This window comes from Rattus rattus, chromosome 1 (genome assembly GCF_011064425.1).
Source record: "Rattus rattus isolate New Zealand chromosome 1, Rrattus_CSIRO_v1, whole genome shotgun sequence".
Lineage (NCBI taxonomy): Eukaryota > Metazoa > Chordata > Mammalia > Rodentia > Muridae > Rattus > Rattus rattus.
Window position 1 is genome coordinate 130,768,175 of NC_046154.1, and position 72,089 is coordinate 130,840,263.

The window sequence follows — 72,089 nt, forward strand, 5'->3', positions numbered from 1 at the left end:
GCCATATTTAACAAAAAAAAATTATGCACTGTACAAACAGCTGCCTGTCTGCTTTCTTTGGCAAAGCTCTCTTCAACTGAACAGATCTGTATCAAGAACATCACTCTGTGATACCTATGTAAACAGGACAGGAAAATTCCTGCACGTGGAAGAGACTTCTCAGAATGTGTCTTTTAGATAAACTCTTAAACGAGGAACAGCATAAATGGAGCCTGCTAAGAAAACTGTGCGCTTAAGTGAAATATTTGCCGTGGACTCTGCGTGCACATCTGCAAGAGAGACATTAAGCTTTCAGCGACGTGGTGAGCACAGACCTTATCTCACGCCAGTGATTTGAATGGAATAAGAGTTGTCAGCGGGGCTCATAAAACTGAACATGCTTCCTTAAAAGTTTATAATTCTAATCTTAATTTTTGTACCATTTTACAGATTAAACTTAAAAATAACCCATTATGAAATATATGCAATCCCATCATTTCATTATTAAAATGAATGAAAACAATGTATGTTAATTCATGTGTATTTCTATAGTTATACTGAGGTTGATTTTTTTTTTATTGACTTTCTAAAACTATCAATGGTAGTAATGCAATGTGGAGTTAAAACTATTTAAAAATCAAGTTGGAATTCTTTAATGACAATGAGAAAGATGGATTTCTCTCTCTCATCCATCCACTCATCCATCCATCTGTTTCCCCTTCATAGTAAAGAGAGAAACCCTACCTCTCAGCGAAGCCCTAACAAGGTGCTGTAGTCAGAGAAATTTTAAATTAACTCTAACTGGTGCAAAACAAAAGCAAAAACAAAAAGAAAACCATTTACATATGTTGATGTGCTCCACCTCAGGGTATTATAATCGCATTATGTTTAAATCAAGTTAAACATATTTCTTCAAATTGTTATCATTTTGTGATTAAAAATATTCAAAATCCTTTCTTCATGCTTTTCTGACCCCACCCCCAGCACATATATTAACCTATTTACTACCCATTCGTCAGCTTCTCTTTCCCTTTTGCCAGCTAACTTCAGTCCCTGGTAACTAACTCTCAAATTCTGTGAGACCACCATGTTTTGATTTTACACATGACTTTACTCATTCATTCATTCATTCATTCATTCACTCACTCAGTAGCTCTTACAGTGTTCCTGGGTACTGACTACTTCTGGTACGGAGATTAAGCAGAAAGAAACTCCTGCCCTTGAAGAATGGACATTTCCTCAGAACATTAGAAGTTTCTGCTGGGAGCTATCAGGAAATATGAAACCTGAATGAGAAACTATGAATGACCTAGAGACTACGTGCAGTGATTGGCAAAGAACTGCCAAGGACAACTCTAACCACTGTCAGTAGTTAGGGTGACTTAGCTGCCATGGCGTTCGCCATTGATCACTTCTCCAATGATCTGAAAAAAGTCCAAGAAGTAAAAACTTGATATGTTCCTAAAGTCAAGCAACCATGTAAGTAATCTCAGCTGTTCATCTAGTTACAGGAAGAAAGTTACAGAAGCAGCGTCCTGGCTATGGTATCATTTACCTTCTTGAAACTTTAGACCAAGGCCAGGTTTCAAAGAACCAACTTTGTTCTGTGTGGAGAGATCCTGTTTAGGGCACAAGCACAACCTCAAACCTCTAAGTACCTGTAGCACTGACCTAGAAAAGCTCCATTGTACAAATTACAGACTTTGACATGCTCTGTGATTGCCAATATATTTCCATCAATATTATATTGTTAATAGCACAAATTAAAGTCTTAGTTGTAAATCTTTATTTAAATACCTTAAACTGGTATAAATTCTCTGGACTTCTGAGACTGCTGACCCCCTTCTTAGACCTAACTGCTTCAAATCTCATCATTCCCCATATACCACCACCCATAATAACTCTTTAGAATGTTCATCTGTGAGCACCTCCCAGGGCACATCTGATGTTCCCACCTACCTTCAGCAAGAATCCTCTGCATTTAGTTTAGATGGAATTGCCCTTCTTCCACTGGTCCACATGCTACATGGTGACTCTATTTCCACAGCTCTGTGTTTTCTTCAGAAACGAGCCTGACTCCACGCAAGTGTCTTTCTGTTTTCCTCAACAGCATTATTTCTGATTAAAATCTGAGTTTATTGCTTTTACTGCTGTTGTGCTATGGGTATTTTGTTTGTTTTGTATTTGTTTTTGTAGGTGGTGTATTAGACTGGAATTTTTATTTGTGTCTTTTTGTATTTAAGCTCTACACGATTTAAGCTCTACACAAACCAAGCCGATACTTGATTTCAATGTTATATTTATTCTTGGGCACATTTGAATTGTCTTTTGTTTAGTTACCAGATCAATCCTTGTTAATCCTAAAGCAAAACAAATTCTTTTCTTTCGTGTGAAGAAGGAAGACAAACAATTGGCAGAGGGCTCTTTGCAACATTTTAACCCAGAGGAAACAAATTAAGAATTCAGTGTAGCTGCCCTGTTTAAATTAAATCCTAATCAGAAAGTAATCTGATAAAATACCAAAGATGCTACATTATGGGATGAAAAAAGAATTCAAATAAAACATTTAAAATTAGAATAAGTGGTTTATCCCATTAACTCTCTCATCCTCTCGTCTCTCTCTCTCTCTCTCTCTCTCTCTCTCTCATTCTCTCTCTCTCTCATTCTCTCTCTCATTCTCTCTCTCTCATTCTCTCTCTCTCTCTCTCTCTCTCTCTCTCTCTCTCTCTCTCTCTCTCTCTCTCTCTGAACCCCACCTAAAGGCAGCTTTCTCTCTGTGCCTATACCTCAAAAGCAAGTAAAACTGCTTGAAGACCTTTCCAGAAATTGCTAAGGTTTAAGGGAGAAAAGATAACTGAATTCCAACAGGATTATGTGTGTCTTAGAATGTACCCTGAAGGATCCTGGTCTCACAGAGCCATTCAGTTGCAGGGAGTAGGTGGGAATCGAAAGTTACAACCTAGCTTAAGACCAATTGACAGTTGACAGCAGCCAGAGGAGAGAGAGTCCCTTTTCCTAGAAATATGCTTACAGATAGGTTGCCCAAGCCCCAGTTGGTAAGTCACACTCATCCTCACATAGTCAGCTCTAATTGGACTCAGTGGGCTATTAACAATGACAGAAATGATGATTACATTTTTAAAATGAAATGAACTCCAGAGGAAAGTGAATTGGTGATACCAAGGGGAGTTAGAGGGGCCAGAAGGTGATGGGTAAGATCAAGAGACAATGTACACTTGTGTAGAATTTTCAAACAATAAATAAAGTTTATTTAAAATGGAGTAAGATAATTAACATCACTAAGAATCTTCTAACTCCACTTTAATATGTCTGAATTTTGATCAACTTTCTCCCAATATCACCATGGTGAGTCTTGGTGTCATGGTTTTTCAGTAGCCTTAGTAAGAAAATAAAAATGTGGCTCTTCCACAACCTCCACAGATAACTTTGTGTGTGTTCATGCCTGGACATGTGATGTGGTATGTGTCTATAACTGTGTGGGTGCACGGGGGGGTGAGCATGTACAGAGGCCAGAGAAGAACAAAGGGTGTCCCCCTGTGTCTGTCTCTGCCCTTTTCTCTTGTCACAGGGCCTCTGGTTAGATCAGGGTAGACGTGAACACACACGGGCTACAACCAGCTTTTTGTGTGGGTTCTGGAGATGCGACATCATCAACCTTATGGTTCATGAACAAGTGATCTTATCCGCTGAGCCATCTCTCCATCTGCAGTAACTCTTTTTATAAAGTGAAAGATACTGACTCCTAATTATTTCTTTAAATGCTTTAAAAACTACATTTCTCTCTCCCTTCCTCTGCTTCCAAATCTGTCGGTGTATACATGGATGCAAGTCATGCTGTGCATGTAGAGGTTTAATAAAAACTTATGAAGAGCCAGTTATCCTTTCATTTATAGGTCTGCAAGATCAAATTCTCATCATCAGACTTGGCAACAAGTGCATTTACCTTCTGAACCATCTCAGAGGCCGCTGACTCATACTTTCTGTCTTAGGAAAAAATACTGAGGGTCCCTGTGGTCCAGACTGTGCCCCGATCTGAAAGGACCTGGTCAAACAGCTCCTGCACCCAAATCCCGTGGGAGGGAGAGCTAGACTTTAGAAACTCCTGAAGAGCTTTAGGAGAACTTTTTCTAGAACTTTAGAACTCCTAAAGAAATAGAAGCAGTCATTAAAAGTCACCCAACCAAAAAAAGACCAGGTCCATATGGGTTCAGTGCAGAATTCTATCAGAACCTTCATAGAAGACCTCATACCAATACTATCCAAACTATACCACAAAATTGAAATAGAGGGAGCAGTACAGAATTCCTTCTATGAAGCCACAATTACTCTTATACCTAAACCACACAAAGACCCAACAAAGAAAGAGAACTTCAGAACAATTTCCCTTATGAATATCGATGCAAAAATACTCAATAAAATTCTTACAAACTGAATCTAAGAACACATCAAAACAATCATCTATCATGATCAAGTAGGCTTCATCCCAGGCATGCAGGGATGGTTTAATATATGGAAAACCATCAACATAATCCACTATATAAACAAAGTGAAAGATAAAAACCACATGATCATTTCATTAGATGCTGAGAAAGCATTTGACAAAATTCAACACCGCTTCATGATAAAAGTCCTGGAAAGAACAGGAATTCAAGGCCCATACCTAAACATAGTAAAAGCCACATACAACAAACCAGTAGCTAATATTAAACTAAGTGGAGAGAAACTTGAAGCAGTCCCACTAAAATCAGGGACTAGACAAGGCTGCCCACTCTTTCCCTACTTATTCAATATAGTTCTCAAATTCCTAGCCAGAACAATCAGACAACAAAAGGAGATCAAAGGGATACAGATTGGAAAGGAAGAAGTCAAAGCATCACTATTTGCAGATGATATGATAGTATATTTAAGTGATCCTAAAAGTTCCACCAGAGAACTACTAAACCTGATAAACACCTTCAGCAAAGTGGCTGGGTTTAAAACTAACTCAAATAAATCAGTAGCCGTCATCTACACAAAAGAGAAACAAACTGAGAACGAAATTAAGGAAATGACACCCTTCATAGTAGTCCCAAATAATATAAAATACCTCGGTGTGACTTCAACCAAGCAAGTAAAAGATCTGTCTGATAAGAACTTTAAGCCTCTGAAGAAGGAATTTGAAGAAGACCTCAGAAGATGGAAAGATCTCCCATGCTCATGGATTGGCAGGATTAATATAGTAAAAATGGCCATTTTATCAAAAGCGATCTGCAGATTCAATGCAATCACCATCAAAACTCCAATCCAATTCTTCATAGAGTTAGACAGAACAATTTGCAAATTCATCTGGAATGACAAAAAACCCAGGATAGCTAAAACTACCCTCAACAATAAAAGGACTTCCGGGGAATCACTGCCCCTGAACTCAAGCAGTATTGCAGAGCAATAGTGATAAAAACTGTATGGTATTAGTACAGAGACAGGCAGATAGACCAGTGGAATAGAATTGAAGACCCAGAAATGAACCTACAAACCTATGGTCACTTGATTTTGACAAAGGAGCCAAAACCATCCAATGGAAAAATATAGCATTTTCAACAAATGGTGCTGTTTCAACTGGAGGTCAGCATGTAGAAGAATGCAGATTAATCCATTCTTATCACCCTCTACAAGGCTAAGTCCAAGTGGATCAAGGACCTCCACATCAAACCAGATACACACAAACTAATAGAAGAAAAAGTGGGGACGAATCTTGAACACTTGGGCACTGGAAAAAATTTCCTGAAGAAAACACCAATGGCTTATGCTCTAAGATCAAGAATCGACAAATGGGATCTCATAAAACTGCAAAGCTTCTGTAAGGCAAAGGACACTGTTGTTAGGACAAAACGGCAACCAACAGATTGGGAAAAGATCTTTACCAATCCTACAACTGATAGAGGGCTCATATCCAAACCATACATGAACTTACGAAGTTAGACCGCGGGGAGACAAATAACCCTATTAAAAAATGGGGTTCAGAGCTAAACAAAGAATTCACAGCTGAGGAATGCGAATGGCTGAGAAGCACCTAAAGAAATGTTCAACATCTTTAGTCATAAAGGAAATGCAAATCAAAACAGCCCTGATATTCTACCTCATACCAGTCAGAATGGCTAAGATCAAAAACTCAGGTGACAGCAGATGCTGGCGCAGATGTGGAGAAAGAGGAACACTCCTCCATTGTTGGTGGGATTGCAGACTGGTACAACCATTCTGGAAATCAGTCTGGAGGTTCCTCAGAAAATTGGACACTGAACTACCTCAGGACCCAGCTATCCCTTTCTTGGGCATATACTCAAATGATGTCCCAACATATAACAAAGACACATGCTTCACTATGTTCATAGCAGCCCTATTCATAATACCCAGAAGCAGGAAAGAACCCAGATCCCCTTCAACAGAGGAATGGATACAGAAAATGTATATCTATATAATGGAATACTACTCTGCTATCAAAAACAATGACTTTATGAAATTTATAGACAAATGGAAGGAACAAAAAATATCATCCTGAGTGAGGTAACCCAATCACAGAAAAACACACATGGTATGCACTCATTGATAAGTGGCTATTAGCCCAAATGCTTGAAATACCCAAGATGCACAGAACACATGAAACTCAAGAGCTTCCAGGACTAAGCCACTACCCAAAGACTATACATGGACTGACCCTGGGCTCCAACCACATAGGTAGCAATGAATAGCCTAGTAAGAGCACCAGTGGAAGGGGAAGCCCTTGGTCCTGCCAAGGCTGGACCCCCAGTGAACGTGATTGTTGGGAGGAGGGTGGGGAGGGGAACACCCATATAGAATGGGAGCGGGAGGGGTTAAGGGGATGTTGGCCTGGAAACCGGGAAAGGGAATAACATTTGAAATGTAAATAAGAAATACCCAATTTAATAAAGATGGAAAAGAAAAGGAAAAAGAAAAACTGCTAATCTTATCCCTGCCAGAGTGTATACTTTTAAGTATTTTTCTGGATCTAAAGTTATTTAATTTTTCATCTTAATTATGAGAAAGTTACTTATTTGTTATGCTAGTAGTTATTAATATATTCACTAAATCTTTTCTGTCAATGTGTTTTTCATATATCAATTCTTACTGAATATTTTCATAAGAGTGATATCGCCATTTGTGTTTTGACTCCATCAATTTTAGTGGTCAGGTTATTAATATGCACAAAGAACAATGGGTTTTATTTTATTTGGGGCTTTTAATTTTTCTATTATACTTATATGTACATATTCAAAGATCAAAGCAATGTTCACTTATAATTTTTTTGTATATTATCTTATAATTCCTTTACAAAATCTAATTGTTTAATTTTTCTGGAATTAATTTCTATTTTATAAAGTGAAATTTACAACTTATTTATTTATTTATCCTTTCTCTGCTTATTACAGGTAATGTATATGTTATCACTTTTCTCTTATTGACACTAGAATATTGGATCCCAGAAGGTAGGATCATGTTTTGTTTTCTCAGCAGATAGTCCCAATGGATAATACAGTCTGTGGTTACACACATGATTCCGATTGAGTATTTATGAGTCTTTGGAAATGTTAATATTTTATTTATTTTCTACATTTATTCCAGTGTAGCTGATAAGTTAAAATGATATGCTTTTAAGTTATTATTTGAATCTGGGATGTCCCTCACAAGCTCATGGTTTGATCACTTGTTGAACAGGATTTAGGAGATCGGTTACCTTTAGGAGCTGTGCCTAGACAGCACAGACAGAGCACAAAGATCACCTTGAAAGCTATCGCCCTGCCCGCAGCCTGGGCATCTCCTACTCCTTGGTCTACAGCCTGAGCATCTCCTGCTCCTTGGACCATTGTAGGAAAGAAACACCAGCCACCTTGAACTCAGATCTACATGCCCTTCATGTGGACTGGGCCCTCTGAAACCATGGGCCAACATAAATCTTTCTTGCCATAAGCTGCTTCTGTTGGGTGTTTTGCAATTAAAACATACATTAACATTTTAACATTTGACATACAAGTGAAATTTGCCATTAGAAACACAAACATATGTTTGTCATAGTCAATTTTGAGCAATGTCGGGAAAGCAATATTTTCTGACTTAGCTTGTTGGGTATACTTGAATTCAACATTGACACAGCCCTGAATTTATCTGGAAATTTTAATAATTCATAATCAAGGGAAACATGCCTTATAGAAAAATTAGCCATTCATTTTTGCTTTTCATTTTAAATGTCTAGTGAGACTAATACATTTTACATGTCAAATATTACCCTCGATGATTTTTTTTCAAAACAACACTATTAAAAAACATTTTGGTGCCTCATACAAGGATTTTCCAATTTGTGTAAAAATGACTTAATTATATCAATTAAAACTTAATTATATGATTAAAGCTTAATTATACCAATTTTATTACTAGTGTATATAAACTCAATAAATTTGTAGACATTTTTCTCTCCTTGGGAGGATGAAAGCTCATATATATATGTATATATATACATATATATAAACATTCAAAATATCAAGGTCATTTCTTTAAATATATTCACTTTTCAATATGATATTTGAAGCATCACTAAGCCTTGAAAGATGATGCTAAATGAATGTTCCTTGATGAAATTGCAGAAGGATTCTGCCAGAGAGACAAAACCAATTCACTGTTGCAAGAAAAAGAATTAGGCATCCTTTATTAAAATGAACAGAAACTGTTAAGTGCAGAAGAAAGATCATGGATTTGAAGTTTCTAAATCTTTCAATATTGCTTTTCTGAAATCTAAGTTCTCCAAGGAATTTTGATTCATTTTCAGCAATCCTTAAGCAAACACTGCAGTTGTGCAGAAGAATGCAAGTCAGAGAACTAATTGTTTGCAATGACGTGAAATGTAAATTAAAGTGGAAACCCTCCTTGACTTCTTAACTGCAGTTTACTAGTTTCAGTTGATGTTCTAAAGCTATTTACCTAATATCAAGCACAAGTTCTTGTTAAGAGAGGACTCCAGCATTGATCTTTCTGGTATGGAGTCTAGAGTTCTGCCTTTGTATCTTACCACCCAAGTCGTTGCAAGTGGGTAAAAGACATTTGTTTCTTACGCAGAGATTGCCATATATTTCATCTAGCTTATCAGTGTTACTTTCTCAATGAGCAGATAACATGTACTTATTTAATAAAAATCACAAACATGACTTAATTTTATTAATCATATACCAGCAACTGTGGTATGTAATTACTTTGACAAATCCTTTCATAATCTCATCATGTATTAGGAATTTGAGCCCCAAGAGGTTGATTTTGTTTTGTTTTATATGTCTTCCAGGGTGACTTGTCTGAGGCTATGATCTGAAGGCTTGTTTCCAGCAAAAATTCAAATGCAGACATTTAACCTCTAAGGTGATCCTTTTAGCACAGAGGGAATTTTGTAGATGACTAGGTCATAAGAATGAAACCTTCTTGAGGAGCTCCTTACAAGAAATGCAGCCAAGGGAAGTCTCACTCTCCTGCCATTTGTAAGTACAAAGAAATGTTCTCCACCAATCAGAAAGAGCCCCCTCGAGCACTGCCAGTCACTCACCCTTCAGAGCTGTAAGCACTAGCTTTGTAAGTCACATGAGTTGTGAGTGACACTTTGTTGCAGCATCCCAGAGGGACTAAGACAGTTGGCAATCTTCGTTGGGCTCAAATGCTGAAATTTCTGCCACAGTCATACATGATGCTTCGACTTTATTCTATCCAGACTGTGATATTTTTATCACTCAGTGAGAAAGGTAGCATCAATTTAAGGTTCAGATGCCCCTAGCTCATTTTTTTTTCAAAGAAATAAAACTGTAAGTTAAGAAATACATGCTTGATCTGTAATGCAAGTGGGAATCTTGCAGGACTTCCTGACACGCACACCCCTCCCTTCCTGAAAATCCAAGGGGCAACTTTCTCACACCTGTGGGAAGTTCTGGCAGGCTTCAAAACATCACAATTTCAAGCAGCTAAATTGAAGTATTTCCAGGATTGTAAATGGGAACAAACAAACAAAAACAAAACTTAAAAAATGGCATCATCACTGCAACTGGCACAGTACACACACACACATGCACACAGACACACACACAGGTACACACATAGGTACACACCCACATGCACATGCACACAGAGGTATACACACATATGCACACGCACACACACACAGAGGTTTACACACACAACACATGCACACACACACACACACACACACACACACACACACACACACTCCTATATGCAAGCATCACTGCAGGGAAAGAAGGGAGGCATGATCCAGGAAAGGCGAAGAATGAAACGTGAGACATAATAGAGAGCGTATCATCTTTGAGAGCACTGGGTCACCTCCTCCAGGGACTGGCCTCCTGATTTACAGTTTGTAGACATTTCAACATAGTAAGATTCATGACCCAGAACTGTTACAATAAAAATGAATTCTATTAGCTAATAAATAGAGTTCAGGGTGAGTCCAAAGAAAAAATAGATTCTATTGGTGGAGGATGTAATGCACACGGGACCTCGTTTACAGAAACGTGTTCTATTTACTACAGAATTAGGCCCTAAACAATGCTAAGGAGATGGTGGGAATCTGGATGGACGTTGACTCCTAACAGAATAGGAAGGAATCACCAGGGTGATTGACCACTTTTGACTCTTGGCAGTCCAGAGTCATTCATTTCTGTTGAAGAGAATAGGCAGGCCCACATGATTAACAATCCCAGTTTCTCCGATGGTTATTGCAAGTTGTGCTTCCTAATGACATCTTAGAGATCATTAGAAATGATCTAACAAACAAACACTCATTGAAATCTACTCTGTACAAGTTTCTGGGCTGGGGCAGGATATACAGAAGAGGCCTGTATAGGAAGCCTCAGAAGCAATGAGGACTAATTAACTATCAGACAAAATGCATTATATGTTGTTCTGGAGGGAAAGATAACCTTTGAATGGCCAAAGCCATAGTGGCCTCTGAGTCAGCCATGAAGAACAGCTGGAAAGAAGAAAGAGACCCAGGAGTTGTGGGATTAGGGCTTTGGCCTGAGTATGTTACCATCTTGGTTTCTATTGTTACCTGGTCTAACTTCAATGCCTATGTCTGACATGTTTTTCCAAGATCATCAAGAAGTGATTGGGGGCAATGGTAGTGGTAGAAGGGGCAATGGAGACTGCTTCTTCTTTATATAGCAATGTCCTAAAGACAGCACCATTCATATGGCTCCGTGCTGTACCCAAGCCTCACACTACAGCACTTCTCATGTTGATTCACACTTCTCCCTGTTTCCATACTGAAATACTCATTCTCTCTACTTCTAGATTTTGGAACTGATTTCCTCACCTATTATCCCAGTGGAAGATCTGCTGATAGCTGGATGGTTGAACATTCAGCTATACAACTATACAATTTATACGTTAATTATTTTCCTTGTCTTTTAATTGTCTTTGAAAGACCAAAATTCTAGATGAACTAGTTTTTTTTTTCTCAGTAGCTGGCTATACTTAATCCATGCACGTTGTCCTTTGAATTATATCTTTGCCTAAAACCTTTACACTGCTACCTCTCTGCTTTGATTGGGCAACACATTTGTCTTTTGGATCCTTGTTTAATGTCACTCCTTATTTTTGAAGACCTGGCTTGACATCAATATTGAGATTAATTTCCCCTTTTTTTTTGGATACTACAATTCCTTTATAATTATCTCCACTGCCCGCCATATTACTCTATATTATAGTTTCTCTTTCACTTTCCTATATCATCTACAAGACTGAAACTTACCATGTCTTTATGAAAGGAAACACAGAGGGAAGAACTTAATAGAGTAGATATTAGACCCAAGGCAATATGATATAACAGGGCATCCATAGAATCTTAGAATGTGTCTCACAAGAGCTATATTCTGTGGTACATTCTACTGGCAAATTGTTCTATGTCATCCTCCTAATGCAAGAATAGAGAGTAGAATGTTTACATATCTATTCATGATGTTAAGATTTGCTTTGAGTTTATTATCTAGACTTTATTGGAGAAAGGAGAAACAGAACAAAGATTTCTGTGTACTACATTGTATAAATTGAAAACAAATTCCTTGTGCATGAGTGTTTTTCATGGAGTTCACAAGACAAACCTGTTTACAGATGGATTAAGACTTTTCCTTAGTCACTCTGAAGTCCTTTATTAGTTTGTGTGCTGTTTTGTCTGAAATGATTATAAGGAATGTCATCCTACTGGTCTCTATTGATTTTGTAGGACTTCAGTAAGGTTTACAATCATCCATCCAGTAGAAGTAACTTTCCTTGACAACATGGGTAACATCATCCAGTCTCTGGATTCTGACTTGTGTTGTTATCTGTTAGCCTTTAGGACTATATCAAGGGACGCACGCCAGCTCTTGGCAAACTTTATTAGATCATTTTCCTCTGCTCAAACACATCAGCTTTGTGGAACTCTCAACAACATCTTGCTGTCTCATTTGGCAAAGACTTTCATCAGTAACAAGGACATTAAAGGAGGAAAAATGACAAAGAAAGAAAGAAGCATGTGTTTTAAAAAAATTTGAATAAGATATTTTAGTAAGTCGATTTCGTGTCACCATCTTGAAAATTCACAGCAGTCAGCAATGTAAACATACATTTGACAAACAGCAGCAGCTTGCAGCCTGCAAAGTTCATCTCCTCATTCAGGAAGGCAGCTGTTTCCTTTACTACTCTTCATGTTATAGATTGGGATTATTTTTTTTTTCTTTCTCTCTCTTTTTCCCCCTCCCCCCTCTCCCTCTTTCTTGAAAGGAGGAGGAGAAAATTCCCTGACATGCTACTAATATCATCTCACACTGTGGGCCAGATGGTGAAAAATGCAAGGATTGCAGCTCGGTTTACGGACTATGTTGTGGGGGGAAGGAATTTTCTTTCAGAATGACTTTCAGATTGTTTGTTTCTAAAATCTAAACACGAGTTAATGAGCAAAGTAGTACCAGCCCAACTTCAAAAAAGTTCCTGCAAATAAGTGCTTTAAAATGCAGTGCATCTGGAGAGTGAGCCCTGAACACCCTACCCTCCCACATCTACCAGAAACAGACAGTTGGTAGGACATTTTACATCCTCTGATCCTGTTCTTTTGTGGACCAAGATTTTTGGAATGTAGCCACTTTTGCTTTTTATATGGTTTTATTTGTACTTACATGACTAGCTTTAAAGGTTTATCCAATTTCTTGCATCTTTGTCTTGATAAATATAGGAGATGAACTATTGTTATGGTCTCCCTTATTAAACATTGGGAGTATTCAAGGGATCTCAGAAATCACCTGGCCTCACATCTTCATATGTCTGAAAACACTGAAATAATAAAATTTTTCAGTAACATGTACTGCTTTGAAAGACTTAGAAATAAATGAAATAGAAGCCAATCCTTGTCCAGTATGCATGGTCTGCTATTCTTTTCAAATGCTATACTTGTCTAGAACACTTTCAAATGAAGCCATGGCCCTATTAAGATTAATTTAAAAACTAGAGTCTAGCTACACTGATGTTGTGATTGACCACATCTCATAGCTTTCCATAAATGTTCTTATCACTAAGGAACAGGTAATGAATGTTAGAAAAAACTATAGTTTTCCAAAGTCAAGATTTGAAATACTACTTAGTTATATGAATGTATATATCCACGTGTCTATGTGCCTGTGTATCTGTGTATGACCTGTCCTTCAAACACAAAGGAGCAAATCTTTATATTTTGGAACACATTTATTTATTGGGCCACAGTGATTGACTGCATTTATTTAGGACTGCACTGAGGGAAGCTCCAGGACCACATTCTTTGTGGGGCAATCTAGTGCTCCATGCTTACAACCATATGCTCGAAAATAAGTGTCTTTTCTCATTACTCTTATCTTTTTTCATGACCTAGGTAGTATTTCCAAACAAGTTGTCTTTAAATGTTGGTTTTATTTCCTCAGATGAAGAGATGAGATGAATTATGTACCACATGAAGTTTTGTGAATACATGGCTTAGGCAGACCAAAGAATTTCTGTCTAACTATCCCTAGGTCTTGGCCTGAAAGCATCCAGCCTTCATACAATCTAGTCTTCTGCAAGCATGGACTTTAACAGATTCAGCTTCCAGCCTAAGCCAGAATGTTTCAGCATCCAAGACTTACTGCTGAATAAACTCAGTTTTTCTAACTCGTTTGAACTTTAGCTGGCTGGTTCAACTCTGTTGTTCTGGCTCAAACTCTTCGCCAAGCTGACTGATTCTCTCGGCTTCTGACTGAATTGATCTGCTTGGAGAAACTGCCTCTGAATTCCATGAACTGAACCACACTGACTTCAGGAACAGAACTGAATTAAAAGGAACTGCATGATCTTAAATGAACTCAATTCTATTCGATGAACTGCACCAAATTCAACTGAACTCCCCTGCATTAAACTTAACTGCACCAAATTTAACTGAACTTAACTATCACTCCAACTTTGTCTTTACACTGCTCTTAATTAGTCTTTCTCTTGAAAGTTTGTCCTCTTGAGAGTTTGGCATATCGTATCCCTTATTCATTTTGTCAAATCTTTCTCTGATTCATTACTTTGACTGCCCCTCAATAGACATCATTACAGTTTAGGATTAAAGGTGTGTGCAAAAGGTGTGTGTATTCCAGACAGAGATATTAAAGGTGTTTATACTAAGAGGCTGTCTGCCTTCTAGCTGGATCACACAGACTTAGGTCTTTGGATGTGATCTGTTGCAAGAGTAGCCATATTTCTGGATTAATTTTTTTCCAGAGTTGTCAACCTTTCTGCCTTATTCTTGTCAAAAAAACATTCTGCATTGTACTATTTATTCCCATTTTCTCCACTCTAAGGGAAACATCAGATTTTCACGCTTGGTTTTTACAAGCTCTGAATTGCTGAATCAGAAATGGAAAGAGGGAGAGGAGAGGAAGAGTGTGGGAAGGAAGGAGAAAGAGGAGAATGAGAGGGGAGATAAAGAGGGAGAGAGCAAGAGGAACAGATAGAGAGGAAGAAAGGGAGAAAGAGAGAGGAAGAGAAAGAGGCAGAGAGGGAGAGAGTGAAGGAGAGACAGAGGAAGAGAAGAAGAGAGAGGGAAATGGAGGAAGATGGAGGAAGAGAGAATCAGAGAAAAAAGAGCAAATGATTAAAAGGTTAAAGATTTTGGCTATGGCGCTGCATAAGAAAGCAATGAAAGGAGGAAACGGGGAGCATGTATATGAGTGCCTAGACAGGAAAAGTCTTTAATAAACTCTAAGTAATATATGGACATCAGTGTGGATTTTTTAATGAAGAGCATGCTGTTTGACATATCTGTCTGTCCTAAGCTCATCTTCCCTTACTGATAAGCATGCAGAAGATTCATGTCAAGATTGCAAGCAATAAATGATTAGGAGGGGCGGAGGTTCTTCTCTGCCCAGATGAAGCTATTTTGGAGATGTAACTGGCTAGGTTAAGATTTGGAGCCTGAGAATCTTTATAGCAGCAGTTTTTAGGGACTTGCCTATTTTAGCAAACCTGATTGTGATTTTTTTCTTTTCCTGGCTTTTTTTAAATTTACATTTCAAATGTTATTCCCTTTCCCAGTTTCCCGGACATAAGCCTCATCCTCTCCCCCTCTCCATCTTCTATGAGAGTGTTCCCCTCCATATCCACCCCCTTACCTGCTTCCCCCACAACATTTCCCTACACTGGGGGGTCCAACCTTGGCAGGACCAAGGGCTTCTCCTTCCATTGGTATCTAACAAGGCCATCCTCTGCTACATATGCAGCTGGAAACATGGGTCTGTCCATGTATAGTCTTTTGGTAGTGTTTTAGTCCCTGGGATCTCTGGTTGGTAGGCATTGTTGTTCTTGTGGGGTTGCAAGCCCCTTTAGCTCTTTCAATCCTTTCTCTAATTCCTTCAACAGGGGTCCCATTCTTAGTTCAATGGTTTGCTGCTAGCATTCACTTCTGTATTTGACATGCTCTGTCTGTGTTTCTCAGGAGACATCTATATCTGGTTCCTGTCAGTATGCACTTCTTAGCTTCACCATATACATATATATATATATATATATGTGTGTGTGTGTGTGTGTGTGTGTGTGTGTGTGTGTGTGTGTGTGTGTGTGTGTATATATATATATATATATATATATATATACCACGTATAGAACAAGCTCTGAATGGCTGTTCAGAAGAGGCTATGAGGCCAAAGGAAGAGGCAGATATAAAGCTACACAAATCACAATTCACTGTGAACTGGCAGCAGCAAGTCTGGTTTGTAGGACCACAATATAGGCTATGTGTTGCTTCTTAAGACAGAAGGTTTCAGAAAAGTCCTTGGTCCTGCAAGGTTTGACCCCCAGTGCAGGGAAATGTCAGGGGAAGTGGTAAGGGGGGTGGATGGGGGTTACACCCTTATGGGGGTGAGGGAGGGGGAGGGGATAGGAGGCTTATGGACAGGAAACCGGGAAAGGGAGTAACATTTGAAATGTAAATAAAGAAATATATCCAATTTTAAAAAAAAGACAGAAGGTTTCATACACTAAGATGAACAAAAATAGGTTGTGGGAACCAGGATGTTCCTGGCCTTTCTCAAAGACTATTAGAATACGCAAACATCAGGTAAGAAAGAGTCATAGAGAAGGACTCACAGGTGTCAGAGGGGCTGCACAACGTGCTCATTGACTATTTCATGTATCATTATTATTGTGTATCAATGTGTGCACATATATGTGTATGAAAATAGACATACATGTGTTCACAGAATACTTGTGGATGTCAACTTGTGAGAGTTGTGTCTATCCACTCTGTAGGCCTCTGGGATCAAATTGATATTGCCAGCCTGGTTGGAGGGGCCCTCACTCATTAATCTATCTGATCAGCTCATTAGTGACTTTCTTAATTCTATTGAAGGACCCCCAGAGCAGGGAGATCCTCACTCAAGTCTTGAGATGACGTGAACCCCCAAGAACTCATGAGAGACCGATCTTGATGCAATCAACAAGAGGTTTATTGACAGGGATGACAGAAACCAGTGCACTGGGGTTGACTCGTATCCCACACAGGGGTAGAGGAGTTTGACCTCGAAAGGTTGGGAGAAGGGATATTTAAGGGAAAAACCATACCGAAGCACAAGGAAGAACCTCTGTTTCTCATGATTGTTCTTTAAGATTTTAATCTAACTTTATGGTTAACCAGTTCCTGCTACTATGGTCAGCTGCTATTATGGTCAGCTGCTATTATGGTTAGCTAGTTTCTGGAACAAAGTGGCTGAACCAGCTGGTGCAATTACTCTTTCTGTGATCAGCTAGTTCCAGGCAGTTCCAGGGCCCACTTTTTGCCTCAGCTTTTGTCTAGGGGCAATTTTAAACGTTTCCTTTCACTATGTGGTTTAACATGGCTAGCATGGGAAACTGGTAGGCAAACAAAGTTACAAAGAAGATCTGGCCTAAACTGACCAATAAGATTTCAACTAGATCACAAAGAAAAATGTAAAAAACAACAACAACAACAACAACAAAAACAAAAAAACCCCTATAGATTTACACCATAATGTTGGGATGGTGAAACAGTATGAAGACAGAGGAAGAACTTTTATCAAAGCATAATTCATGCATTCTTTTAATATAAAAATACTTTTAAGTTCCAAGTTAAGTTGGTTTAAAGGACCATATTTCTAGATTTTATAGCAAAATCATATCAAACAACATTGGTGGAAGGTGATAATGTTATTAAATAAAAATATAGGTTATCTAGTCTTTTACAAATTGCACATGTTCTTTGATTCTTCCTCTCCCCCTTTCTCTATATGTATATCACATATGTATGATACATGTATATATTCACATACATATACACATACACATAAATATATATATATATACATACCAGAAGCCTAGAAACCACTGATTCAGGACTCTGCAGCTAAAATTACTAATGAGCCAGATTAGTGTATCTTCCAATCAGCAGCAGAGTCCTGTAAAACAAATCAAATTCACAGAGATGACCAAAGGTGAAGGTGGCAATCTTGAGAAATAACTGTATTTGCTAACCAAAGAAACAACCACTATTGGGTATAGGAAGCATGTGAAAGAATAACTGACAGCTTAGATATAAAGCATTAACTATATTATAATGCACTGAGAGCATTTGACTGATCTTAAATACCTAAAATGCCCGAAGAAGTGAAGTGGTCCATTATCTCTTCTTAATGAAAGCTCAATAAAGGAACATACTTCACTGTAGAGAATTCTCAGGGTGACGCAGGAAAAGATGCAATTATTTCACTAATATTTTTTATTATCAAATATATTTTAAAACATGTAGGGAAATTCAGGCAGTGACTTGAGCATCGACACACTTATCTTAAAAATTGAAACTTGGCCTCGCTTCTGCAGCAGCACATTTTCTCCTCCTTAAGGAATCAACACTGATGCTGAAGTTCCTTTATCTCTGTTGATTGCATTATTTCTTTCCTCTTGAGAACTAACCCTTTTTCCTGAAATTAGGATGCATCACTCCAGGTACACACCATCGCAGGCTATTTTAAAAATAAATGTATCTATAAATAATACATGGCATAATTTTTTCATGCTTTAAAAATTAACTAAGTAATATCACTTTTGTTATCCCCCTTCAACTAGTTCTTTCTAAACTACTGTAGTATCTATTACTGTATAGTAAAAAGAAAAATCAAGTTAATTTATTTCAACCTCTAAATTATTTGGTAGTAAATTTATCTTACCTATTTTTTCCATTGCTAGATTACCCTTCCCCAATTTAATTTCTAGACAATGATAAAGGAGCTGAATTTATACATCCCTACATTACAGTTTATTATTGAAAGACTTAAAATGTTTATAAGTCTAATAGTTATAAAGTTTTTCCTTGTCATTTCTTTGTAGAGGAGCGGTGACTGCACAGCCCCTGCTGTCCTCCCTTTATTTGTGTCAACAAAATTACATAAAATGTCTCCACCACTAATTATGAATCCATGGTTGTCGCATCTCTCAACAGCCACTGGATTTTAATAGCTTTGCATATACATCAAAGAGTTTCCTTGAATTCTATACTGACTCATTCTGGTCTTTGTTGAAATTGCTTCAGAGAAGGAGAACCTCATTACATAGAAACTACAGGCCAGAGAGAAAAACTGAATGTCTGTCAATTCAAGTGTGAGAAAAACTCCAAACACTTTTCCACATTATTTAATTAGAAAATAATGGATCAGATATTCAAGGGACTAATGAGACGTGTTCACATTTTAATAAATATAGTCATTTTAGTGATGATTACTAAATTTTTATATTTATAGAGGAAAATAATTCTGAAAATTAAAACTGTACTACTGCCATATGCTCCGATTTTTTTTTACCAATGTAAAAATCTAATTATTACAGAACCACTCTCTGAAATTAAGAAATACTGTCTATAAATAAGGACTAGGAATGCCACTTATTTCTTAACATTCTAAAGGCAAATATATCTACTTATTATCCTTTTCAATAACCTGACACAATGACAATGGAATAGAAGGTTGTCACAGCATAATAATACCTGGCTGAGAAATTATGCTGAGGTGAAGCAGAAGCATTTATCAAAAATAACTGTCGGAATGGAGGAGAAACTGTTATTTTTTTTCGGGTGAGAGACATTGATCCTGTGATAATGTTCTATTAAAATAACTTTATTTTTGTTACACCTATTGATGGATTTTGACATAATTGTTTGTAGAAATAGAATTTGATTTGCTCTGGTCCAATTCCTTTCTTGGGTTATATTTACCAACTTGTGCCTCCCTTTAACACTGTGAAATGCATCTTCAGAACTTTACCTAAGGCGAGAACACAACACCTGCATCCACTTCTGTTGTGGTTTGCCCTGAAGTTATCTGTATTTTGATGCTAATTCCACTGCCCCAAGGACAGCTGCCTAGTCAGTACTCAGGAATCAGGTGACTTCACCAGAACCTTCTCCCCATTGAATTTGTAAAGTACAGGTGAGGGGCAAGTACAGGATAGAAGGAGGCCTGTCATTGGAGGAGAAGGAAGGATGGGCGGGAGAGAAGTTTGAAGGAAGAGGAGGAGACTGGGACAGAAAGGAGGAGACAGAAGAGAGAGTGAGAAGCCATGGCAGGTGATGTTAAGATTCCGCTCTGTGTATTTACAGGTTGTTATTAATGTTCCTAAGGGATGGATGGTACCGGGCTTTGTATGTTTGAGTGGGCAATTATATCTTACCATTTGGGTCAAAGATTATTGTGTTGTGTGTTCTTTTATGTGACGGTTTGAGTGTAGGAAAGTGTGCGGCTGGGATGTGTTTCCACCAAGATATCTAATAGATATCTTGGGGCACTGAGGTGCAGGACCTAGCGAGGTAAAATACAACATACTTTTTTATTTTTATACTTTTACAACAACACACTTCTTACTCATCTTCTAGTCCCCACGTCTGAAATCTAATTCCACTCTATACCAAGAAGAGTTGGAAGGATGGCATTTCCCCATTTGGGCACCAGCCTGCATGCTTCTTTCTTCATTAAAAATCTCTTTCGATTTCCCATTGAATGAGCTATTTGAAGGGACTAGAGAATTCCATGATACCATTTACAGTTGTCTCTCTGGGGTTTGGAAAAAGCATAATATTGCTTTACGTTGAGATTTGGTCTGTTGCTATACATTGTAATGCAAAATTCCATACCTGAGGATCTAGTTGCCTACATGAATTCTCCTGTTTACCAAGTTTTGATGTGCCAAACTTGTTCCTTAATGCAAACCTATTGTTCAAATGAAAATGGCTGCAGCCAAATACTGGAGGAATTAGAAGTAGGTGAGTTTTGAGTCATCTGTTTAGTTGGTTGCAGAGAGAATGGGAGAAGGAGGACACAGGAAATGAGGAAGCCACCATGGAAGGAGATGGACCATGAGCACATTGCCAGGGAAAAGAGCGCATATTTGGGGTACACCACTGGAGAAGTAGCGAGGCCAGCAGTCAGAAAAGTAGGTTCGTAATTGTAAAGCCAAATAAAATAACCATAGTCTGAGTCTCATTCATTCATTAATAAGCTATCCAGGGATAACTTTTTTCCCCTCCCGGAGCTGAGGACTGAACCCAGGGCCTTATGCTTGCTAGGCAAGCGCTCTACCACTGAACTAAATCCCCAACCCCCAGGGATAACTTTTAATTGGATAGACTACAACTTCATTCTTACCTCTATTGTATTTTGCAGATGAAAACCTAACATTTAAACGTTAAAGCTAAGGACCACTTCACGCTGGCCAGCTTAAGCCTCTGCAATTTTTATTTTCTAAAAATTAGTAGTTAGCATTTTTTTGTACTTGAAAGATTATAAATGCCTCTAAGCATTGTTTTCATAAAGGCCCATGTGATCGGTAACATTCAGATTTATAAAAATAATGTGGAAACATTAAGATCAGGATACTCATTTATCCTCGAATTGCCCACAGAGACTATTGTATGGGGATGCATGTAATAGAGTCTCAGCAAATATTAAGTAGATACTAAAAAGAAATGCTCACAAATGAAAATTCTGAAACTTCACCCAATGCTTGAGCGAGTTAACTGAGATCCTTAATGCCCCAGAAACTCTTAAAGTGTGATTGCTAAGCTAGGACAAAGAAGTGTATCATAAGTCTAAGATTCTAGCCTGGAGTGCCCCTCAGTTAGAGAAATATGTCAATAACTCTGACTTATATTTAAATATTTTTTTTTGAAAAATCTTATGGAAGCATCAATTTAATTACCATAATAGGCAAGGACAATTTCATCTCTTCAGAAGAACTTTATTTTTATATTATTAAGGCAGCATTCTGATAGACAATTTGTAATTGTAGTTCAATCAACCTCTCTAAATTTTAATTTAGAAAAAGAATGTCAATGATGTCAGTAAGGCAAAAAAGTAGACTTTGTTTTAATTAACATACAATAACAAAGAGCGTGCCTCAGTCGGTTTTAAGCCAGGTTGAATGTTTTACATAGGCACATATGTACTTATGTACAAAATATGCAAAGGTAATTCTAGAAGTGTAAGTCTAATGCCTCATTCCTTTTACACAGGGACATTTTTATGCAAACCCTGCAAAGTTAGATACAGTCACTTGGTCGTGCAAAAATATTGTAAATCTACATAAAGTATAATTTATAGCAAGACATTTGTTGTATAATTATTTTCTAGTCTATTTGTAACACCTACCCAGTTGGTGCCCAATAAATATTCATTTATCATAATGATCACTTGACAATGGGACTGAACTTGCTCCAAGAAATGGAAGGCTAATGGCTATCTGCTATGTGAGTGGTATTTACCTCAGGAGAAGTTGATAAGCCAAAGCAGTGTGCTTTGTTTACAGTTGATCAGCGCCAGCCGGTGTCACATGAGTTAGATTTCTTTCTTTGTACCATTGCGTTTTGTACATTGAACTTCACACATTGCCCACCTCCTGCGTAGAATTTACACAAGCACTGAAGATTGTGGAATACCCAAGGAAATCATTTTTCAGTCGATTGAGTTCTTAATGGAAAAAGCTCTCTGAATGCCAAATAGTTCAGCTGAAACCAGCCTTGGATTTATCCTTCGGGTCATTCAGGCTGAAATGATGTTAAGTCTTAAGTCCAAAAGTCAGACTTTTAAAGGTAAAATGTCAGGTCCTTTTAGGCTTCCTCTGACCTTTTAAACCAGCTTAGGGATTTGAAGCATTGCATGTGGATTTCCACATTTTATATCCCCATATTTAACAAATGATCAAATGTAACTCCCAAGAATACTATTTTTACAAGCTTGACATTTTGGGTTTGAGAGGTGGTTGTCCAGTTCTTTTTACATAAATTTATTGGTAGGGGACTTCAGTGAATCTTTGGTCTTTTCCATCCACATTATTAGAAGAAAATAAAAGTTTACTATACGGTTGACAGTAACTAATGCTTTATAACAGTCACTACAACATACAAAACTATAACTTTGTATCTCTTACTTAAGAGCCAATATTGTGAAAGGAGACACAATAAACTCCATTTTCTAATGATGATGGTGATAATTCCATTCCATGTACCACCAAGATGGTACATTCCCTGAGGACTGATTTATCAATATTTAGTTCTCTGAATGCTGTTACTTATATGTTTTTCATAGTATTGAACCTTTGGGTTCATTTATTCTGGACCAATTTGCTATTGTAACATTTTAATATTGATTCTCAACCTAACTGAACATTATTTATCAGGAAAGAATGAAACAGAAAGAACTAAGTTACCCAGGCAGAGTTCCAGTTAAAGTAAATCAGAAACTTTGACATTGGATGACACATCAGTGGCTTCAAATTTCTCTCTGTAGTTTCTGCGCATGCCCAGAGTTTTGTACCATCCTGTAGAATCCCAAAAACAAACTGATAATAGGTACCTCTATAAATTAATTTATTATTAAATACATCATGAAAGCAAGAAATGGGACATTTTATTTGAACCCTTTGTGCTTAGTTTCTAGTTCTTGGCTTGACATGAGAAAGGTCCTATATATCTTTATATTTTTAATAATGCTTGTTGAGAGCTTTCTATGTAGGGCAGTAATAAGAATGAACTGGTACATGACTTGAAGCAGAGCATATGTGTGTGTGTGTGTGTGTGTGTGTGTGTGAGAGAGAGAGAGAGAGAGAGAGAGAGAGAGAGAGAGAGAGAGAGAGAGAGAGACTGAGGGGGGGCAATATAAGGGTATTTCACCAACTTCTACTCCTATGTTTACATGGTTACATGGGCTGGGGCTTGAGTATCTCACACTTTCAGATATCTCCAATTAAAGATAGAGAAACTAACACTGTCTCCTACCCCCACTCACACACTGTTGTCTGCCATTTTGCTAGCTCGTTTTCATGAAATAAAGTTAAACAGGAAGTCCCAAATGATAATGGACACTGAATCCTCATGACAATCTCCTATCTCCTATTTATTTAAAAAAAATGGTGGTTGTGATTCCTTTTTTTTTTTTTTTTTACAAAGCTGTCTGAGGGCAGAGAATCATTTAGGAGCAGGAGTCAAGTAAGGGGAGAAGACTGAATCTATTGTCACTGATTGTAAGTGGGAATCAGATATATAAAACTATCAATGAAGGAAAGCAAACTTCGAGTAGCTATAGTAGTGAAAGACTATAAATTTGCACTATAGATTAGCTGTTGCAGTGCCAGAAAAAAAATTATCTGTTGTAGCTCAGGTCATCTGAATACCCTTGAGTTCCACATGATGAGCCTTGTTTCTGGGTTGATTTCACATCTCATTTTAAATCCTCTAGACTTTTCTTTTTGATGTCAGAAAAACCAGAGATTTTCCAAAACACTCTTCAAAAATCACATTTTAGCTTATGGAGCACTCATAGGCCATTGAATAAAATGCAAATGTTAGAGTTTACATTGATCTGTATCTTGAATAATAAACGTTCACTTCAGAATAACACAGACAAAGGCCTTTAGGTTGCCAAGCATTGAAACAGGAGTTATTCTAAACGGGTGATTTGAAGCTGCAAGTGGTAACTCACACCTCTGACCTCAGTACGGGAGAAGCTAAGGCTAGAGATTCACCATGAATTTTGGCATCAGCTTGGCCTCTACTGTAAATTTCAGGCAACCCTGAGCTAGAGAATGAGACTCTCTTTAAAATAAACTAATGCAATAAAATGATGAAATAGAAAAATAGTGAATGAATGAAGAAGTGATTCTTTTCCTGATGAACTCATTTGTCCATCCCTAGTCTATTTTCCTGAGGCCTTCACTCCTTTCCAGTCTATCTAAAATTCTAGAAATAGCAAGCTTTACAGGCTGATGCCAGTAGGATTCCTCCGATGTAGACCTGACATAATGATCGACCACACAATTTGACCATGTCCAAGAGTCCAGTAATCACTTCCTGTCCCTGCTCCATGTCCTCATCTGTGTAGTCCAGGAGGGATAGCTAGCACCTGAACACAGCACCCTGGTCTCCATGTACTTTGCCTGTTCAGGGCCAATACAACAAATATATTTCCTTCCTAGTACCTGAGTCTGTTGTTTGATTCTTAAAGCAAATCTTGCCTGCTGAGAGTTGAACTTAACTAGAGAAGTGGAAGAGGGTGAATTCAAGAAACTCAGAATTATTCATACAACAGCACAGCTTGGCACAGTGGTATTAGCGAACTGAAAAGCAAAGAAAACAATTTTGCCTTCTTTTATTAGACAACAATTCAGTGTTCTTCAATTAGTTTCTGTGTATTATTTTTGGGACATAACCAAAATAGATAACCTAATCCAACCCAATTGCATGGCGGATAGAAAAATCCAGGCCAAAATAGTCACAATCAGGAAAGAAAATTTGGTAACTCTAGTGATGAGAAAACCAGAAGCAAAACACAGGCATCTCCAGTTTTTCCTCTGAAACACTGGGTCTCAGAAACCTGAAGTTCACTGGGACACAATTCTCATTTTTGGGTCATGCCAGAGATATGCAAAACTCCACATGTTTCTGAGAGAAAGGAATTCTGAACAGTCTCTTAAAAGAAGAATTATGATTGAGACAGTTATACAATCTTCATTTCTAACAATAACAAAATGACCACTCATGCCTTAGAGAAGCCATTTCCAGGCCCACTCCCTGTTTAGACCACCCACTTGCAGATGACTGACTTCTCCTGGAGAACACAGTCATCCCCTGGATGGTCTCCTTAGGTATTAACAATGATTTGCTCATCGGAGTTTCGCAGAAGGCTTTATCACACTCAAAAGAAAATATATACACATTAATCAATCCCCTCATGAGTTTTGCTTCCTTTTAATCTTATTGGTTACTCTAACATTGTCTTTACTATATTTCTTCTTATGTGTCAAAAAGATAGGCATCATTGAAAGCATCTAAACTTCAAAAAAGATATATGTTTTGGCTTACCCATAACAGGAAGTCTGAATTCGTATGGTCTGTTTTTAATGTATGTAGTGAAATTCTAAAGTTTCCTGAGTACTAAGGAACCTTCCGTAGAAGACAAAAACGGGGATTGTAGATCAGATCAGAAAGGATAACTTTCTAAAAGTTGGAGACAACAAAAGTTCTGAATGGGTTTGTCCCGTTAAACAATTGTAAACACCTCGTTCTGTGGTTATGTCACATGCAGTTGTAGGTGACGGCAGATGAGAGTGATTAGAGGAAATGGAATTCCTAATGGCCTTGGAATAGTAGATGCCTTCTCTTACTTCAATGTTTTCATCGACCTTACCTCCTTCCTTTCCTTTGGCCAGGGCTTAGGGATGTTATAGGCGAAACAAAGGATGTTACAATTGTTATCAAGAATTATCAGCGCATGCTAAAGTAATCCATTCAAGAGGATGAAGCAAGAATCATTTGAGAATACTATAGATGGTGCCCTATGCAAAAGCTGTCTGGCTTTCATCGCTCACCCCAAGCTTGGGAAGAAGATTCGAAGCTACATGGCCAAGGTTTGTAGGCTCTGGCAACCAAAGCCCAAGGTTCACACCAAGGCAGAGGCCAAAGTTCCAGCTAAGGCCCAGGCTTCAACCCTAGCTCAGGCTCTCAAAGGTGCCCAGGTCCCTGTGAAAGCCCCACAGAAAAGGTTCCTGCCAATGTGAAGACAGAAGGACCGCTGTGACACACCTACCCACACACTATTTGCAGATGACCAGTGTCGTATTCTGTTTTTACAAAAAAAATACTTGAGACAAGAAAAAAATTATCATTTTGACAATTCTTGTGATATATGGTGTGAGCTAATGGCATAGAGGTGGTTTAAGTTACCACATGAGTTCCCTTCCCTGGACAGAAAGTGAGAAGGAGAGCCATGATATGTAATCAATGCCTTTTTGATAAATAATGTCTTATCACAGTAAAAGAGGAAACAAAATACTGCTTTATGTCAAATTAAGTAGTCAGAGTATTAGCAATGTACAGTAGTGGGGACTATGGATATAAGTAATAACTTCCATCTGCCATTTTTATGAAACTCAGAATGGATGGGGCACAGGGTAACTGATAACTGGAGTTAATGCAATACAAAAGAATACCAGCCAATCATTCAGACTTGGGGTGGGAATGGAGAGAAATTGAAGTCTGGCCTTTGTATTTGCCTGGTTTGGGCAGACAGCATCTCTCTAGCTCAGTGCTCTCATGAGTATTACAAGTGATATGTACCGAGGCTTTACAGCCTATCAGAAAGTCCAAGAATGCCTGTGTAGTCACCATGACGTCCTTAAAAGCACCTTCCATTGCTCTGATTGTATAGATGAGGAATCAAAGCATATGAAGTTCAAGTAACTCTTCTCGGCTAGGGAAGCTAGGAAACCGCAGAGCTAACGTTTGGACAAAGCGGATCACCTATGAACAACAGAACCTGCCTCCTAAAGAGGACAGGGGAGGATGAGGTCAGAGAGCACCAGTGCTGAGTACATAGATTGGTACAGACTAAGCAGGGTAACTATGGCTGGTAGCTACCCATGTTGACCTGGTTGCTGTTGGTCAAAATGATAAGAAAGCAGTTGCACGTTAATACAGCTGATGTAACTAACCGTCCAGTACATTTTTTTTCTCATTAGAATGATGCTGATTCTTAATAGTTTGAGCAAATACAAAGGAATTTACACTTCAAAGGCTTCTTTTAAAATAAAAAAAAAAAAAACTTTTCTTTAAATCCAGGACATCTCTCTCCTTTGGGGGCATTTTCTTCCCATAAGCACTTTTGTTTAAAAAATTATTAAAAGAGTTCCAACTTAATTATAAAGTGATCAAGTTACAGAAAACTGCAACAGCAACAAAAAACCCAAGCTTGAATATTTTACCCAGGAATCCCAGAGCTGTGGAATGCTTCTCTCTTACTTAGGGACTTTCAGAATTGCTGAGCATAAATAAAAATATCCAAGCTCTTACCAAATTCTGATAGATCAATAAAAAGGGGAATATCCCCTAGTTTCTAATTCCAACATTGGTCATTTTGTGTCCTTTAGATGCAAGTAGAAGTTTTGATTTGCAGCTCAGTTTCTTGGTTTGGTGAGAAACAAAGGGAAAGAGAAGGAAGAAACAAGCAGTGGTCTCCTCTCAGTGTCATTCAGAAGCTGAGCGAGGTCTGTCAGGACAGCCTCCAGAAGAGCAATTTGCAATCTATAAGATACAGTAATTCTCCCTTCAACTATAGTAGCATGAATTTTAATTAAGTAGTATTAGATAAATGCCATGAGATCCATGCATGAAAGATGTTTCAGAGTGTTGAGAATTATTTTTTTTATTATTATGTCCATCCTGGAAGACCTTAGAGGGTTGATTTCCTCCTGCTAATAATTCCTCTTCCTTCAGAATTACCGGTGGTTCTAGCACACTGACACCACAGGGAAGTGCTGAGGCAGCTGGGAGAACGGCTTGACCCCTCCATCTTTCCTTTCTTTAGTCTAAATGTTTCAGACAACACATTTCCTGCTGTTTCTGGTCTGTGGTTTAAAAACACGACTTAGGGGTTTTCATTTCCTTTCTCTCTTTAATTAATGACCGATTTTACTTGTTACCATTTCCTGTTAAGTAAAGAAATCGCACATATTTTCATACATGTGAATCTATTTTTTCGGAATAGAAAAGTCAACATTGGTATTAGTTCCAAAGTCCAGGCTAGGTAAAGGGATGGACCATAAGTAAATCAGAGCAAAGAGAAGGGCTGTGCACTCCACATGTGCTGGACATGGGGTTCCTAGCAGTGAGAGGCTTTTAATTCTCCTGAGACAACAAGATTTCCCTAAAAGCAGACCATTTAAAGGGATTCCAATAATTTTATAGAGAGATTCTTGTGTTTAGAAAATTTAAAGTGACAAAGTGACAAACTAGAGGTTTTAAGCAGTGCCGTGTTTTACACCCATCTGAATTTATGTCATCTATATTGAGGTTGACATTCAGCATTTCTTAAGCTTAAAAAGCTGGGCTGCCTTGAGTAGCCTCAAGAGAAGACGTCCCTATTCTTATTGCCACACGATATGCCAAAGTTGGTTGATATCCATGGGAGACCTCCCTTTTCTGATGAGGAAGGGGAAAGGAAATGGATTGGATGGAGAGGGACTGAGGGATGAGGAGACTGAGGAGGCATCCAACAGGATATAAATAAATAAATAATTAATAAAAAATGGAGAATTTAAAAAAATATCTCACTAACATCTTCCTTCCTTATCACTCTCTTTTAGGTAAAATCGGCTACTTCCCAAATAACGTACAACTTACATGCTCCACCATAGCCCGATATATTCTAAGGAGGTGGTTTTCATGTGAAGAAGTTCCTCTGGAAACAATAAGATGGGTTTAATCTTCCAAAAAAAAAAAAAGTTGACATAGGGAATTTGAATGTCAACTAGCAAGTTTATTGAACATTTTCACAAATGAATTATGCATCCAGGGCAGCGTGGATACCGGAAATGTCATCCTAGGCATTTAAGATGATGAGATGATACACTGAGCCTCTGTCCTATCCACTTCTCTCCCACAGCTTTATCTTCCTGGAAGTCTGGGGAAACTGAACACATATGTTTGACCGAACCCTACAGTGTGGTTCTGGGAATGGACCATATGCAACAGTAGTGTGGCTATAGGCCAAGGTTCTATTTTGACTCTCTAAAACATTTGTTTTCCAGTCTCATGAAATCTAAACATTCCCCCTGCTTTTTTGTTCATGTGGCTTCCTGCTTCCTCACTTGATGTCCTCTGTAGTTTGGTGTATACAATGGGAGAACACTAACCCCCCCCCAAAAAAAAGCAGCAATCATTTTTAATTGTTAATTGAGATAGATTTCTTCTACCCAGGTGTTATGGTTTTCTTTGGTGACTTGGAAAAAGACTTCTCGCCAAAGACAACAGTGATAATAAAATTCTAACCCAAAGTTAACAAATGGGACTAACTCTGCCTTCCAGAGTCATCCTGGGTACTAGTTGCCCCCACTGCTATGTCTAAATATGGTCCAGATACTTCGAAATCAAAGCTATTAAGTACATAGCTTTGAGATTCTTTCTCATCATATCTAATTTCATGGACTAGCAGACACAGCTCAAATAAGTTATTCTCATAATTACGGTTCACAATTTATAACTTCAATCAGTAAGGTGAATATGCATATCTGTCTAGATTTTCAAAACAAAGGAAATAGAACAGTTTGCAAAGAAAATATTATCATGAACTCCATCCCCAAGTGTCCAATAAAAGGCTGATTCTACCAAAAGATTAATTAGTATCTTATAACTATAACATCAATACAGTCTTCTATTGAGGTCTTGTCTTTGTGAAAATAAATCATTTATGTAATTCTTGAAGTTGTTGGTTAATATTATCTACTATGGGGATCTGAAATATTCTCTCTTAAGCCTCACTGGACTACAAATGAGTACTGGCAGTTTCCCAATTCTTTTGTATTTAATGCCAGTATTAGAAGGCTATTCAAACACCTTATATGTAGCTTCAGATAGCTTAAATTCTGAAATAAAATGCAAGGAGAAATTTTTGGAACAGGCTCCAGGAAGTGTTAAAATATAATAGTATTTCTATCAATAAAATATCGGAAAAGCATGAATATTAATTTACTAATGGAAAAAATAGGTTCATCATAGAATTTGACCCTAGAACTCTACTTTAGCTCTCTCATTCAGGATAGATTTTTAGTAAGTCCTGCAATTCTAGTAAACAGACAGGCAGATGGAGGTCACCACAAAGCACTAGAATTGTGAATAACCCCCAAAAAGTTAGAAGTATTTTTTAATGTTTTTATTGAAAAGAAAAGGATCTTTGAGGAAATGGATATTTATTATATTAATATTGTATGATATCTGGGTTCTAAGAAATCATCGTGCCCGAGAACTGTGTGTAGTTTTATGTCAGCTTCAAAAATAAAAGGAGATAAATTCTGATTTTGCACAAGTGGCTGTATGAAAGGTGCACAAATTATCTGACAAAGGTCATGCCAAGCTCTCCAAAATCTAGAGTCAGTTTAATGTCTTTCAGCCACGGAAGTAAATCAAGCCACTGTGGGAAACAGCCCTGTGGAAGGAAGGCATTATTGACCAACGTGCGCAGCGCGGCCTGAAGATACAGAATTACTAAGGTGCAAAGGAGGATGGCACTTGGTAAGATCAGTTGTGAGAAAATGGCTCAACAGGCACAGTAGTTACAGTGACAGCAGGGATTGTGAGGGGCAGATGAACTTGTAGGCACAGTGACACTGGGACTCCGTCCTATCTACCATTGTGCCCCTGTGCTATGGTAACAGTCCCTAATAGCTCCTTGTTGCTTAATGGAAACACATCAAATCCTCCACATAAACCTCCTTAGTCTAAATTTTTGGGATTTTCCCACAGTACAGGAAGAGGTCAGCTGGGACAAATCAGAATACCATATATCTTTGTAACTATTTTGCAAATCTATAAGATTTCACAATAAAAGGATTGGATTTTCAAGTTTCGCTTTTGAGAATGAAGAGAGGCGACAATAAGCAGGGAGAATTAGAGACTCTGGCCTTTCTCCAAGACCTTTGTGATGGGGACAGCATTTGTGCAACGAAACCCCAGAAGCATCCGAACAGAAAAACAACCAAGAACAGTAAAACCATGACTAGCAAACTGCATGATTTCCCCAAGGATCTGCAGCATAATGGGAAAAGCCTAACTTACAGTTAAACAGGGCAATTTTCTGTACTTTTCTATTGTCCGTTTTTGTGTTTGGATATTACTGTCAAGACAGCTCTTAATGACTGTGTAAGCAAATAGCCGGGATTGTATTTAAGTCAGTCACACTGGCATCATTCAGTATAGGAAGTGGGTAGCCTTGGGCTTTCCTCAGAGTGGAGAGTAGCAATATTTAAGGAAAGAAAGGAGGAAGAGAAGGATGCAATGAAAGAAGAGTGTCCAAGAGATGAATGTGTTAGAAATGTGCTCTCTGGGGCCATCCTTACTCTTCTGAAGGGATGGGGCTAAGTGGGTACAATACCACTGGAGAAGGCTTGTACCACGCTGTTCTCTTTATTAAGTAATAGTTAAGATAGAACTAAGTTAAGATTTAGATTAATTTGCTTTCTTTCTTTTTAAAAAAGTTCATTTTTTTAAAGTAGCAAATGCCACCTCTCTAAACACCAAAGCTGAAAGGTAACCAATCAACCAAACATAATGTCATTTTTGGTACATAATATCTTGTATTTGCCAATAAATCAATTGTCCCTTCCTTGGTGAATGAAAACCTTTGTCCTTCTTTACACTGACATTTGGAAAGTCAGTTTCCCAAGTTGAATAACTTCCATAGGTATGAATTTGGTCTTCATCATTTATCTCTCCTCCAAACTGGATAGCATTGTTTCAATATTGTTGGCATTCATTTTGACTGGATTCCCTGGCATATTAATGTACAAAGGAGATATATTACACATATAAGCATGGAGGATGTTATAAAGGTCTTTATCCTTTGAGAATTTCATATATGCATATAATTGCTGTGGTAAAAAATAAAAAATGGGCAGACAGCTCCTGAGCATACCCTGTGCGCTCTCTCTCTCTCTCTCTCTCTCTCTCTCTCTCTCTCTCTCTCTCTCTCTCTCTCTCTCTCTCTAGTTCCAGCTCCATGGGGCCATTGGAACTAGCACTAACTTGTCTCAGTGGTTCCATGCTGCCCCCAAGTACTCTCTGAAGCAGGCAGGTTGCTGCCAGGCCAGTTTCATACAGAGACCGTCTATCTCTCGGCTTACTATAACTCTCTGCTGCTATTCTGTTTACATTCCCAACATCCACTCCCTAATAATTATGGTATAAACTCCCAACAACCCGTTAATCAAGACTTAGCCAAATACAATCCAACAATCAGATTTATATGTTAAATTCTCAATCCATAATACATCCACACAATAAACTCACAACCAATTGATAAGGATGTAAACTGCCCACCTAGATAAGATAAATTTGCCTACAGAAATCCATCCCAACTACCTTGGCAATTCAAGACCACACAGATCTGGGTCATCTTCCCTGTCCCTCTTGATTCTTCTCCCTTCCCCTCTCTCCCACCTTACAAAAGCCTTATATTTTTACTGTCCAATCATGGCCTTGACCTAATTTGTGCCAGCCCTCACCTGCATGTTGACATCAACCTACATATAATGTATTTTAAACAAATTCACCTATCAATCCATCCTCTCCAATTCCTCTTTTACACCTCCAAGTATTCCCTACCAATGTCATGTGTTATTTAGTTTCACCCACTGAGTTTCTGTAGCATTACTACAGTGTGCGTGGGTAAGGGTATCTACTGAATCGTGGGTGACCTCTCAGGGGCCACATCCTTAAAAACTGACCTTCCTCCCAGCAGTTGTCATCAATCACCAATATGTCCTCAGCTAGGGGTGTGACTTTGTGTCATTTTCTCTCCACAGAGATGTCATCTAATGGGATCTTGTTCAACTCCTAAGCATGCTGTCACAAACACTGTGACTTCCTATGTGCAGTTACTCTATTGTGAATGGACAGCACTGCTTTTCTGCTCTCATCCACTGCCCCAGCTCCTACAAGCACTCCCTGTAGAGTTTTTTTTTTTTTTACACTTTATTGCTGTTATATTCAGGGTTGGGGTATTCTGTCTGGGGGGTATATTTGGATACAATGTCCTTCATAGAAATGGTTATTATTCTTCAAAAGCCTTAAGCTGAATTGATAATGAGAAATTTGTATTTTTAAGCGAAGTATAATCATGGGTGGCCTGCCAATGTCTGCATCCTGAGAACTCCTAAATATAAATAAATAAATAAATAAATAAATAAATAAATAAATAAATAAATAAATGGAATTCCAGGAAGCAGGGTCCTTTTCATAGTCTATCATGAACCCCCAGTACAAGCAATGTTGGATTAACTCCCAATTATTCAAATTCCAAAATAACCTACAACGAATTGACTATTCTTTTATCCATGGTACCAAGTGCCTTCTTATTTACTTGGCTCTGGAGGCTCTCACACTGTGGGTACCCTTCCCCAGATTTACCTCATCTGGCACTAATCTCTCTCATCTACTATCGTCAGGAGCACATGTGGACTCTTGTCCATACAACCTACGTCTTCATTTTTCCACTCTCAGACACACCTTATGTAATTGGTGAAATCCCTCATTTGTAACTGCGAGCCACTCCTCTTTTGACTTTATCATCTGGTTTTTGTCGTGTTTTATAAAAAAGAAAATGAAGCCAAGGATATGCTTGGTGGAAGCGCAGTATGGTGTGGGGAAGCGGGTGCTTCTGTGGGCCCATAGTGACACATCCCTTCCCCCTGAGGAAACAGCCACACTACGGTATAGTATAGTATAGTATAGTATAGTATAGTATAGTATAGTATAGTGTAGTGTAGTGTAGTATAGTATAGTATAGTATAGTGTAGTATAGTATAGTATAGTATAGTATAGTATAGTATAGTATAGTATGTAGTGTAGTGTAGTATAGTATAGTATAGTATAGTATAGTGTAGTGTAGTATAGTATAGTATAGTATAGTATAGTATAGTATAGTGTAGTATAGTATAGTATAGTATAGTATAGTATAGTATAGAGTTTATTTAGGGTATGGGGAGAGGAGTTGAAGGAATCATAGAGTAGTAGAGACAGAGAAAGGTAGGGGTGAGAGGGACAGTAGTAGAGGCCAGCCATGAATATGTGGAGAGAGAGAGAGAAGGGGAGAATAATGAGGACAGAAGGGACAAAGAGGGAAGAGAAGGGAGTAAGAAGGCAAGAGCATGAGAGCAAGGAGGGGACGAGCAGCCCCTTTTATAGGGAGTCAGGCATACCTGGCTATTGCCTGGTAACCGTGGGGTGGAGTCTAGAAGAAATGCTAAGAGTTTCATCTACCTAGTGCATACTCTAGGTTAAAACAGAATTATTCTAGTTGGCAGGTTTAGTGTTCCAGTTACTCAACATCGGCAGTCCTAATGAGCAGAGTCTTGCCTGATCCATTAGTGGCCTGAAGTTACAGTTTTCATGAATTTCGTGACTGAGAAGAACACACATTTATGCTGCAAGTTATAGATGTCAGTCCTGGGACTTAAGTTTTACTGGGTGACAATTCAGGTGTCAACAGGGCTACATTCTTTCCAGAAGCTCCATGCAATAAGGAGAAAGACTTCTGTCTTGTCTACTTCCTAGAACACGTTCCTTGGCATCTCATCTTAAAGTCAGAAGTGGACTCCCTTACTTCAACAGTCACATGTCTTCTTCTGCACCAAATTTTCAACTGTTTCTTTTTCATTAAGGCATCTGTGATTGCATGTGATTCAGAGTCATGCCCTGAAGATCGCTCATCATGTCTGAAATATCCCATACCAAGTAACATTTGCAGGTTATGGTGATCAGAGACCATGTATGTTTGGGCCAGAGAGCAATTAATCTTACCATCAATGGCAGAAACAAAATAAAACAGTGAATATTTCTAAAACCTCCTCTGAGCCACAGACAATAAATGGTTAAAGAAGAAAGCGGTGATATGGGGTTTTGAGTATGATGGGACCTTTCACAGACCAATTGTGCATAACCCAAACCTGGGCCAGTAGCTCCAAGTTCAGTCTTACACCAGTGACGATTAAAGGACACATACTGTTGGAGAAGTATGTAAAGTGAAATCCAGTTTTGCTAAGAAAAAATATAGAACAGTGAGAATTGAGGGAAAGTGAGAAAAGCTTCCAGAAATGGGAGTGGTTTCCAAGAGAGAAGAAGGTATCAGGTTTCCTTTCTAGGTTATTTTTAAAGAACCATGGTAGAAATTGAACAAGGACTGAAGGAACTGCAATGAGGTTGGTTAGTCCTCTGGTGACAGGGGCACACCCATACACTTTATGCATATCTTGCTGGCCCAGCTAGAGGTAACTATGCACCCATTACTGATGCTCACCAAGACTCCTTTGAAACTCCCTAGCTTCTTTGATTGACTGTGCTCACGGGCTGGTCTTGCTGCCTCCAATCTAGCAGGTGTCATGATCACTATTAATTATGCTAACCTCTCTTCGTTCTCACAACTATCAAGAAGTAGCCAGGTTTGTTCTTTCCATCACTCTGTCTCTGGGGTGGTCTGAAGTTTCAGCAAATAATTACTTACAATTCAACCCGGAATACAACCCTAGAAAGATTCACCCTTAGGGTGCTGAGATGTTAAGACTTACTCTTCAAGTTTCTGTCTGATCCTACCTCAGACAACATCAATGCTGTTTCCTCTCAAGACTTGCTTTCAGGTAAACTTTAAAACACCTAGCTCACTTTGTCCAGTATCATCACAAATTGTTCCAGTCAGAACTCCAGTTAAGCCCTGAACTTTCTCAATCCATAGAGACTGGACAACAAATGCTACAGCTAGCTTTCTTAACCAGTTTTTACATTTTCTTGGGTTAGCATTCTACATCCAAAATCAGCAGGAAGCAATAATAAAAAGACCATTGTCCCAGTACCTTAAGTTGGGAGACCAAGAAATCTCAGATCAGATATGGAAACTTAAAAATAAAAGCTTTCAAAATTTACAGCAGCGACTCAAGGAATGGCCATTCAGAGCCTGACCCACATGTGGCCCATATATATACAGCTACCAAAACTAGATAAGACTGATGAAGCTAGAAAATGCATGCTGAAAGGGACCAGATATAGATGTCTCCTGAGAGACACATCCAGAGCATGTCCAATACAGAGGTCAATGCTAGAAGCAAACCACTGAACTGAGAACAGGACCGCCCTGGGGGGAATTAGAGGAAGGATTGAAAGAGTTGAAGGAGGTTGCAAACCCCATAAAAACAACAATGCCAACCAACCAGAGCTTCCAGGGAGTAAACCACTACCAAAAGACTATACATGGACTGACCAGGGCTCGAACTCCATATGTAACAGAGAATAGCCTTGTTGGGGCACCAGGGGAAGGAGAAGCCCTTAGTCCTGCCAAGGTTGGACCCCCAGTGCAGGAGATAAGGGGGGGCAATAAGGGGGATGTATAGGGGAATTACCCATTTGGGGGAGGGGGAGGGAAGGGAATGGGGGCTTATGGACAGGAAACCAGGAAGGGGAATAACGTTTGAAATGTAAGTAAAGGAATATATCTAATAAAAAATTTAAAAAAAGGAAAGGAAAAAAATGAAATCTTTCTTTTGTGTACATGCATGGAGGCAGACGGTTCAGAATCTGCACCTTGTCCCCAAAGTAAGACTGTGAAACATTTTTATAGGATAAGAACACAAAGCAGAGCATGTTGGAGGCTGTCTCATTGACCAATCATATTTTGACACAAGGGATTAAGTACGGAAGTGAGGGATTGGTGACTGGGCCTTATCCAGGTTTCAGGGTCCTTGATTGAGCCAGGTCCCCACCTGGAATTTCAGAATGATGAGGGAACAAAGGATGGGCAAGCTGCACATAGTCAATTAAGTCAAGACAGGCAACACATCCATGACTTGTGTGCCTGAGTTTAAATAACAGGATAACAGCATTATCTTACCTATTTACACACTTTACTGGTTAGCAGACAAACATGAAACACCTGAAGAAGCAGGATAGGAGTTGAGTTCTGGGGCTTGGGAACATGAACTCAGTTTTGATTCTGCCAGGGAGGTGGAACTTGTTTGTGAAATGGCTGAACTCAGGAAATGATCTCCTACCACTATAAGCATTTATGCTAGAAAGAAGCATATCTAAAATGCAGTGGTGCCAAACACATATTCCCCAGGGACTTTAGGGAGAGCAGTCATCCTGCTGTCACTGGACCCAAGCCTTGCCCTCCTAAATTGGTCTGCTTGGTCAGTTCATACTCAGTCATTGGGATCCTTCATCTCTCTTAGTTTTCCAGAGTCTGCCATTTTGATTCCTAATCTGTCCCTTAACCCCAACCTCTGCTCTCCCTGTGACATATACAAAACCTTTGCAGTTCTTAGCACAGCCCTTTCTACCTACTACCTACTGAAAACTACAACTATGATCAATAGGAATGACAATCAATACCTTTCCCTATAATAGCATCAAATCCATCCAATGGTAAATGGTGATATTCCCTTTTTTGTAAACTGAATCTGGCAGGTTCCTCTTCGCTTTCCTTCTCTGTGCTCACCACATAGAACAGTATGGGTTCTTTACAATACTTTATTCACTAAACCAGCCTTTCTGCCATTTGCGTACAAACTATGAAGACAAAGGAATTCCATAATCAAGACCAAAAGGAAAGCAAGAAATTATCAGTCTGGACTATCAGTATGATGTTTCAGCACAAACAGGCTATGCACTTCATTCAAGCTCTAAGGTATTTGGTCTTTGAATCAGTACCTCAAAAACTCAAAGTTTCTTAAAGTATTTGGTAAGTCTTTCTGAAAACATTTTCAATTCTTCTAAAACTCAACTCAAGTTAGAATCTTCTTCATATTTTAAACTTTACTTAAGATACATCTAAGAGTTACCTAATGCAGTTGTGGCATGTAGATTTTTCCTCTGAATTAAAACATTGCCTTACAGAGGAAGAAGGGAGGCTTAAAAGCTGATGAAACTTACAAGGCTCAGAAAGTTACTGTAGTCACAAGCCCCTTCCTCTCCCCAGACAATAGCAAGAGTAAACAGCTGTCCAGGGAGAACATTCTCCAGCTGCTGGTGTCCTCTACAAGTTGTGCATGGAGGATTCCATTTCCATGAGGTGTCACACATGTTAGGATGGGCTTTATGGTGATGCAGGTGATTGTGAATCATCCATGAATAAGCCTGAAACCAACTCTTCTCCCATGCTTCTGTAATTAGCCCCAGTAACCTTCCTGGTTCACTAAGCTAGACTTGGGTAGAATCCTCCGGAAAAGTCATGAAATAATTAGAAAGTAATCTCTGAAACTTAGGTTTTTTTCATTATGCTTCGTTGCTATCCCAGTTACATGCATAAGGTAGTCTTCAGATTCTTATATTCCAACATGAAAATAATGAAAAAAAAAGTTAATGTGGGCTTGTACGTTAGAAATAAGTGACTAAATGTAGAAGATTTGGGAGGTAGAAATCCTTCTGCTTTGATGAGGATCTTTGCCTTCAAGGCTCCTTTGCTCCAAATGCTAATTTCACATGCATTAATTTAAACTATTATAGTCCTATTGCTCTCCATATATTTCCGATGGGTATAAGCAAACCTTTGAAAATATCTCCCCAAAGTGTCCATAAAGAAGTATGAAATGAATCAGATCCTTAAATATAACTATGACACTGTTAACAGAAAATACAGAGGACTCTGAATCATTGATGTAGGTTGGGATTTTTTTTTAAAAATAAGACATGCAAAGCAAAGACAACAACGGCAAAAACAATAGGCAAGAGAATGATGCATCAAAAGAAGACACTTCAGCACAGAAGTCAAATGGCAAAAAATGTCCAGCAAACTCTAAGGAAATATTTGCAAAACATACATATGATGAAGGATTAATATCCAGAGAACATAAGGAATTTAAATAACTGCAAACGAGTAATGTTATTCTTAAATTATCTAGATGTTTCTCAAGGAAAGACACACAAGTGGCTAAGAAGTATATAATAAAATGTTCTATACCATTAGATTTAAAGAAAATTAAAATCAAAACCAAAGATAATTATCATATTCCCTTAGTATGAGTAGTATCAAAAAGACTAAAAAGAGGAAAAGCACTGATTCTGGTGAGGACGTAGATAAAGAGGAATAGATACCTAACATAGTATAAATATTCTTTTAAAAACTAAACTGAAAAAGTAAAGTTCTATATGATCCAAAACTTTATCTAAAGAAACTTTATCTAAGTTTTTTAATTGAATGTTTTATGTATTTACATTTCATATACTATCCCCTTTCCCCTCCCCCCTGCTTCTATGAGCATGCTCTGCCTCCCACCCACCCACTCTTCCCTCAACGCCCTGCCATTCCCCTACAGTGCAGAAATAAGCCTATGTAGGACCAAGGGCTTCTCCTCCTATTGATGCCAGACAATGCCATCCTTTGCTACATATGCAATTGGAGCCATGGGTCCCACCATTCGTACTCTTTGGTTGGTGGTTTAATCCCTAGGAGTTCTACGGGGTCTGGTTGGTTGAGGTTATTCTTCCTATAAGATTATAAACCCGTTCAGCTCCTTCCGTCCTTCCTCTAACTCCTCCATGATGGTTAGATGCAAGTATTCTCATCTGTATCAGTAAGGCTGACATCCATATCAGGCTCCTGTCAGCAAGCACTTCTTGGTATCAGTAATAGTGACTGCATTTGGTGGCTGCATATGGGATGGATCCCCAGGTGGGGCAGTCATTGGATGGCCTTTTCTTCAGTCCCTGCTCCACTCTTTGTCCCTGTATTTCTTCCCGTGAATGTTTTGTTCCCCCTTCTAAGAGGAACAGAAGCATCCACTTTGGTCTTCCTTCTTCTTGAGCTTCATGTCATCTGTGGATGGTATCTTGGGTATTCTGAGCTTTTGGACTAATATCCACTTATCTACTCTCATGGCTATTGCAGCACTATATCAAATAGCTAGTAAATCAATGAAGTTATCAGATAAATGTATAAAGAAAATATCACATACTAACACATGGAGAGGAACACACACACACACACACACACACACATATATATATATATATATATATATGCATGTACACACATGGCAAATTTGTCAAGCATAGGAAAAATATGAGATCCTGTTATTTGTGTCTAAGTGGGTTAAGCCGGGGATATCCATGCTAAGTGAAATAAGCTACACACAGAAAGACAAATTCCTCCGGTTCTTACTAATTTGGACAAAAAGACGAAGGTGTCATAGCCGGGTTCAGGAAACACTGGGAAGGGGATACAGGACAAAAGATGGAAAAAGGTTAAATAACTGGAATCAAAATACAGTGTGAAAAGAATCAGTTCTGATGCTGTACAGCACAGTATGGTACTCTGAAACGACGGATGTGCATTTATGTGCATAAATAGCAAGAAGAGTCAAACAGTCCCAACACAGAGAAAGCATTAATGTTTGGGAACTATAATCGCTAATTATCCCAACTTTCCTCTTACATTATTTTCAAATTATTGCACTGTATCATAAATAGGTATAAATATGACTCATAAATTACTCATGGTAGTAGTCTTTACATATCAGATAATGCCTTTCCTTTCATTATTTAATGATAATATGCTAAGTATGCCATTCACATAATTTTCTTTCCACATTCAGATGCTGTCCCACGGTCTTCCAGTGTACACTTTCTGTCATATGAAGTCTGTTACATGGCACAGCTATGATGCACATACCTGTATACCTGTGCTTCCAGCATTTGCTGCGAGGGGGATGCAGAAGAGTCAGAATAATTAAGAAAGGAAATATAGAATTGTTTTACACAGGAAAATAATTTCCCTTACGAAATAACTTTTCATTCTCAAGCCTCTTCCTTTTGCAGTTCTGGAATGTAAAGACTTTGTGGTGGGTATAAAACCCAAAATCTGTGTGCATTTGGAATCTGTGAGCTCATATTGTTCAAGCCACATTTTTTAAAACTATTTTCTCTTTCGCTATTGACTCCCAGTTGTCTTCACTCTTCCCTGAAATTCTTACTTATATGTCTTACTCTTAAATTTTTCCCCTTATTTCTTATGTTTGTGTTTTTCTGTATGATGTCACCCACTCTCAAAGGTTTGAATTTCTTAAGTTGGCTTTAAATTTTGGATTGTGAACGTTATCCCTTAGTAATATCACTGCACAACTGTGGCATTTATTTTTCAATAAATTCTACAATTATTATTGTTCCCAATTTTAGTATGATAAATCTTTCAAGATTTTTAATTTTATAGCTAATATACATTTTAAACTCATAGTTTAAAAGTCTCTGGGTTGACTTATTTTTTTGCCTACACTTGATATCAAGAAATGAACTTTTGTTCAGAAAAGTAAATATATGGGCCAATTTTTCCTCAGTTCTCCAAGTGCCCAGAATTTATGTCTTGGTCTAACTCCTTGCCTTGTACAGGCCTGGAGTAGTATAGGGTGCTATACTACCCCACCCTAGATTGAGCAGCTTCAACAGAAAACACTCGTCTCTTAGAGCTCTGGAGAAAATTCAAAAGAAGTGTGCTAGCAGATATGGGTCCAGTCAGGGCATGCTTCTTGACTTAGAGAAGTCATGATTTTATTATGTCATAATGTGGAGAAAAAGACGTGAAAAGCAAGCTGTTGTCTCCTCATTAAAGCACTTTTCCCATTCAGAAAAGCTTCTCGCTATGCTTAAATTACTTCTCTGGGGTTTCACCCCCCAAATCCCCTGCACAGGAGTTGAGAACTTCAACACACACATGGAAATAAGGGAGGCATGCACATCCCTGTCAGCATTGCTCTGAACAAGGCTTTAGGCTGCTTGTAACCTCCAGAGATCAAAGTCTAAGCATCCGATGCCTAGAAGTTAATCGGCATAAGCATGGTATGAAACTAAACTCCCAAATTCTGTTTCTTTGCTTCTGTCATTGCTACGATGTCTGTATATTTTGCAACTAAATATCCAAAATTAAAGATGGTTGGTGCCATGCTGGTTTGTAGCTATTTCCTGTAGAGAGGAAGCACATTAAGTTCATGAAACTGGTAATGAACATGCAAGATTAAGACGTCTCCTCACACTGGAAAATATCGTCCTGAGTGAGGTAACCCAATCACAGAAAAGCACACATGGTATGCACTCCTTGATAAGTGGCTATTAGTCCAAATGCTTGAATTACCCTAGATGCACAGAACACATGAAACTCAAGTGGGATGACCAAAATGCGAATGCTTCACTCCTTCTTTAAAAGGGGAACAAGAATACCCTTGGCAGGGAAGAGGGAGGCAAAGTTTAGAACAGAGGCAGAAGGAACACCCATTCAGAGCCTGCCCCACATGTGGCCCATACATATATAGCCACCCAATTAGACAAGATGGATAAAGCAAAGAAGTGCAGGCCGACAGGAGCCGCATGTAGATCTCTCCTGAGAGACACAGCCAAAATACAGCAAATACAGAGGCGAACGCCATCAGCAAACCACTGAACTGAGAACGGGACCCCCGTTGAAGGAATCAGAGAAAGGACTGGAAGAGCTTGAAGGGGCTTGAGACCCCATATGAACAACAATGCCAAGCAACCAGAGTTTCCAGGGACTAAGCCACTACCTAACGACTGTACGTGGACTGACCCTGGACTCTGACCTCATAGGTAGCGATGAATATCCTAGTAAGAGCACCAGTGGAAGGGGAAGCCCTGGGTCCTGCTAAGACTGAACCCCCAGTGAACGTGATTGTTGGGGGGCAGGTGGTAATGGGAGGATGATGGGGAGGGGAACACCCATAAGGAAGGGGAGGGGGAGGGGTTAGGGGGATGTTGGCCCAGAAACCGGGAAAGGGAATGACAATCGAAATGTAAATAAGAAATAAAATACTCAAGTTAATAAAGAAAAAAAAGAAGTCTCCTCACAGGGTTCATATAAACATGAAAGAAAAGACTGATGTGGAATAGGATATTCTAGTGGAGTAGCTACTTGTCAATTGCCCAGGGGACTCTATGATCTAGCTTTTCTGTATACAAGCTGAGGTGGGCATTACCATGACGTGCACAGTGATGAAACTCCTGTAAGTAACCCAAATCATCTCACTGGTTCACTAAACTACGTGTGGATTTGTTGTTTTGGTGTGTCAGTGATGCCTTATTTATGATAAAGCAAGATTGTCTCCCCAGGGGAACGGTGATGCCACAATAGCATCTTAAATATAAAATGTTCTTGGGGTGGACAGCTAACATCAGGCCACATGAAAAGACACTAACATTCCATGTACTTGTTAATCCCATTCTGAAGCCTTTAGCTCTAGCCCAGTCAACTGTGGACCTAGTTAATCTGGCCCAGGAGATGAAGAATGAATTAGGAATGGATTAGGAATGAGGAATCGGGTTTGAACAACTTTACTAGAAAAGGGCGTTGGGCACAACCCACATTGAGGTTATATAATGGAATCTCCACTATAGTTTAGTGCCTAATTGATACGCTTTAATTATTCATATGTATTTTTCTTATCTCACTAGGAAAGCTTTTATCAGGAATTATCTTTTATCTAAACACTGTTCAATTTATTTTCAGCATTGCAAGAGACACATTTGTTGGATAAGCAATGGGGCAGAGCAAAGGAGTGAGATGGATATGAGCAGAGGCCATGAGTTCAAAAGAAGTTAGAAGTTAGTCGTGTAAAGAAGATAGAAATAAACCTGAGTATAATATACCAAGGTAAAAATCTCTAAGATTATAAGAAGGTAAAAAAGAAGAATTGAAAAATACCAAACTGTAGAGACTTTCTACAAAACTTGATGACCTTAGTTCAATCCCCAGAACTAATGTGGCAAAAGGCAGACCCCCTAAAGTGGTCCTCTGAGTCCCACATGCACACCATGGCTCATGCTTTTGCATGTGCGTACACACACACACACACACACACACACACACACACACACACACATGTGCGTGCGCGCACACACACAGATGCAAAAATAATCTTTAAAAATACCAAAATATGTAATACAAGAAAAATACAGATCTTGTATTAAAAATAAAGCTACAGTTATTTACCCAAAAGGGATTATAGGAATCACCACAGGAGAAAAAGGACAGATAGCTTATTGATAGACAGGAAAAGTAAGAATGCTGGTCTACCCCAGCATTCCAGCAAATCCTAAAGTAGAATATTTTGAAAATAAATAATTTTTTCTTGATATAAAATTTCACCAGGATTTTTATCTGGAGGAAATAAATATACTTTACATGAGAATCTTTTGATTAAACATTCCAGATAGCTAGAAAAAAATGTGTTCTCAAAGGCATTTATTTTTCTCTTATAGCCCATGAATTTAGTGAAGTGTACTTTTGACAATGGAGGACTTGCGGCTAACATTCGACCATAAATCCTCATCTCAAAAGTTCAAAATTGACCTCATCTTAGCAAGAAAAACATAGCCTTTGAATTCGAGAGTACAGGCTCATCAATTTTAGTGACTAATGGCACTCACAGCATTCGGTTTAGCTACACTTGCTAATTTTGCACTTATTTTTCCAGATGGTTGTAGAATATTTATATCACAAACGTTTTTCACTTAATAATGCGAGCTTGTTGCTTTGCTATAATTTTCCGTGACAAAGTAAAGGACGGGAAGAGAAGGGACTTCACACTGAGTGCAAGCATTAAGACCTCGTTGAAGAACAAAGGGGATTGAATGCAGTGAGTGTCTTAAGGACATTTCCAATGAATCCCATGTATAAACATGTCTTGATGTCACCTAAGTAATAAAATTCCATTTACTTTTGTGCTTCAGCTCAGCATCGGAGGATTGGAAAACTTCCCAGACTTGCTAGGCTGGGTATGAATTCTCACCTCCCCCAAACTTCTGTGTTTAACAAGTGCCTTTCCCAATTATAGCTGTGCTTCTGACAGCAACTAACCATTGCCCTGAGTGACAGGCGGAGGAAGCCAAGAGCTTCGAAGCTAACGGGGAGAAGTTGAATGTGACCGACCGCCAATCATACACTCAGCCAAAATGGATCCCTCACAGGCTCATCTAATGCTGCCTAGAGCAGAGCCTAGTCCATGTGTGCAGTCTTTGTGGAAGGATTACAATGATAGACATATCCCAGGGATGTTCTAGCGATAATGTGATAGATGGCACACTTCGTGACTACTTTTCTCCTTCTGTTGTATCAAAATAACAACAAAATGAGAACTAGTGACCTACTTTAGTATAAGTTTCACCAAAGCAAGAAAAGTTACTCACTTTATGAATAAAGAAGTGTACTTCTCCACAAGAGACATTGTGATTTTGAAGAAAAAAAAAAACCTCACTTTGGTTGAAAATTCTCTTTCATTATGATAATTCAACGCAGGTAATTTTATCATGAGCATTTTTCTTAATAAGTTAGGCTAACTAGACTGAGCACTTAAACTGCAGAAGATAATGTGAGTTGAAAGGGAGAATGACTAAGCAGTTAAGGATCTTTTTTCACCAAGCCTAAGCGGACTTTGATCCCCAGAACCTACACGGCAAAAACAGAGAACTGCCTCTTAGGAGGTGTCCTCCGACCTCCACACAAAGACCATGCGACATACACACAGCCTCATCTACATAGATCAATCAATAGACAAATAGTGGGCAGATAGTGAAAAATGGAAAGGCCAAATCGCTGCTTACTTCAAAGCAAAACGTTCTACCAAACGTGGCAACTAAAAGTGAGCTCTCCTTCACTATGCCTTCATATATTAAAATGATGCGACCCCTTTCTTCTCCCCCCCACTCTCTCAGACATACATAATCACCATTGGTGAACAATATTTGATTATCTGATCTATGGACTAATTGAGCCATTAACAGATGTTGGAAATATAATTGCATTTGTCTTCGTTCTGATGTCTGAATCTGACCTTTATAATCATTTCTATATCAAATTCTTTTGTATTCATTATTAGTTTTTTAATAACTCAAATATTTAAAGGAACCATAGAAAGCCCATCTAAATGAAGTGCTTTTCGATTTCCAATCCTTTTACAGTTTATGTTGGAGATAATTATATCCTCTTTGAAGCTTTTTTTATCATGATTCTCCATGCACTGACCTATGATGTTAAAATATAACCAGATTTCCCCAAAATGTGCTTCCTGGACTATTCACATCACAATACGGTATTCCATGTTCTAATTCAGACATACCTCCCGAAAGCTAGATTAAGTAATGCTGAGTACGTTTCTTTGCTCAATAATCGTTGGACTCTGTAAATGTTCATTGTGACTATTCAAGGGTGAACACTTCTGTGATGTATCTCAAGGATATTAGTCATGGAATTTTTTTATTGAACGTTGAAAGGATTAGTTTTGGGTTTGTGTGGTATTGATGTTTAGTTCATGATACAATTTCCAAAGAATTTTTAAAGGGACAGTTTATTTAACTAGAACTGCTATTTGAGGTGGTTTTTAAAGTCTACGAATTTGAGACTAAAAAATGACTTTTCACCAAACAGCCTTAGATAATGTGTCATTTCTGTCTATGGCAATGCTGTGGCAGCATGAACAAATAGAGAGCCTTCATTTTGAAGACATAGAAAGTCCGGTTTCGGCCACAAATGATTGCTAGATGCATAAATATCCAGGAAAACAGCAAACCATATAGGAAGAAGTGAAGACTTGGCACCAGCATCTCTATGTCCCTACTGAAATTCACACTCCCTGTGCCCCACAGCTCACTGTCACTGTAGAGAAGTATATCAAACGCTGGTCATGATTCAAAGAGAGCCACAAGAGAAGTGTGGACACATGGTGGGAGGCTAACTTCTGCGATTGAACTTCACTGTTCTAAATCAGAAATAAGGGAAGTTATCAATAAATAAATAAAATAATAAACATTAAAACACAACCCTAGCCAAGACCTGGTGTTTGTTGATTCCATGCTATCTAAAAGCAAATTACCTCTGTCCCAGAAAGCTACATACAGCTATCTCAAGGGATCCAAGAGTCTTTCCTTTCATTAAAATTACATTTCTTAGTCGATCCTTCCTAAATAGTTAGGTAACATTTATTCACCACATTGCATTGTAAGAAATAAGAAGACCCCAAGAAATCTTACTGAATCAGTCATTGAACTGAATTAGTTGTCCCATGCATTGGTGGAGGGCCAGATTAACAAATGACCTTCATTTAAAACCTGGGTAACCTTAACTTCCAAAGAGAGACTGGAAAGCCTAGATTAAGAAAATCAGTTTCTGAAATATATTCAGATAATGCATGGTGGTGAGCTATTACTGTTCATTATGGCATCAATAAAATGTGTAAACAAAACCATGTTTAAGCTAAGTACTTGCAAAGTGTGGGGTGTCTGATGATCCCTTCTCTTGAAATAACAAATTGTGTTCTGTCCCTGGAAGAACTCTGAGCAGTGAATTTTATATCCTAATTTTATGATAGAAATTTTTGTCTAACCTGAGTTATTGATATGGAAAAGTTCTTAGTTGCTAAGAGCAGTGTCTTTGAGTTATGTTTTATCTCATTCGGGTACCTAATGCCCGACGCGATGGCACTGTTCGCAGAAGGTTCAACATCCTATTTTTAAGCTCTGTTCCTCAGACCAGCTAAATTATGATCAAACTAGAGACATGCTTACTCTGAGCCTTTCCCTCAAATTACTAATGCCAAGCTCCAAGGAGCGAAAAATCTGTATCCCGGCTAGTGTCCTGAGTGTTTTGTATTTAAGCTACAACCGAGAAGGACTAGTCTGCCTACAGGTGGCCATGAAATGGTTAAACAGCAGCCTTTGGGAACAGAGGTATTTACCACTGCTCTAACTTTCCCCAGTGGTCAGAGGATGCTTCCTGGTTTTCCACACTGCTGTTTTTCAAATCGACCTGGTCTGAAAGTCCAGAGCCTGGTCCCATTGCTGCCTTGGTGGTTAGCAGGAAATTACAGAAACTTTGAGCCCTGACTACTCCTGCACTTAGAGACTTGAACTAGATTGATGTTTTACGGTGTGCTGAAATAAAGTTAATGGACATATTTTCCATACATGCCTTTCCATTGTCTCTGGATATCTAAGAAAACATTGGCTGTTCTAAAAGACATATAAAAGCAAACCGTTCACAGGCCAGTTCAACACATATGCATATAACTCCCATCTGTTCGTGATAGTGAAAATGAGCGTTTAATGCCGGAAGCGCACTGATTTTTTTTTTTTTAACTTGCTGTGTGGAAGAAACTCCAGTTAAACATTTACTTAATTGTATGTAAGGCTGGAGGTGGGTTATTATAATCCGTGATCCTTTTGTTTACCTTCGCAAAGTCCAAAGTTAAAGATGGTTTTGGATACTCACAGTGAAGACAAGTCAGTAAGTAACATTCCAACTCGCAGCTGCTTTCCAGGTCCTGAGTGAGACCCCGGCAGACAAATTAAGTCATCAGAATTCTGACTCCAATACTTCTTTGCATGCTATTCTCTTGTCAGAATGTCACCTCAGTCTACAAGTTAATAGGATGAGAAAGTCAAAGGAGAGTTTTGTTAAAATTAAGTAAAGAATTTCACAGCTCGATCAGATTTTATGTATTTCTTTAAAGCCAAATTGTATTTGTGGTATACATAATTCCCTCCCACCCTAACGGTATAAACCATTAAGACTACCAGAGTGTTCTAGAACTTGCTGGTGGTGACAGCTGTAGAGCACAGGTAAGGTACTAAACACAACTTGATGTACACTTTTAAAAATGTATGTCTTTTACCACACCAAGATATATGTACTAAATCCACATCATGCTATCCTTTTGATAAGCTAAGGCAAAGTGAAGCCTGTATCTGGTGGCTGTTTATTTTAACTCTGGTGCGTAAAAAGTGATATGGAGGGAAGACTACCTGTTAAGAACACCTACACCTTAGCACCTTAGGACCTACGAAGGACTTAGATCTGGTTCCCAGCTTACCCATTGCAACTCACAACATCCATACACTCTGGTTCCAGGGTATCACTTCCCTCTTATGACCTCTGTAGGCACCAAGCAAACATGTAGCCCACATACAATATAGACATGTAGGCAGGAAGACAAAACACTCCTACACATAAAATAAAATGGAATGAAATAAATCCGTTAATATTTTTTTTAAAAAATAAAGGCTATTTGACATTTTAATTACTGTTTTCTTGGTTAATGTAACATACTATAAAGTGGTAATTGCAAATAATGGTGAATACATCCACATATATTAATTTTCATTCTATAAAGAAATATTCACTAAAGTCTTATACTAAAACAGGTTGTAGAGTAGAAACTGCAAGTCTACTGATAAGAAACTAACTATATAAGAAACTAAGTCCAGCATCCCTGTTCTCCCAGGATTTCCCATATGTAATGGTTTGAATAAGAATGGTCCCATAGGCTCACATGTTTGAATTCTTGGTCTGATATTCATGGAGTATTAGAAAGTATGGTTTTGTGGGAGGAAGTGTGTCCCTGGGGATGGCCTTTGAGATTTCAAAAGCCCATGCCATTGTAGTAGGCTCTTTTCTCTGCCTGATGGTTGAAGACTTAACACATAAGTGCTCAGTCCTTCCTCCAGCACCATGCCTGTCTGTTTGCTGTCATGCTTGCCAGCATAGTGGTCGTGGACTCACACTCTGACACCCTGTACACAATAAACTCTTTCTTCTGTAAGTTCTAGTGATCATGGCATCTTAGTGTAGTAACAGGAAAGCAACTAGACACCATTTATCCAATTAAGAAGGAAATATACTGAGTCTAATATGAAGTCCCTGTGCTTCTGGTTAGGACATTTGGGGAGATAAATGTGAAGCATAGTCCTGTCAACTACTATACATCTTTACAGAGGAAGATAAAGGGATGTGAGGACACAGATAGAGAGGAACTCATAAGCCGGGCTATCTAAGGCAAAATGACCTATTCTGAAAAGCATGTTTAGCATGAACATGTTCAGAGTTCCATCAAAGCCTAGGGTCAAACAGTGTACTGCTGTCTATGTACAGGGCTAACTTTTGCTGACCCAGGGAAAAATACAAGAATCTTCCTTCAACTCAGCTACCAAATCCCAGTTCTAACTAATCCCAGTTTTCTGATTTTCACATACCCAAGGCTAAGAATCACAGTCACCAAGCTAACCATGACGGACATCTCCACACCAATCACTAATATGACCTTGGAGAAGTCCCTTTACTTTTCTGAACACTGATAGGCGATTAGAAGCTGCAACAGCGAAGTCTAACCCTGGTTACTTCTTTAATTTCAAAGTGACCTAATACTGGAGAGATGAGAAATTAGAAAGTGCTTCATAAAGCTAAATGTTTCTTTAAGAGTAATAAAAGAAAATCAGTACAGCCGCATCTGGAAACTAGAGTGCCAAGGGATAAGTGGTATCCAGTAATTAATAAAAAACTGGTTGCGAAGCATTTCGCAAATAAAAATGCAAGATAATTTATAAATATTTAAGTAGTTATTAAATTTAATATGAATATTACATAGACACCATTCTGACTTCCTATCCTATTGTCTTACCTCAGAGTGTCTCTCTTATACTCATTATATTAGTATTGATATTATTGCTGTCAATTATATGGTTTCTTGAGGGGTATAGCCCAGGTAAAATGGAAAGGGGACTGAGGGGGTGGATAATTAGTTATCTAATTTCTTACTGGAATGTATTATTCTTTTCTGTTACAATAGATTTGAGATTTAAGTCGATTAGTTTCCTGATAGGCAGGGCTCTGTTTCTTTAACATCTAGTTTGGACTTTCATTCTTCTCATCTTCTTGGTTAGATCCCAACACCTCAAAGCCACATATTATTTTATTTATGTTTATACTCCCCTAAAGTTTCTCAGTTCAGTGTTACCTGATTGCTAAGAAAAAAAGGCACCCTAAAACAAAATCACTACCACCACCATTGCAAAACGTCTTCTCAGTCTTGAGAGCTGAGGAAACAGACTGAAACAGGATAAGGAGTACCGTTACCCTTCTAGAAAGGGAGAGCCGCAACTTCATGCCGCGCTAAGTCATCTGCTGTTTCTCATTACTTTGTACGGCTTTTTGAGACAAGCCCATCAATCTGAAAGAATGGAGTTATTCAGCACTGCAGTTTGGAGAGAACGATTGCTTTATCCATTCATTATTTAGTTTTGGAAAAAGTTGGTCTTTATTGACAGTTAAAAGTGACTTTGAAAATCAAACGGAAGAAGAAAATATGTGTGAAGAAATAGCAATAAAGCAAACAGAGGAGAAGAAGCCCTAGAGTCTGAAAAGCAGATGAGTGTTTTAAAGTAGCAAGGCTGCAGTCATCCAGGGGCAAAGTCGAATTGCCATCCTACCTTAAGGTAGTAACCCAAGTGAGACGGGAGGGAGGATCAGGAATAGAATTTACCTAATGCCCTGTGGGCTTAGTTGTGGAGGTGTGGTGAAGTCTATAAGCAAAACCACAAAGCAAGCACATGAGAAAGTAATTGGCTTTGCTGATAAGAGGCCAGGAAGAGAGCTGACTGCAGGTGGGCCCAACGATAAGCAAAATGTAGGATGCTGAGAAGACTTGATTGAAATAGTTTAATAAAAGCAAGCGACTGTTGCCAATTAGAAGCTAAAAGTAAAATATGATTCTGCTGCTAATTTCGCATCCAGCCGAATTATACTATGATTATGCTAATAGAATAGCACTGGAGACAAGCTATCTAGCAAGCAGCTCGAAGGAGGCATCAGGACTGCTACCTCACCTGGCTGCTGAGATGCTCATGCAAAAACATGTTTGTACAGAGAGATGCTTCGAGAAGGGTGAGCGGAAGCGTCCCGGGGTGCTAGGGAGAGGAAGATGACTTCCAGACCCCAGTCCAAAAGGATACTTAGTCTGGCAACACCCACGTGACTCTGGTGGAGCAATAGTGAGGACGACTGGCCGGGTCTACTAATAACGCTTCTGCTTTCGGCCAAGCGCCTCGCACTGCAGGAATCTTGTCTCTAGTCATTGCAGAGTCCCAGAGGAACAGCTTAGAAATAAGTCCCCTCTGTAAACCCCGTGGTTCCTATCTAAAAGAAAATTAGAAAAGAAACCTGTGTGCAATAATGTAGAACTGGAGGGAAAAGGGAGAATGCATACAGATGGTTCAACCTGGTTGGAGAAAACAGTATACACTCCTGCTCTGGGCTCTGTAGAGTTTTCCTTCTCCCCTGACTCCTGCCACCTCTCTGCTCTGTACTGCCCACACTGGGACTTGGATTAAAGGCTGATTTGCATCTGTTGTGTTTCCTAATTTCCCAGGAGTGTCTGAATGAATTCCTAACAAAGGCGCTTTCCTTTTATTTCCCTGAAATGTGATTCACAGTGTCACTCGGCAGCTAGTGACATGTGGGCTAGCAATAATAAGGTCTTGCCTTCTGAAATAATCTGTGAGCAATCCATGTTTAACTGTTCTTCCTATTCAAATTAATTCAGGTACTGAAATTATATTACAGAGCATCCTAATTCTTAAAGTACCATGCTGTCTAAGGTAGCAGCAGTATGGTGGAAAGGTTCCTCTCTCTCTTTCTCTCTCTCTCTCCCCCCTCTCTCTCTCTTTCTGTCTGTCTCTCTGTGTCTCTGATGTTCTCTCCTCTCTCTCTCCTCTCTCTCTCTCTCTCTCTCTCTCTCTCTCTCTGTGCCTCTCACTGTTTCTGTTGTCTCTTCAGATTATGTAAGTCATTCGCCTTTTTCATTTAAATGAAATTTTTCATCTGATATTAAAAGTTAAAAGCAGCATGATACAAAGCCCACCCTAACCACAGCAAGGGCCTAGGCTGCTAAGGTTGATGTCATGATGGGTGATTTCCCAGATTCATTGTCCAGGCCGTGATGACTTGACTCTTAGTCCTCAACCCCAAAGAACTAAGTGAGCTACCTCGTTTTCCAAATGTTAGCACTTAATGGATGGGAAGACTGCTGACCTGTGAACACCCTCATTGGCTTACTAAATTCTTCTATTTTCACATTTCAAGAAATAAATAAATAAATAATAATAATAATAATAATAATAATAATAATAATAATAATTGTTGTCATTGTTGTTAATGTCAGAAGATCTCATCTCAAATTTCTGGATTGTACATTCTTTTTCTAGAAACAGATGTACTAGACTGACATATCCCAGTGAAGTTTTTGAAACTCTAGGGCAACAAGTTTTCATAGAACTGAGATGGCCAATTTTCTTTATTGATTTTTCAGTGCTGTTGAGAAGAAAGATGATCTAGTTGATGAAGAGTTAAGTCGCTGGACAGTGGCTTACTGAAGGAGTGAGTGCAATGTATGATAATGCTCGCATTTGGAAGTGAGTCAAGCGTCACGAACTCAAGCAAGGGTTACCACATCTTACTTCTCCTTGGCCATCCGACAGCAGAGGCAGTTACAGTAATTGTTGGAATATAGAGCTGTGGAGTCCTTCCTCTAATGGCACGCAGGATACTTTCCCCAAGACATTTATGTTGTACACCACAAGAGCTATGAATAAGCTACTTCACATGAGAAGGAGTACTTTATAAATGTAGTTAAGAATCCTGAGTTGTGATTATCCTAGATTATTAGGGTAAGACATATGAGTCACAAGAAGTCTTATAAATTATAAATGGTAGCCAGCATGGTAGTATGGGCCTTTCATTCCTGGACTGGGGAGGAAAGGCAAGATGATGAGTAAGCAGGTCAATAGGCAATGTCATGGTAGCCATGACAATAAGCAGGTCAGTAAGCAGTGGTCCAAAGGGAAACTGGGAAAGGACTCATAGGAAAATGTGAAGTGCTATACTTCAGGCTTTTCAGAATAGAGAAGAACTACAAGCTAAGGAAAAGAGAACGACCATTAGTAATTGACGAAACATCTAGATCTTTCCATGATCTGCCTGGAGGAGTATGGCCCTGACACCTTGAGTTTAGCAATAAGAAGCCTCTTATATTCAAGACTACAATATATCATGTGTATGTTGTTTTAAGTCACTATGTTTGTGATCATTTGTCTGTTTCTGTAGAAAATATTATTTCTGAAATATTCTGAGGTAAAGAGTTCAACTGGATATCATCCCTTCTGACACCAGCATGGTTAAATACCATGATCATACAACCAGAGTCTTCAGGAACACAGAAGATTGCTTGCCTTTTTTCTATAGGAGCAATAAATAAATTAGGGAAATATTATGAGCCAAGATCAATACAGAACCTGACTCAGTTTTCAGAGAAACAAACAAGTCCCAAGCTTCCAAACTAGAAATGACTGTAAGAATGAATTTGTAAAGTCTTTCTTGCAAAAAACAAGTCTAAGACAGATGGACGGACAGACGGAAAGGAAGGAAGGAAGGAAGGAAGGAAGGAAGGAAGGAAGGAAGGAAGATTACTTATAGGACAGAAGTGAGATCTCTAATTGAAAAGTTCTTTTATGAGGTAGTTAATTTTTTTCTTTCTTTTATTTAATCTAAAAAAGTTTTTCCATAACAATACATTTCTGTTATGTGTCCCCTCCTGCAACTCCTCCCAGATCTTCACCTAAGCCAACTTCATATTCTTTCACTCTCACTCTTTCTGTCTGTCTCTTTGGCTGTCTCTCTGTATGTATGTACGTATGCATGTATGTATATGTCTCTGACTCTGTGTGTGTGTGTGTGTGTGTGTGTGTGTGTGTGTGTGTGTGTGTGTCCAATGGAGTGACATACTACAGAGTGTGATCCATGGCCAAGAGTAGTTGGCCAACACAAAAGAAACTCCATGTGGTTGGTTGGTTGGTTTTTGTGGGCATCTTGTTACATTCGGTTATTAAAAAATTTTCTTTTTGAGCCACACTGTGTTGAAAACAAGTAGTAGCCAAAATTGATCCTGCTGAATATATTGAGAACATATTCTAAGAATAAATCCCCACTTCCACAAAACAACTGTATAGCTAACTGGAGAAAATTTTTATAGATAAAGCATAGATCTTTAATCTTTCAAAACACTTTTTCGTGACTATCTTTTTCATGAAGGAGTCACTCCCATGCTTGATACAGGTTAAGTGCTGTGGGCATTATGATATAAACTCATAATCACACAACTTAGAAGGCTGAGACAGTGACTGGAGTCTGGCCCTTGCAATATAAATAGATTCTATCTCAAGCAAATCAAAGAAAAACCAAACAAAAAAATAGGACAGTATTATGGCAAAGCCTGGGGGTTATGAGGATCCATCAATCCTGATCAATTGAGGGAACATGTTGAATGAGCATTTGCTGCAGAGAAGAAGGACTTGGCTTTCTTGATTCCACTTCTGGATTCTCTTCTGCTTTTTCCTGGATTTTCCCCCAAATTAGACCTTGTTTTTTTTCTTTTCTTTTGCTTTGTCCTTTTTCCCCTCCTACAGCATACTAATGACTTTAATCTACTCTACCTTGTTTTCTCCTCTTCTTCTTCTTTTACTGCTGCGTGCAATGTGTCAGTCTACTTCCTCCTTCCTATTGATCCATGACCTATAGGCCATGGCATACTTTTGATATTAGTTTATATTCATGGATAAACTTTGACATCCCCCCCCACCTTTGTATTTTGTTAGGAGGTAAGTTCAATGACTGTCTTTTCTCGCTCTCTCTAAAGTTAGTGTACACTATGTTCTTAATTTTTCTACTAGCTGTTCTCCATAGACAGTGTTGCTATACTAGCATCCACAGATCTGGCTGTGTGACCGCTTTTCTTTGATTTCTTTATTGTCCCTGTCTAAGGAGGAACCAGTGGTCCTAGCTGCAGTATTTGAATGCAGAGGAGTCAAAGGTGGTGAGGAACATTCTTTTGTAGAGAGAAGCAATTTTTTTTTTTTTTTTTTTTTTTTGCTGAGACGCACAAAGAGCAAGAGAAAATTTTGGCAGTGTACTGACAGAATAGGAAGAAGCAATTTTAATTTTAGCAGTGTGGTTTTCCTTTAAAATAACTCTCAGTGGTACAGTTATATAGAAACATGACAAACATTTTCAACTCGATTTTGAAGTTGGTTACTTAAAAAAAAAAAACTGTCTCTGTGATTTGGGAAATATTACAGAAGATGGAAACTGTCTTACATATCAGTATGAATTCCTGACTCTTAAAAAGCATTAAACTAAAACAAGCCATGGACTATGACATGAATAAATGAATAAAACCAAATATTCTTATTAAAAAGATTTGCTGGACAGTGTGGACTGGGGGATAAGTAGCAATTTCTAATCTGGACATTTTAATAGGATCTCATTTCTCTTAAAGCAGATAATGATTTTTACATCTTGTATTACTTTCAGATGAGAGATACTCATTTGAATTATTATCAAGATGCATCCCACGCAGAATTTTAAAAAATCATCCGTCTGTCATCTTATCCACATTATTTTCTACCTTCAGGCTCTTGATGTAGTTTTATGAGCAGGATTCAAATAAATTGGCTCTTTTTCCTTGGTGGTTTCTTTAATTACTTTGTTATTATCCAAGGAACTGGTTTAATTTAAATGAACACTGTGTTCCTGCTACTACTACCCGGAGAAAACACAGCCTCAGAACATGCTGTTTTGTAGTTAAAGTGTACGTCTTTGCATGCGGATGCCAGAATCAGGCTGCTCAATGGCCTCTTCTTATTTTCCATAAAAAGAAAAAAATCCAGATGACTCTTTGCAATCATTGACTGCTCCTCTATACACCATTCATTTCACCAAACACAAAATTTGCAGAAAAAAAAATCTGAATTACTGATATGTTTTAAGTAAATCGGAGGCCATTTCATTAAGCCAGGTGACTCAGTAAGCTTCTACAACCTTTTCTACCCTTAAACATGTTCATTAGAGGTATTTTAAAACCGGTTATAGGTTGTGCCTGACCCAGCCCTCACTCTAACTGCCCCAATTTTGACATTACATCAAAATGTTATTAAAATGTATTTAGTAACTGTTATATTTGCCAAAGTTCAAATTTCTTTCACTAGCTACAGAAAGTATACTATAAATTTCATAGAAATTTAAATGTGTGTGTGGGAGGGGTGGAGGGTTATGCATCTGTCCATGTGAACATATGTGTATGAGTGTGTGCTTGTATGTATGAGTGTGTGTATGTATGTGTGTGTATGTGTGTGTGTGCGTGTGCGTGCGTACGTGCATGTGTGTGTGTGTGTGTGTGTGTGTGTGTGTGTGTGTGTGTGTGTACATGTGTTAGGATGCCATAGAGTATTTTAGAAATACCAAGAAAATAAAAAATTGTATTTCATTTCCTGAAATAGTTAGTTTTCAACCATAGCTCCATGTCTTTAACTAAAACCATGTGTGAAAAACACAAGCTTGGTCTTTGGAAACTCTCTATTTGAGGCTGTCGACTATTTGAGCCCTACAGAAATCAAGGTGGCTTTTTTTTTTCTGATGTGACTTTAAAACAGTTATTTTTTTTTATCATTGTCTTCAAGAAAATTAGAGAACATAGTGCTCTCTGGGAGATGCAACTTTCCTGGGAGGAAAACATGGACACCTACATCCTTTCATCAGTATATCAGTGAAACAATACTTTTAATATTTTAATGTTAAAAGTACAGTAATACATGACCCTTTGACAAATCTGACTAGAAATCTGAGACACCAAGAGAGCTAGGGCAAAGTGTGAACTGGAACCTAGAGGTGTGTAAGGATTGGAGAGAAGCTGTGGCCATTCACAAAGGAGGCTGGATTTCCAGGACAAGTTACAATTAGATTTGAGGGCATGTTTTCTAGAATAAAATACATTCAGATTTAATTTTTTATTTCTCTTGCTACTCTGAGAAGCTAGCACCTTCAAACCTCAGTTTCTTCATGTCTAAAATGAGAATAAAAATTGTATCCATTGCATTAGGTAACACAAGGAGACGTCTAGGTGACAATGCCTGTGAACACTTGTATGGCCCTTGCCTGTGGATGTCATCACTGTGATTGAAGCAGGCTTAGTAATCTGACCAGGCACATAGTCTGCTATTCATGGCTTTCTTGATACTGTTCCTAAAGATACAGCGTTTGGGCTACCCATAAGACTAGCTTAGAACAGTTGTCAAAAGGGCACATTCCTGGGCACCCACTAGGCACCAGACTCTTAGGATGAGAGGCTGGGAGTCTGTTCTCTAATCAGGTTTACTAAGTTTGAAAACTACAACCCCAGATGAGGTTATTTCTCAGCCCATCCTCCAAGGTGTCTGACAGTGGCACAAAGCCAATTGATTCAGCCAGCCACAGTCATCGCGGATACCTGCTGAGTCCCTTCTGATAAGGTACTTATCCAGGTACAGAGTTAATGAGGGAAGCACAAAACTATAAAACGGCTAATAATGGAATAAATCCAGGTCAGGCTTTAAAATTTATTTTCTGAAATGTTCTGCTGCATGGGCCACTTTCTCTGCAAAAATGAGAACAGAGGTCTGGACTAATCTCAGAACCAACAGTGTTAACCGGAGAACTGAGTATCCTTTAGCTGGTATCATCTACAAAATGTCCTTGGCCATAAATGCATCCAAGAGGTGACTTTTAAACACCCCATACAGACATCAGTCAAGTTCCCATACATCTTTTCCTGCTAAATTCTTGAAGTAATGAAGGCATTTGTTCTTGCAAATCATAGTTCTTATATACATTTCTGAAAGTGTTAAAACATCCCCCCCCTCCCCCCTTCCTTATGGGTGTTCCTTCCTGTCTAGTTCACTAGGGGTTTGTCTTAGGAAAATGGATATTCATTGCAACCACCCAGGTCAGTCCATTGTTTTAGTTCTGGGTTGGTTGGCATTGCTGTACATATGGGGTCTCCTTCAAGAGCTCTCTTCCCATTTTCCAGTCTGAGATTCCTTCAACAGGGTCCTGTTCTCAGTTCAGTGCTTTCTAACTGGCACTTTGCTGTATTCTGGCTGTGTCTCTCAGGAGCCGATGCATTCACATTTTGATCACAATTTGTTCAGGCATCTAGGGTAATTCAACTAAATAGCCTTATCAATTGTGATTGGGTTAGCTCACCAGATGATAGTTTCCAGTTCCAACCATTTGCGAATTCATGGCTGTGTAGATGTACCCACATTTTCTGTATCCATTCCTCTGTTGATGCATCTGGGTTCTTTTTCCAAAGCTTCTGGCTATTATAAATAAGGCTGTGAAATATAGTACATCTTTTTGGGTATATGCCGGAGAGGTATAGCTGGATCCTCAGGCAGTTCATCTCCACCTTCTGAGGAACCTCCAGACTGATTTCCAGAATGGTTGTAGTGTCTGCAACCCACCAACAATGGAGGAGTGTTTACTTTCTCCACATCCTGCTTACATTTTGCTGTCACCTGAGTTTTGATCTTAGCCAAAACTATCACTGGTGTGAGGTGAAATCTCAACGGTTGTTTTGATTTGCATTTCCTTAATTGTTGAACATTTCTTTTAGGTGTTTCTCAGCCATTCGGCATTCCTCAGCTGTGATTCTCTGTTTAGCTCTGAACCCCATTTTTTAATAGGGTTGTTGTCTCCCTGGTGCAATCTGTTGGGCCGTTTTGTCTAACCACAGTGTCCTTTGCTCTGCAAAAAGATCCCATTTGTTTATCGATTCTTGATCTTAGAGCATGGGTGGGAAATTTTTTCCAGTGCCCATGTGTTCCAAATTTTTCTTCTGTTTGAAAATGAGAAGTATGATCGATCTGCATTCTTCTACATGTTGACCTCCAGTTGAACCAGCACCATTTGCTGAAAATACTATCTTTTTTTCCATTGGATGGTTTTTGGCTCTTTGTCTGAAATCTGCCCATAATTATGTGGGGTTCATTCTGAATTCTGGCCTCAATTCTGTTCCATTGGTCTATCTGTCTGTCTCTGTACCAATACCATGCAGTTTTTATCATTATTGCTCTGTAATACTGCTTGAGTTCAGGGATAGTGATTCCCCCTGAAGTCCTCTTATTGTTGAGGATAGCTTTAGCTATCCTGGGTTTTTTGTTATTCCAGATTTTAGAGAAAGAAATCTGTAGATCGGGGAATGGCCATTTTACTATATTAATCCTGCCAATCCATGAGCAAAATGTCCTTTGCTTAAAACATCAAATCCCAATCCATAAATGCATCCAAGGATCTTTACAGGAAACCTCGCCTGTTTCTCTTGTGTAGAGTGAAGTGCCACAGGAGTTAATTTTTATACCCAGCCACTTTGCTGAAGTTAAACACTTTAGTAGTTCTCTGAGTTAAACTTTTGGGATCACTTAAATATACTATCACATCATCTGCAAGTTCAGAGTACCTCCTTTTTTTGAGATTGCTCTGGCAGAACTTCAAGAACTATATTGAATAAGAGGGAGAGAGGGCAGTCTTGTCTAGTCCCTGATTTTAGAAACTCTTTGGGTTAAAAACTGGTTTTACTGTATATGGCTTTTTACTATGTTTAGGTATGGGCCTTGAATTCCTATTCTTTCCAGGACTTTTTATCATGAAGGGTTGAATTTTTGTCAAATGCTTTCTCAGATCTAATGAAATGATCATGCTTTTCACACGCTATTAACCATCCTGCATTGGGAACATGGGTGGATTGTTTTGATGTGCTCTTGGATTCGGTTTTGCCAGAATTTTATTGGAGTATTTTTGCATCGATATTCATAAGGAAATTGGTCTGAAGTTCTCTTTTTCTTTGTTGGGTCTTTGTGTGGTTTAGGTATAAGAGTAATTGTGGCATTTAGAATGTGCTCCATCTGTTTCAATTTTGTGGAATAGGATTGGATAATATTGGTACTTCTATGAAGGTCTGATAGAATTCTGCACTAAACCGTCTTGGGGCTTTTTTGGTTGGGAGAATTTCTATTTCCTTAGGAGTTATGGGGGTTGTTTAACTGGTTTATCTGTTCCTGATTTAACCCAAATCTGTCTAGGAAATTGTCCATTTCCTGGATTTCAAGTTTTTTTTAATACCTTTTAACTTTAGATACACCTTTTCATTTCTGATTTTGTTAATTTGGACACACTCTCTGTGTCCTCTCGCTGAAGTATTTATTCTTTCTAGACCCAAGAGGCTTATGTGCTGTCAAGCTACTGATTGACATTTTTTAAGATAATGGGGAGGCACATTAGACTCTACATGTGTTTTGAACAGTTAAAAACTTCAAATAGTTAAGCAGAAAACGCTAGTTTTGGAAAAGAATAATTTGCACTCACCTCTGAGTGGAATGAGAAAGAAAGGCCATTCAGATATAAAAGGGTTCCTGTCAAAGCAGTGGGATTTTTTTTTTATTCCAAGCTACTACTTGGAACACTTTGAATTTATTATTTATGTATATGTTTATATGCTGCCTCGTTCCACAAAGGATTTGAGAAGGAAGCTTCTTGGAATGGATATAATTGCTAGTGAAAGCATTGTTTATGCATTTCTTCACTGAGGTCACCTGGAGGAGGCTGCAGCACCAGAGGGCTCCGGTTGCATGTACAAAGAGACGGAGATAATAATCTAAGGGACCCCCTCACCTGGACCATTCTCCCATGTCAATCAGGCGAAAGCCTCATTGAACAGATGGGCCTTAAGCTGTGCCCTGAAGGCCAGCAGACTGTGTCAGAGCAGAGAGCAAAGCACATCCAGTCATGTGCCCTCCCTGTAAGATCTTGTCTTTTTTGGCAGAGGCAAGGAAGCCAAGCGGAAGCATTGGAGCAGGGTGACTGATGAAACATTTATTCTCTGCTCCTTCCAAAGAGGATTTGAAGTGGTGTCACAGAGATGTATTCCCAAGATGTCCTCCCCTGAATCAGGGAGCAGGAATGTTGGAAAGCAGTGGCGAGATACAAGGCTCCAGAAATGCTTGGATTAATTATGTATGCACATTCGAAAGCCGAGATCTTTCTATGCACTCTGGAGCACCCGAAAGCGCTTCAGATGCGGAGAGTTAAGGGAAGGTTGAGTTGTTTCCTGAAGGGACCAAACTCTAAACTTCATTAATTTCCCATCAGTCCTGAGAGACATCGCTCAGCAGCTACTTGAATGAGTAACTCAAAACTACTACCATTTGCCCACGTTTTACATAAAAGATTGGACATAGTGTGTCGTTCCGCTTAGTAACTCAAGTGTCAGGTGAATTGTGGGCTGGTGATAATACAAAAGCAGAAGAAAGGAATGATACAAAGAACTGACAGCAAAAGACGCCTGACAATAGGGAGTAAGGGGAACTAAATCTAAGTTTTTAGTAATTTATATTTTTGTTGGCTTTGAAGCTGAGCACTTGAAAGCATTACAAAAGTATAAATAAAAAACAGAAAAAAATATCAGAGTGGAACTGGTGAGAGTAGTATTTTTTTAGGAGGGAGCAGGCAGCATTTCTGGTGATTGGGAATATGTAGGAAGAATTTCACATTGGAAAATTAGAAAGAGAAGGGCACTGATGTAAGAGTGAGGTGAGGGCGGTCAGTAGAGCCAGCTGCTGAGGACAGAGGTGGCTGGGGGGTTAAAATGAGGAGATCAAGGAAAGACAAAAAGAGTCTGTCAGAAGACTGCACCGGAAGACTGGACTTCATGACAGGAATTCACAGAGAGACTGACGGAAGAAAGCACAAAGAGACTGGAGCTTGTCTTGGATTATAACGAAGCCTAGAAGGACATTTTATAACTCGGGATTTCTACAGAGAGTCCAAGTGGTTTAACGGATTCAGCTCAAGGTCCATGATGCCCCATTGGTTCTTAACACTCTTTTTTGTTTGTTTGTTTGTTTGTTTTTTTATCTGGCATAGGGTATCACTAGATTTTCCTCAAACACAAACCCCTTACCATGCCAAGTGCTGGGGTTTCAGACATAAGACAAGCCTGGCTAAATCTCATCTACTTTCTTTTATGTTTAGCTGAATTTTTTGTTCCCAAGAGAACCCAGTGTATACATCTCAGCCATGGCACTAGATTTTTGTACACTATTCTTTCCCTCCCTGCTGTGGTCCTCACAGTCAAATCCAGGGCTCTATGCTAGCAAAACAAGTGCTCTACCCCAAAGCCTGGAGTTGTTCTTAACATAAAACTTATGTAAGCTCTCGCCTCTAATTTTTACATCATATTCCACTTTAAAGCCATGACTGATTTTGTTTTTTACGTGAGCATCTCAAATTCTACAGCAAGCAGCATGGTAACCATGCTGAGAGTCACGGAGAGCAATCCTCACATCATGTAGGTAGTTGGTGTGGAACTGAACCCTAAGCAAAGTCACAGTAGCCATTATAGCACGCCACGGAACCCTCTTCTCCTTTTCCAAACAGCCCTCTCTCCCCCTTGCTTGTCTCTGAGTCATGTGGTCTGCTAAGGAAAAACAAAAACAAAAACCACCACCAATAACAAACAAACAAACAAAATTCCACAGTTCCCTTAGTTTGCAAGAACTGTTGTTCTCAGAGAGGATGTCTATAAGTTACTAGGAACAGGACTGCTATGGCTCCCTTTGTCCTCCCAGTATGAAGGAACTACTTGAATCCAAGAAATGATGTGCACTTTGAAGGTTCCCCCATCTGCCCCCCAGGGTTTACTCATGATCTGGAGGGATGCCATTGTTCAGGTTATTGGGAACCATCTAAAGTTGTCCCCAGTTGGAGTTTAGCTGCCAGGACATTAGAGGAGGAGGTAAAACAGAGAGAAGAGACTTTACTTTCATTTCACTTGACCGCCCCTTGCAAAAAGACACCATGAAAAAGCACAATGCGCCTTGTTGAACAACTCAAGCCCGTGTTCATTCCTTCTGACCCCCCTGCAAAGAAAGTGCCTCGTTGAACACCGGGACTCAGCCCCAGGAGTTCTGGGCTGAGTTCCAGGCAGGGTACATCTCTCAGCTGCACATGGTCTGGCCTCTGTTCCTCTTTATTTAAAAATAATTCTCCAAACGAGAAAGAGTGGCTAGAGTAAGACGGAGCAGATATGCCCTAGAGTCTCTGGTCTTGGGTTGTCAGGAGATTGTTTGCTAATTAGTTCTGCCTCACTATCAGTGCGGATAACCCAGGGAGAATCATGATTGGTTTGGCAAAGTTAATGGATGAACTGCAGAGCGAGCTTGATGATGAAAGAGCCAGGCACGGCTCCAGTGTAGGCGGCATCCCAGCTCCAAGCCTTTCTGCACTTCATCTCCCACTTCGTAGGCCTGCGCAGTAATCCCTCTTGCAGAAGCCTCGTGTTTTTCTGCTCCACAAAACGTAAGCAATCTCCGTCATCTCTCCCGGATGCTAAGCCCAGTGGCCTGCAGTTGGCTGCATTTGGAACAAATACTATACCTGAAAGCGATCCAAGATCTTCAAAGTGTGAAACCTCTAGACCCCCGTTGTCAGGTAGAGAATAGACAGTTCAGCGTCATTTAGCTGCAGGCCGGGTCTCTGATGTTTGTTCATTATTTGAGTGTCTGAGAGACTGAGACGCAATCCTTCCGACCCAGAGAACCCCTGAACAAGAAACGATGAGAAAGTTCATGGCTGGGCATCTGGGACCTTATTGGACTTTTTTTTTTAAATTTTGACTGCCAAAAACATACTCGTGATTGTAATTATGAGTGATGAGCGTATCACCCAAAAGTCGCACGGGTCCTGGTCACCTACGTAAGGCTTCGTCCGAATGAGAGGAAAACGATGGAGCTACATTTCTTGGGACTAACTCGTTCTACTTCTTTGATTTTCTGGCATTGACTAAAAGGCTGCCCTTCATGAGGTAGTAATCCTAAACTTGGAGGATTTAACTGTAAACTAGAGAGAAAGAGCTCTTCCTAAAGGAGCCGTTACGGCCTAATGGAGAAAGCAGACCCTTGTCTTCTATTTTCTTCCACTCCCTGTTCATTATTCCAGAGGTAACATTTACGGGAAGTGGAACCAGAACAAGGAATAGCTATGGCTTTTCAATCCGTGAAGGGAAAAAAAATGTCCTTAGTTTTCCTCTCTCAGACTGTCTGGAACCTTTGTCTCTGGGAAAATCCATCTTGGAGTGTTTGTGGGCAGCCTGTGACTACATTTCCAGACTATTATCTATAGCTTTGGTATGACTGAATAATAAGTCAAAACATAGCACACTGATTCTAAGTGACTGTCACAATATGCACAGTTCTGAGGATACAAACCTATAGAATGGAATCTTCTTTAGACATCTGAAAGTTTGGCTCATACTGGAATTTTAAGAAAAGATGTTTTTAAGGGAATATAATTGCAAAGAAGAGTGGTATACAGCTCAGTCTTGATTTGCACAAGGGACTCTCAGCATCACCTGCATTTTGGTCCTGCTTCCCTCTATGTTGACTCTGGTCTCAGGCATGTTCCCTACATCAGTTGAGGCAAAGTGGTACCCACAGTTTCCTCCATTTTCTCAGTGAGAATTCATGTAAAAGAGAGAATATCCTCATCCAACTCAACATTAATAAGCAAAACTACCAACCATGTTTTCTCACTGGGGTAAATCTGTCACATTCTCAAACCTAAGCCAACCATCCCAATCAGAAAGATTGATTATGTTGATAGAATTGGGGCGCACATCCAATATGGAGGTCTGAAAATAACTCAAAGCCACAGAGAATGAATAACAAAAGTGAGGTACTCTCCCAGATCAAAGAGAAAAGAAAAAATGGCAAATATTAGTATCTGGTTATGGATGATAGGGATATAAGCATCAACTTTAACAATGGCAACCAACCGTTCTGGTTTGAATGAAAAATGCCCCACAACATCATGAGCATTTGAGCAATTGGTCCATGGATGAGGGAAGACTCTGAGTGTTTATAATCTTACCTGATTTCCTCTTTGTTCTCTCTGCTTCATGTTTGCATATGAAAAGATAAGCAACCCCATAGGAAGAACAACAAAGTCAACCAACCAGATCCCCCAGAGCTCCCAGGGACTAAACCACCAACCAAAGAGTACATATGGAGGGACCCATGGCTCCAGCTGCCTATGTAGCAGAGGATGGCCTTATCTGGCATCAATGGGAGGGGAGACCCTTGGTCCTGTGAAGGCTCATTTACCCAGTGCAGGGGAATGCCAGGGTGTTGAGGTGGGAGCGGGTGGGTGGAAATGGGGAACATCTTCATAGAAGCAGGGGGAGGGAGGGTTGGGGGAGGGGGCAACTGGGAAAGAGGATAACATTTGAAATGTAAATACATAAATCATCCAAAAGAAAGAAAAGAAAAACTCACAGCTTCCTGTTTCTGCTGCAATTCCTACTGCTTGCTGCTATCCCTCCTCAACCAAGAGAGATTCATCTGTCTGGAATCACCAGGCAAAATAAACCCTTTCTTCCACAGATTGGAGCTGATCATGGCATTTTACCACAGCAACAAACAAATAACCAGTGCCTGTGCCAAAGCAGGTTTTCTGTGGTTTATTTTAAAAAAATTTTTTAAAAAAAAGAAAGAAAATGAGACCTCGCTGTGAGATATTCTTGAATGAGCTAAAATGCATCAACAAAGAAAGCAGAAAAGTAAAAATTCCAAAATTCATTGTAGACTTTCAGAAAGACAGATTTTCAACACAAGCTGCTGAAAGTTGAAGACAGAAGGCCTCCCCCACTACAAGGGCAATGATTACTGAATGAAATGTTACTAGGCAGTCTCAGCAATGAGATGCTTAACTGAAACGACCCACTTGGACAAGCATTAGCAGTGGCTTAGTCAACAATGTGTGTGTGGGGGGGGGTGGCTGGAAAACCAGAGTAAAGTTAGAAGTCTTCAACTTTCGCATGAAAAGGTCAAGATCAGAAGGATTCAGCTGGCATATTGCTACAGGGAGAGTGACATTCTGAAGACTGACTTGAGACCCAGTTTTGGAATAAAGAAAATGTAACTCAAGAAAGTAACTCTAATGTATAATTGTGAACCCAGCCTTTCTTAATGGCACACTTCCAAATTAAATCAGACATCTGAGAAATAGACTTATAGGACCATGAAAATTTTCCAGGGAAAATTATCATCTTTGTTTCTAAATGAGACTATAATTAAAAACAGATATGAATACAGTGAGGTGAAAGATGACCAGCTGGTTTGTCAGAGAAGTAGGGAGATATCTCTCCTGACATAAACTAAATATAGCTAAAGACATTTCTTGAATAGACTCTGACATGACAAGCAGTTATTGTTTGATGGGACAAACTCTTAAATGCTTCCTCTTGGAAATAAGAAGACATATATCCCAGAGTCTTCAGGAGCCAAGACTTGCCCTTTTACAGCCTATGTCCTACTTCCTCTTTGACATCTCAGCAACTCTCAGTAGCATCTGGATCTTGACCTCTTGTCTCTACTTAGGCTCTCTGCCTTCTCTAAAAAGGGCTGAGATCACTAAGTTCTCAAATTCTATGTAACCCAACGACTTAGTCTGGCTTCAATTTCTCTACAATACAAGAGTCACAAATGCAAATAAAAATGTTCCACTGTTGGTGGGCATCGATATCATCCCACCACACCCTTAACTTAAATTTTAAGAGTAACTTTTGACTACATAACAATAATATATAGTGATGAAAACTGTTTCAGGAAGCACGTCTTGACTTAATAATATGTGTTTTCTATCTCTCTCTCTCCTTCTCCTATATTCTTTATTTCTATTCTAGAGAACATCAGGGACCAGAATCCTAGTTTCCATTCCCGTTTTGACTACGATCTCATTGGCACTATCTCTGAAGGGTGGCAGCATCCATTCAGCTGAAAAAATAGAACTCAAGTTCTTCTCCAACTTCATAAAAGTCAAAGACTGAGAGAAAACTTGAACCTATTCAAAAATAATGAATATCAAGCTTCTTTAATACACAGGTATAATCTAAATGGGAAAATGAAGTACATTGTGGGTCTCTTTCCCAGTAAAGTTATTCTACCTCCATTGACAATTCATGGGCATGGTATACTTTCTAAAGTTAGTTTGAGAAATACTTTAAGAGGAAAGTCCCTTGTGGCTCTCTCTCTAGAGAACAAAGTCCCGTTGTGGTTCGCATACTCTGCATAAGTGCAGGTGAATTCTCTTCAGTTGAACTCGTTGATATTTCAACTCTACAGACTTGTCATTGTGTTCAGGAAACTGCTAATTATGCTTTTAGAGTTAAAGAATATTTTTAAATTCTGCTAATTCAAACTTTCACATGCATTTCACTAGATTCTGAAGTTAGATGCCAGAGTCACTATGAAACCTGTCAAAGAAGAGGCTCACATCTTTTCTGTTTTTGTTTTATAATCAGGTTATATAACTGATTACTTTATGCTCTGATTGGGAAAGAATGTAACATTTTTTCCCTTTGCGAATCAAGTGCCTCATCTGTTTCCAAATGGCAAAATGGGCAAGAGTAAAATCTTAGGCATTAGCAAATGACATTATAACTATTTCTCTCTATTTACACGGCAGCTAGTTCAAACTTTAGGATAGGATATTAAGTATATGTATGAAGTAATGAAAAATCCCCAATCTTTCCAAATAATAACACTTCCAAATTTTAAAAGTGTATTTCCAATGTATCACAAGGGATCCAGACTAACTGTACCTTGGAATAATCAAGGGGTGCCCCACCTTTAACACTTGTCTGACACAAATCCTTGAAAAGCTGAATGAACTAGCAAGAATCTGCTGTATATAGACCAACAGAAAGGACTTGCTAGGAATCTGTACTTCTCAGACAGAACTTTTAGAAGGCACTCAAATAAACTTATTTACAAAGGAAAGCTTACTGATCATGTGGGGAGACCAGAGGCTCGGGGAACCAAAAAGCCATGTAATTACTATTGTTAAAGAAGTTCTAAGTTTGGACATTCTGTTGTGACCTGAGGAACGGTAAGCTTAATAACATAGAATTGAATTCCCTTAATCTTTGAGAGTAGATGAATCATAAAATATAATATCTATATTTGAAGTCACCTGGTAGGCTTTATTTCTGATTCTTTTCTGTCAAACATTGGAATCATGCGTATCTTCTTCATACTATGCAAATACCATTGAATGCCACAGGAACATTTTGCAACCAAGAAATATAATCATGGCATCCTCCCTTACAATCTTTCTATTATGTTTTTTTTTCTTACTTAACAAAATGCAAAGGCTAACATTCTTATAAAATATGTCTAATTTGAATTCTGGCCTATAGGAATAGCTGTGTGGTAGACATTTTAGGAAAAGAAATTCCACTAACAAGAGGAGCTTTATAAAATGGTTATATATGGAGGTATAAGCCTTTGACAATATAAGCTCGTGCTTTGAAGTAAGCGATGACTGACTTCCGCTGTCTGTTTATGTTCCTAAGTCCTACATTGCATTCTACACAAGCACATCCAATTCTCCTACAACCACCATTTTCTGTCTAGTTCTCCATGGAGACCAAAGAGACACACAGATAGAGGAAAGAGAACTGCAGTGTCAGCTTTCTTGGAAGTAAAGAGCAGAGTTAATTTCTTACATCAACTTAAAGAACTCAAATGGTTGTCACGGACTTCAGGATTGAAGTTCTGGCGTGTGGTACGTCCTCTTCTTGGTCATTTGGTCCTGTGGGCTGCCTTCTTGAAGATGTATCTTTACATCTTTGGGCTTAATCTGAGTCATCAGTAGATAATAATAAGAGATTATCAGAGTTATCATGGGAGTTCTTTCATCTGGTGATGGTGGTTGAAGAAGGGACTAGGGAGAGGATGAGAGTAGATCCTACAAAGCGGAATTCAAGCGCATGGAATTATGGGAGCTTTACAGTGCAGGCCCTTGTACTATCAAATAAAAGATGTTCAGCTTCCAGCGATGTGGAACTCACAGGAGCCTAAGTGAGTGGACTCTGCTCTGAAAAGGCAGAAGGTGACGGTCCGATCACAGCAAATGAGTAAAGGAAAACATGCAAGCATCCATGGTGGTCCTTTCACCCTTTAATGTTGTTTCCTAATAGGACAGGGCTCACTCAGGTCAGATTTTGTAGAGAGGAAGCAGAGGACAGGGAATGTTAGAGCTATGCAGAGGAGGGGCAGAGGCTAGAACATCTGGGGGCCATCCATGGCGCTGCAGCAGATTTATCCCTCACCGAGCCTGCTGCTGTATCATTTACCCCTTCCAGAAAATGGAGATGAAGTGCTCCCTTATTATACGTTACCAGGGGAAGCTCCACACATTAATGTAAAATATTTTGAAAATGTCACATAGAATCTATTATACAAAGGCAAGATGTTACCAATGATTTTTCGTTAGCAGTGTGTACCAGAGGGGAATTGGCTCGAACAGAAAGGGAACTGTAGTTTCTAGCCCCCCTTGCTGGACAACCTATGTAAAAACATCAATTTCTCCGTCCTCCAGCTGCACAGCAGATGTTCGTGGGAGAGGAGGTTGAGGTAGTGCAACTGGTCTGCTCAGCCGAAGGAATTCCTTTCCAACTCCCTTCAAGAGGCCTCCTCAAGGCCCCATTTCAGATGGAAGATGTCCCAGTTTCCCTTCTAAGTGAAGAAAAAATGATGAAGTTCATTGAAATACAATCTATTCTGTATCCCCCCCCCCACACACACACACAAGTGTGCCATACCATCTTTATAGTTTGCCTGTGAAATTTTATCACATTCTGGAAAGCCACCTCTACTGGAGTGGCAGCTTCAATAGATAAGAGAGACAGGGTTGGAAGGCAGTCACACGAAGCCAAAACAGCAAGGCACATTTACACCAGTAGATTGCAGTCACGGTAGTGGAAACGTATGGCTAGGACTTCGAGCTTTAATACCGCATGTGACCCTAAGAAAAGTACCATCCAATCTTTCATAATGACGCAGACACACTGGGAAAAGAGACTAATGTGGGGTGCTTCCAGTGGGAACTACCCTCTCCTCTCGGCTACCTTCTTGCACGTCTAAAAGAGGTTAGTGAACCAAACCTTTGAAGGACATTTTGAAGGCAGCAGATGCAGCTTGAATGTTGGTCTGTTGTTTTTTAATGGACTTGTCAGCCGCCATTCTCATTTGCAATAGAATTCCTTTTCTCCCTCACCCTTTCTCGAGTTTGTGTTTTCCCAGTGCTGTGCCAATGCTGAATAATTTACAAGGGCAGAAAAAGAAAACTGTCACTATCACAGTCCCCCGGCTCTCCACTCACTCATCTGTCACATGGTCAAATGTCACTGGTGCCATTATTTGTGAGGGGTGAGATTAACGCCAAGTAGCTACTTGCCCCCTTCCTTTATCTATTGTTAATGGTACTGAACTCCAATGTATTTTTCTTTAAAGAGCTGGTTGCCTTTCGGCAACAAATGTCCCACCTAAGGAAGTCCAAATAACCGACCTCCGCCTTCCGTCTTACCCTTTCATCTGGCTTCATCTGTCTCTTCTTATCTGGCATTTCCACCCACAGCCCAAAAATACAAATCTAGTTAGAACTGTATTCAGAAGAAATGCCAGCCTTCAAAGCAGTCTTGTCGATTCTGTTCCGTATTAAGAAAGGGGGTGGGGGAGGTTATCCTGGTTGTAATAATAAAGAGTCACAGTGAATCACAGAAGGAGCCAACAAAAGATCGCTGGCACACAGATGGCACTACACAGAAGGGAAATCAGAGGCACCGCTCTCTGAGGAATTACGGAAGTACAGAAATGCAAGGATCAACTTTTTTTTCTTATCAAGATGGTAAAATACCAATATCAATTATGTAAAAAAAATAGGGAAAAATGGCAAACCTAACAAATATCTAAT